Source organism: Squalius cephalus (genome assembly GCF_949319135.1).
Source record: "Squalius cephalus genome assembly, chromosome: 5".
Lineage (NCBI taxonomy): Eukaryota > Metazoa > Chordata > Actinopteri > Cypriniformes > Leuciscidae > Squalius > Squalius cephalus.
Window position 1 is genome coordinate 38,142,506 of NC_137126.1, and position 72,089 is coordinate 38,214,594.

At 37.9% G+C, this 72,089-nt stretch overlaps 2 protein-coding genes across 3 annotated transcripts in view; both read right to left on the bottom strand.

The window, feature by feature from the left end:
• Positions 1 to 16,995: 16,995 nt before the first annotated feature.
• arhgap20b (Rho GTPase activating protein 20b) lies at positions 16,996 to 59,822 on the bottom strand. Its single transcript, XM_079870711.1, has 15 exons — positions 59,481 to 59,822; positions 58,297 to 58,364; positions 49,418 to 49,555; positions 49,162 to 49,308; positions 47,017 to 47,058; positions 46,730 to 46,820; positions 46,483 to 46,560; positions 46,066 to 46,132; positions 44,042 to 44,206; positions 39,677 to 39,846; positions 37,723 to 37,884; positions 37,416 to 37,516; positions 31,013 to 31,202; positions 26,090 to 26,204; positions 16,996 to 21,358 (listed from the first exon to the last, which is right to left on the bottom strand). Exons 1-15 carry the CDS (start codon positions 59,568 to 59,570, stop codon positions 19,503 to 19,505), a joined length of 3,480 nt encoding a protein of 1,159 aa, XP_079726837.1. The 5' UTR covers positions 59,571 to 59,822; the 3' UTR covers positions 16,996 to 19,502.
• Positions 59,823 to 69,604: 9,782 nt separating this feature from the next.
• Positions 69,605 to 72,089, bottom strand: part of fdx1b (ferredoxin 1b) — a 16,933-nt gene continuing 14,448 nt past the window's right edge. For both annotated transcript variants that reach the window (XM_079872631.1, XM_079872632.1), the window contains 2 exons: positions 71,287 to 71,416; positions 69,605 to 70,503 (listed from right to left, as the gene is read on the bottom strand). In XM_079872631.1, the coding sequence (XP_079728757.1) occupies positions 70,389 to 70,503; positions 71,287 to 71,416 (245 nt within the window). In that variant the 3' untranslated portion in view covers positions 69,605 to 70,388. The remainder of the gene's footprint in view (positions 70,504 to 71,286; positions 71,417 to 72,089) is intronic.

A 72,089-nucleotide genomic window follows, 5' to 3' on the forward strand; every position in this document is an offset into this window, starting at 1 on the left:
ATTTGGTAATACTTTTTTGGTGGTTGCAATTGTGGGATAATCTATAAAGGCTTTTTTTACTCTGTTCTCAAAGTGGTGAGATCTTCTGAAAATATATTTTAGTAAGTGTTTGACTATGCACTATTTGCACATGCAGTTGTTACAGTATTAATCAAATATTTGTGAAGGAGATGATGTAACACTAGGAGTGCTAATCATACTAAATCCTCAAAATGTTGTTGTTCAAATGTTATTAAAATTAGCTAATTCAACAATTATTATAAGATATTTAATTCATGCAAAATTTTGTTTGCAACCCATGTACATTTATAAAATAGATGTTATAACGTTATAATAGACGTTATAACGTTATAAAGTTCATGTTGGGATTACGTGATTCATGTGCTTTTGCTTTTTTTTTTTTTCAGGGTACTTAAAATTGGAAAATGGTATTGTAACAATTCAGGATAGTTGCTAGTGAATGACCAGGGACATTGCGCATTCTACACAGGCCATCTTTGATCAAAACAGATCTTATTCAAGTATTCTAAATAACCAGAGGAACATAACAGTATAATGGTTTGGGTAAAAAGTTAGTGAACGTTTTTATATAGACAAGATTTTTATGTTCACCAAATTCATGTGAACCATATTCAATTTAGGACATATTAGGCCATGTCATTTAGAAATTCCTCTAGCATTTGAACCACATTAGTTCAACATTGTCGTTAGTTTAACGTCAGTTTAGCTTAGTGTAGTTAGTTTAAGATTGTCGTTAATGACGTCATGTGCTGGTGGTGGAGAAATAACTTCTGCTACTTAATCATTTTGAGATTACAGTTAAAGGGGGGGTGAAATGCTATTTCATGCATACTGAGTTTTTTACACTGGTAAAGAGTTGGATTCCCATGCTAAACATGGACAAAGTTTCAAAAACTAAGTTGTACGTTTGAAGGAGTATTTTTGTTCCAAAAATACTCCTTCCGGTTTGTCACAAGTTTCGGAAAGTTTTTTTCGAGTATGGCTCTGTCTTACGTAAGATAGGGCGGAATTTCCTTATATGGGTCCTAAGGGCACTTCTCCGGTAAGATCGCGGCCGCGCGCGCACTCGTAGACCAGAGCAAGAGAGTGAAAGCAGTTCGCCATCAAAGCGCCCTGCCCGGCTTTTGGGAAGTCAATGTCACCAAAGAAGTGTGTTTTTGGTTGCCAGGGCAAGACAACCCTGCACAGATTCCCAAAGAACCCGGCGTTAAGGAACCCGTGGATGGAGTTTGTTTTCCTGAGCATAAACGGAGTTGTGTGATTGTTTTATAAACAAAGCCCAGATCTACGGATTTGCAGATCGTCTAATGCTTAAGGATCGAGCAGTCACAATGATAAAGGTTCGCGGTCGTGCGTTGGAACCGGACGGTGAGTAAAACTGTTTGTTGAACAAATGTCTCTGTGTGTTGTCACTAGCTTGGCGCGTTAGCACAGCTAAGCTTCGCCCACAGGGCCCGCCCCCAGCCGCTCGGTTTTTTCCGGAAAGACTCGGTACAGCCTATCTTTATGTTAAAAATTTAGGCTAATAAAACAAAATACTTTTTGGAGATATGAAGGATGCAATATTACTCTATAGGTACTCAAGATTAACAGGAGATTGAGTGAAAATGAGCATTTCACCCCCCCTTTAATGTATTTAACATTATAATAGTTCTGTCATGACAACCCTCTGAGAGTTTGGCATGGTAATGAATATGCTACGTTGCTGCTGCTGCTTCTGCTTTTATTGCTGCCACTATTGATTATAACTGCTGCTGCTGCAGAGCAAGTATGGAACTTGCCACTGCCAATACACAAATGACAAGCTGCTGCTGTACAAGCATGCGCGAATCACCCCTTTAGCAGATCTATACAGGTGGAGCTGGGGAAGATATAGGGTTTCTGAAAGCATGCTGCAAACTTCTACAGCAAACTATTAGGAAGTATCTGAATGTTGAGCAGTAAATTTATTGGCTAATGAAACAGAAGGAATCAATCAGCTGTGCCCTATAGAGAATGATGTGATTGCAAGCAGATTGGGTTAAGGACTTATCAGCCCGCACCATCTGGAGTTTAATGACAGAACTTTTTATTTAATTGACGTCTACACTTTACTCCCATATACATCATGCAGAATTTAGCGGACACTTTACTCCCTCAGCTGCTTTCTCCAAGTAATGTACTTTTTCTGACATGCTGCTGCGTGAACTGAAGACTACTTCAATGTTTTGTTCGGTGTCATTTTGCTTTATTTGATGTTTGATTCATCACGGATTCCCTCCTACATCATACTCCGGGGTTCCTTTAAACATGTTATGTATGTTCCTTTAAACACGTAGCATGCTACGTGCAGTCCTCAAAAACGATGATTAATGACATGCTAAAATATATAGATTAAAATGTGTATATTTAAATGGGATGAAAGATATACAATGTACTGAATGTTAGCTTGCTTATTGTGCTCAAGAGCATGATCTATTTAAGATCACATGTCATTTTAACAAGTATGTTTGTTTGCAACAGTGTTTGCGAATGGTTATTGAAACTATGGTTTCAGGAAATGCAAAATCATTCAACTATGTTGGTTACGACAGAACCACAGTTAGTAATGACAGTGACCATAGTTGGCTAACAATGCTTTTGGGAAACACCCCAGGAGGCAAATCAGACCAAAAAAAAAACAAAAAAACACACAAGCTCTCATCTCCAACTGCTGGTTTGATCTAAGCCTTAAATTCAGTCACTTATGCCCTGTCGTGCCCCATTTTCGTGATTTATTTATTTATACAATCACAGAATATATGTGTTACAGGTACCGGCTGGTATCATGTAAACGGCATATGCTCTCGCTCTGAAACAGGAGAAATAAATGAGACAGGGCAAAGTCTCGTTTCTCATCTCGCTCAGCAGAAAGAGAGCCAAGAGGATTTATTACACAATCACAATTAAAATCCTACTTGGTTACAAACACACAATGTCTTCTCATGAAATAGACAGTTTCAAAAATAAAATACAATTTGTCTTTTTTCAACTTTCAGCAATTACTGAGATATAAAATGTATATGATTAAATAAATCAAAATGAGAATAACCACTGTTACCTTGTAAGTTGTCTCTTTTCAATTTAAATTAAAACTTAGCTTATTTTATCACTTGCATAAAATTCCTAAATGCATTTTCCATTTTCAATTAGCAATCATTTTTACTCTTCCACAATGCATGAGCTGACAGACTTCTAACTTGTTTTTAAACCACTTTTAGAATTTATAACTCTTTGTAAATAATTGGAATCTGTTTTGGGAGCGTCCTAGGCTTTTCCGTGCCGATGGCTTACACCCAAACAGATTCGGAGTGGATCTTCTGTCGGATAACATCTCCAAAATGTTAAATACCGTTAGATGACCAAAAGTCCAAATCATAGTCTCTGCTGCACCAATTTAACTGATATAAATACTAGTGTAGAACATTGCATAGAAACTGTGTCTATTCCTCGTTTAGTGAGATCGAATAATAAATCTACTGCAGGATCTAGGAAAAATCTAATTGTTATTAAAACAGAAAATGTTGCTATTAGTAAACAAAAACAATTTCTAAAGCTAGGTCTTCTAAACATTAGATCACTCACACCTAAGGCAGTTATTGTAAATGAAATAGTCACAGATAATAGCTTCGATGTACTTTGCCTTACTGAAACCTGGGTTAAACCAAATGATTATTTCGGTCTAAATGAGTCTACTCCATCTGGATACTCCTATAAGCATGAGCCCCGTCTGATTGGTCGTGGCGGCGGTGTTGCAACAATCTATAGAGATATTCTCAATGTTACTCAGAAAACGGGTTATAAGTTTATTTTGTTTGAAGTACTTGTACTAAATGTTACGCTCTTAGATGTTAGAAAAAAATCCCTATTATCTCTAGCCTTGGCTACCGTATATAGACCGCCTGGGCCTTACGCTGATTTCCTAAAAGAGTTTGCAGATTTTCTCTCAGATCTATTGGTCAATGTCGATAAAGCATTAATTGTTGGAGATTTTAACATACACGTAGATAATCCAAATGATGCGTTAGGGGCTGCGTTTACAGATTTATTCAATTCCTTTGGGGTCAAGCAAAACGTCACCGGACCAACTCATCGTCTTAATCATACACTCGATTTAATTATATCATATGGAACCGATCCAACCGATATAGATATCATTCCACAAAGTGATGATGTCACTGACCATTATATGGTAACTTGCATATTACGTACTGCTGTAATATGTCATGCGCCGCCGCGTTATCGACCAGGCAGAACAATCCTTCCATCCACCATAGATAATTTCTCAAATTGCTTATCTAATCTGTCTCAGCTGCTCAGTGAACCCAAACAAGCAGATGAATTAGAAGAACTAACTAGCACTATGAGCTCCATTCTCTCTGGAACACTGGATATTGTTGCACCAATTAGATTAAAAAAGGTCAGAGAGAAAATTAAAGCACCATGGTACAACAATACTACGCATCTTCTAAAGAGAGAAACCCGTAATTTAGAGCGTAAATGGAAACAAACTAATTTAGAGGTCTTTAGAATCGCGTGGAAAGAGAGTATGTCACGTTATAAAAAGGCCCTAAAAGCGGCCAGGGCTGAGCACCTCCGCAAACTAATAGAAAATAACCAAAATAATCCAAGGTTTTTATTTAACACCGTGGCTAGACTAACAAATAAACAGACATCACCCGAACAAAATATCCAGTTACAGTTTAGTAGTAATGATTTCATGAACTTCTTCACTGAGAAAATAGAAAACATCAGAACCACAATTGTAAACGATCAATCTTCAATCGCGCCTTATTATTCAGCCTCAATTATCACCCCGCAAGAACAATTACAGTGCTTTACAGTTATAGAACAAAAAGAGTTAAATAAACTTATCATTTCATCTAAAACAACAACATGTTTATTAGATCCTATACCAACTAAACTATTGAAAGAAGTGTTACCTGTAGTGGAAGAGCCTCTCCTCAATATTATTAACTCGTCTTTATCTTTAGGTTATGTTCCAAGAACATTTAAACTGGCAGTTATAAAACCTCTCATTAAGAAACCACAATTAGATCATAATAATCTAGCAAATTGTAGACCCATTTCAAATCTTCCATTTATGTCTAAAATACTAGAAAAAGTTGTGTCCGCTCAACTTGTCTCTTTCTTGCAAGAAAATGACATCTATGAAAAGTTTCAGTCTGGATTCAGGCCGCACCATAGCACTGAAACTGCGCTCGTTAAAATCACAAATGATTTACTTTTAGCTTCTGACCAAGGCTGTATCTCAATTCTAGTTTTACTTGATCTTAGTGCTGTGTTCGATACTATAGATCATACAATACTCTTAGATCGACTACAAAATTATACTGGTGTTCAAGGACAAGCATTAAGCTGGTTCAGATCATACTTATCAGACCGCTACCATTTTATCTATTTAAATGGAGAAAAATCGATCATAACTTCAGTAAACTATGGAGTGCCGCAGGGATCTGTGTTGGGCCCTCTATTATTCTCAATATATATGATGCCACTTGGAAATATTATAAGGAAACATGGAATTAGTTTCCATTGTTATGCTGATGACACTCAAATCTATATTTCATCACGGCCGGATGAAAACGCTAAATTATCCAAATTGACAGAGTGTGTTAAAGATATAAAAGATTGGATGACGCGTAATTTTCTTTTATTAAATCCAGACAAGACAGAGGTGATACTTATCGGTTCAAAAAACCGCCCACAAAACCTCTTACAATACAACTTTAACATTGTAGGATGTCCTGTTACTTTATCCTCTACAGTAAAAGACCTGGGTGTTATACTCGACTGTAACCTGTCTTTTGAAAATCATATTTCATTTGTTACAAAAACAGCCTTTTTCCACCTTAGAAACATTGCTAAGCTACGTAATATCCTATCAGTTTCTGATGCAGAAAAGCTAGTTCATGCATTTATGACCTCGAGACTAGATTACTGTAATGCTTTATTAGCTGGTTGTCCTGCATCCTCAATAAACAAGCTACAGTTAGTCCAAAATGCAGCCGCTAGAGTTCTTACTAGATCAAGAAAATATGATCATATAACACCGATTTTATCATCACTGCATTGGTTACCTATAAAGTTCCGTATTATTTACAAGGTATTGCTACTGACTTATAAAGCCCTAAACGGCTTAGCTCCAGTCTATTTAACGGATCTTCTATCGCCCTATAATCCATCGCGCTCTTTAAGATCAATAAATTCAAGGCTTTTGGTCATACCTAGGATATCCAGATCAACCAAAGGAGGGAGATCATTTTCACATTTAGCTCCAAAACTCTGGAATAGCCTTCCTGATACTGTTCGTTGCTCAGATTAGATTAAAGACGCATCTTTTCGGCCAGGCATTCATATAATATTTTTAATCTTACAGTTCAAACTACAATCCGGCCTCTAGTTCATAAATGCCAGAGGAGAACTGGCCCCCGACTGAGCCTGGGTTCTCCCAAGGTTTTTTTTTTTTTCTCCATTAGGTCACCTGATGGAGTTTTAGGACACCATTAGGTTACTTGATGGAGTTTTTCGGTTCCTTGCCACTGTTGCCTTTGGCTTGCTCAGTTGGGGATATTTTGGGGATATTTAATTTTATTTTATCAATCAATAAATTCCACTAGAAACAAACCTTGTTGTATTATTTTAATTTAATACTGTGAAGCTGCTTTGATACAATCTGTATTGTGAAAAGCGCTATACAAATATACTTGACTTGACTTGACTTACTTCGCTCTGAGAACCTGTCAATCACAGCTGTCAATCATGACGTTACACCACCGCATCACGTAACTAACTAAAAACCAACTTATTTTTGAAACAGACAGTTGAACTTAAATCAGCGTGATAAAAACGACAGCAAATGAAAGAAACCACCTTTGGAAAAAAGATATTTGAAGTGTAATTTAATTGTTTAGTTCACAGGTGTCAAACTCAGTTCCTGGAGGGCCACAGCCCTACACAGTTTTGTTCCAACCCTGCTTCAACACACACACACCTGCAGTTTTCAAATAAGCCTGAAGGACTTGATTAGCTGATCAGGTGTGTTTAATTAGGGTTGAAGCTAAACTCTGCAGGGCTGTGGCCCTCCAGGAACTGAGTTTGACACCCCTGGTTTAGTTGGTCTCACGTCCCGTTGAATAACACGGGGAGGCGGGGCTTATGACCTATACTAGGACCAGTCACCGGGGGGCGATCGAGACGTTTTGGCTTCACTTTTCAGGGCTTGTGCGGCACACTTGGTCTGAAGCAGTGTCTGAGTCTAAACATGACAATGAACTTGACATTGGCAGGCGGCAGCCTATGATGTCACCACTGGTGCGACCGAGAGTATAAAAGGGCACCTGTGAAATACTTGATCCTCTTTCTTGTTTTTAGGAGACTGTTTGTTTGTATATGAATGAGGAGCACGTGCGTTTAGCTCCTGTGGGAGCTGAATGCGAGCATTGTGAAGTTCCGTTCACGCCTTCCCTTTTCTCAAGGGGAATTCTGTCGACTCTCCGAAGGTGGATGTGCTAGGTATGATGCATTCAAAAACTGACAACAAGAGACAGGTAAGGAGCTTTTTCCTTTCTGCTCTCTCCAGAGAGATAGTAGGCTATTAAGCGTTTGCACGAGCGCATTCGGCTCTCATCTGAAGGGAGTTTAAGGCACTCATAGCGATGCATTCGTGTCTGTTCTCGTATGATTCCTTTCAGAGTGATAGAATCTGATGTTTGAACTAGTGCGATTGACTATGACAATGCAGTTGCAGTAATTGTTCCACCTGGGCTTGATTATCTCCTGAGGGATGAGAGTTGAGCACCTGCACTCTGCGGTTCGGGCCCCGCGGTCGCCATTACGGTGAAGTGGGATTGAGTGTGGGCGTTATAGGTTGAGCAGGGATGAGTCGAACTGGAAGTTTCCTTTTTTGACTCCTCTTCTTGGCTCATATGATACTATTGTCAACTGAGGAATTAGAGACAGAAGAGTGTAGTAATTGTTATTATTATTACAATTAGGAGTTATGGAAAGTTATGCCTGTACCAATGACAGATTAGATCTGGTTTGTAAAATGTGAGACAGACTTTACGAAAAACATATTTGTCTGGACATAACTGCCCCCCTCCTGTAAATAACAGAGCTCCGCCTGGATAGCAGTATTGAGTCGTTAGGCTTTCTGTGAGCCTCCTTGTTAAGCTGTCCTAAGCGTTGGACTTTGTAAGGCCGCTTCTCGCTTTAGAGAGTTATGCTGAGGTCTCTGTCCTCAGAGCTCAGCTAGGCAGTATGCTAGGTTGTTAAGCTCTCTGTGAGCCTCCTTGGCTACTGCCTTTATAGTAGTGGAGCGTTGTTAGGCCTCCTGTCATTATAGAGAGTCACTTTTTTCAGGCCTCCGCTCCCTCGAACTCTGCCTGAATAGCGTGTCCGAGTTAGGGCTTTTTTTTTTTAAGAGTTGATTAAGCTCCATCAAGCCTCCTCTGGAAGCTGTTTTGGGCTCTCTGAGCCTCCTTAGCTATTGCTTAGGTCTGGAGTGTTGCTAGGCTTCTTCTTGTTATGAGAATCTTCCTGTGGGGCCCCTGCTTTGTAGTAGGTAGTGTTGTCAAGTTGTTAGGCTCCCTTTGAGCTTCCTTGGTAACAGCTTTTTTTTACACTGCTTCTCATTGCTCCCCCTGGGGCAGTAGTTAGGTGTTGTTAGGTGCACTACGTGCCTCCTTGATGTGGTACCTTGAAGTTGTTAGGCTCCCTTTAAGCACCCTTGGCTGCTCTTTTGATAACATGTTGCAAGGCCTTCTCTTTTCTAAGAGAATTGTACATTTAGGCCTCTGCTCCCCCAGAGCTCCACCCTTTATTCAATTCGAAGTTGTAGGCTCTCTTTGAGCCTCCTTTGAGCTGCCCTGAGTATAGAACGTAGTTAGGCCTCCTCTCGTTTTAGAGAGTCAGCATATTGAGGCCTCTGTTAGGACTAGGAGCCAGAATTGGGCAGTAGCACTGAGTTGTAGTAGCACTCTTTTCCTGCATCTAGGTTGGGAGTACTTTTTTAACCATTGTTTGTTCCCACCCCTCAGCTCCATCTGTTATATCTGTGTCAAGTTGCTAGGCCTTCTTTAGGCCTCCCTGACAGAAGTTGAATGTAGCTAGGCCTCCTCTTTCTCGGAAGAGTTGTTATCATAAGGCCTCCATCCTCAGAGCTCTAAAGAGAGTCGTTCTATTAGGCCTCGTTTACACTGCAGGTCTTGATGCCCAATTCTGATTTGTTACCTTTATCCGGTTTTTTTTTACCGTTCGTTTACATGTTCTTTCAACTGTGACCCATATCCGATTCATGTGTTTACACTTGCCATACTATCTGAAACATCGCGCATGCTTAAAGGGTTAAATTCTCTTGCACAGATGGGCAGACGCGAAATATGCTTGATGCTAGCTCTGCGATATATGCGAAGTTCGCCAAACATCACCATGATTTTGAGGCGAAGGAGGACGAAAAGTGCCATCATTGCACATAGGCTATGCTTCAGTTATTGTGTGTGAGAGAGATCTCAGGACTGGTGGGAGCATATTGTGTTTAAATATTGGCTTTAACAAGGAACAGTTGGTCCGAAATTTTGTTGTGTACAACAATATGTTGTGTCAATGTTTGTTCACATTCCTCTCCTACGACAACACAATGTTTCGTCGGGCCATCCGTCCCTTTGCAGATGCACGTCGGGGTTTCTCTCGTCATTAAACCGCGGAGACGTAATGCTAGCCCTGAAACCTGAGGTCGGCTGTCGCGCCGGCGCGATAGGCTCGTTTTTTTCCGTATGAGTGCAAAAAAAAAAAAAAAAAAAAAATATTAATTTTTATCTTATATGCTTGTGTTATACATCAATCGATCCTGTTTAGTGTGTATTTTTTTTTGTGTATGCTCATAATAAAAACAAAGTGTTGTGCTTTTCGCCAAATAAAGAAAAATAAACATGATGCGAGTTCTGCCTACTCTCCGTCAGTGAAGTCAATTCTGAAACGCGTCCGAAAATGAACTGTAACTCAGCGAATACTCAGTCAAACAGGCATGCAGTCACACAGGCATGAAGCTTGAATTCTCTTCTTTAAAATGAAGTAATTTTTATAAAAAACAAATATTCACAGTTTATGTAATATGCATGCAAAGAGAGAGATGTCAGTCGTTCTCATCTCAGCTCATTAAGTTTTAATGTGCTCCGCCCACGGAGAGCGCGCGCTATTAAACGCAAATGTGAGGCGATCCAAACAAACCTGTGAAACGCCCACATCAGCTGGATAACACACCGCGAGTTCACTTTCAGACTTATGTACTTTACGATGCTGTGAGGAATAATACTATCTTGATAATAATCCTGCAAAAATTTACCTCAGAAGTTCTGGAAGTATCATTTCGAGGAGCAAACGGATCCCGCTGAGGAATTAGGTCAGTTCTGTTTGCTTTGTTCTAATCGGAATGAATGAACGCACAGATGCCTGCTGTTGTGGAGCTACTACAGCTGGCAAAAATACTGTTTAAATATTGATCGCGTTTCTGTGTATGTATGAATGAATGAACGAACGAACGCACAGATGCGCGCTGTTGTGGAGCTACTACAGCTGGCAAAAATACTGTTTAAATATTGATCGCGTTTCTGTGTATGAATGAATGAACGAACGAACGCACAGATGCGCGCTGTTGTGGAGCTACTACAGCTGGCAAAAATACTGTTTTAATATGAATCGCGAATACAAAGAAAGATTACACTGGAAATATTGTTACAATTTTAAATGTTGTTGTAATTGTATAACCTTAAAAAAAAAAAAAAAAAAAAAAAAAAAAAAAAAAAACATATATATATTTATATAAGGATAGATGTAAACAAAATCTTAAAAGGTCATTATAAGCCTTCTCTTTAAATAATTGTATTATGCTTTATTAGTGACACATTTGGGAAGAGAATATATTCCAAATCTGAAAATACAGTATGAGAACAATTAACTGCACAATTACTAGAAATGTTTACCTTGGATATTGTACAATTTGCAAGCAAAATTTGTGGAAAAAAACAACAAACCAGTTATATATTGTCCTTGCATTCTTGTGGCTGAGTCACACACCTGAATGAAAGGCTCATTACGTATGCAGCCTCATTATGCGGGCCCCATTGTCTCCGCAGGTGTGAATCACGCCCACCCGCATATGGCCTTTCCAAACAAAAAGTGTTTTACAAGATTTAAATCAATGTATTGTGTTATGTGAATGATTAGGCAGGATGATTTTCACATAATTTTGAAGAAAAAATTCTAGGCAACGTCATCCATTTGTCAGAAGTCTTATTTACATATATTTAGAATATGTTTTATGGCCTTATTTCAGAAACTTTAGTTTTTTGTTTTTGAAAAAAACATGCATAAACATTATTCTATCAAAAATACAAACATGTACATGCAAGTTGTTCACATATTATGGTAGCCCTGTTTGTGCTAAATAGAGTGAATTTACACCTTTGCCATTAATATGTTTATAAGCAACTGAAAAAAGCACAAATGTCAGGGCATGTCAGAACATCTCAAGGACCCCAAAAACCCATCAGACCCCAGAGGGTTAAAAAATTAAAAAACGGCAAATTCTTTGCAAAAAGATTGGAATAAAAAGCTGTACGAGAACACTAGTCGGCCTTCACTGAAGAGCTATCTTCACAGGTAAGAAAACAATTTGATAGGTGAATGCTAAAGACCTATATTTTTGTGAATTGGTGAATATTCAGGTGAATATTGTTTTGTGGCCACGAATTAATAATAGGCTACCTCAGCACGTCTAATTTGTTCCCTCGTTTTACTATATTGTGGCCACGTTGTAATTCGTTAAATCAAAATGAGGGATGGAATTAAACGTGTCCACGATTTATTAAAACGAGGGAACAAATAAGTCGTCGTAACTCGTAACAACAAATTATTTAGATCAGTGGACAGGGCGCATATAAGAACGAGCAGAGAGAGATACCCGGCCGCGCGCGCGCGCACTCTCAGTCTCACCGTCTTCAAACAACACGAGCACTGTATATTGCTCTCTCTCCCTCGCGCATATCAAAATCAATTGACACAATAGTAAAAGGTCGGAAGACCGATTGTGTTTTATAGATCAGTAGTTTGTTCAAATAAAGTGTTTGATTAGTTAGCAAGTAGGGCCTACATGTTCAGGAAATGCAAAATACAAATTGTATGGGTTAACGTAAGTAGCCTAGGCTAGGCCTAATGGTAAACGGACTCTGCACGAAGCTCTTTTGAAGCTGTCAAATGGTGTCGCTATTGGACACTTAATTGTGATTATTGCTGCTCTGAGGTTTCTTAGGCTACTGTTGACTGTTTTATCGTTTTTTTGTTTTTTTTTTGAAGAAGCATTACTCTTGCCTCGGAGAAATCAACACGGGAATAGCAAGGCACTCTAGGCTACTCCTCCTATATCCCAGGTTTTCCCCCTAACTCCCCAAAGGGGTGGAGCCTTGTTCCATATTGAACTTGATCATCGAATCACATTGACTCACATAAAATGAATAAAGTACAACATTAACATTAAATGCATCCTTATTTGTAACAGAACAGCATTTTGAACACGTTACAATATGTACACTAGGTACCTATATGTCCCAAAATGCAGTACGATTGTAACATCACCACAAATCTCATCTAATCACCACCACAGCAAACAACTCTATGATATATTAATTATATATATTTTTAATTTAAAACAACCCACACACACCTATATAGCCTACATTTGGATGCTGCATTAAACAAATTGTTAAAGGGAAAAAATAATAAATCAACTCTATAGCTGATTCCAAGTAATCAAGGGCTTAGGACGTTCCAATTCAGCCCATTGCAGTTTCTGCCAGTAGTGGGCACTCGTGCATCATAAGCAATGACGTACATCCAAGTGAACGAGACGGAGGTAAGTTAGCGAGTGAAGGGCATGACAATTTTGGACTGGAACGCAGCCAGAGAATGTCTAATAAGGGGAGAAGTTCCACTCTCAGTAAACTTCCAGCTTCTGAACTGGTTGCAGTTCCACTCTGGTTCCATATGAGGGCGCTCACAGGACGAGTGCAGAATGAACGGAGGTCTATGGCGCTATACCTCTCAAAATCCACTTTTCTCAGGATATAATTTTTTGTCTAGTAATTTGAATGTTGTATTCGAAAGGAGACGCAAAGAAATTACACATTGCTGGGTGTTAGATTTTTTAGAGTCACTTATTTGCTTTATAAAGTCTTTTAAAATGTCAATGACGTCATACACATCGTACGACCAAATACTGCTTTACGGCAATCCTTCAGTCACTTTGGTGCTTTCGCGCTCTGCACTTTCTTTTCTCTCGAGGCATCGAAAACACAGCTGACACAGGTAAATACACGTGCTAGAAGAGTTTTTGTTTTGTTTGTTTCTGGTCCCGCTTTGGATGCCACGATGCCATCAAGCGGTATCTCTGGTCGTAATCAGTCCTTCACTGACCAATCAGTGTTCATTTGCAGAATGCTAGCGTGTTATGGGCAACAACAACTCAACCTGTAAGAAATCGAAAGGACATAAGTACTCGTTCATTCAACTTTCAACCTATAACCCATGTTGAACTTGCAAAACCTACAATCAAATCTGAGATTTCTCAACAGCAATCGGGTGAAAGAGACAAATTTAGCCGTCTAGCTCCATAGACTCCCATTCATTTTGCACTCATGGGCGATCGCCCCCAGTGAAACTCTGGTGGAACTACAACCAAAATTCGGTACAATAGGACTTAATAGGGAGTAATAGCCCTCGTTTCTCTGGCGCATAAGGTCTATAGATCAGTGGTTATCCAGTCCCTCCAGTTTTTCGCGATTCCGCGATCGCTGAGTACAATGCAAAATCAACAAAATGTCGCATTTTTTGCGATCCTGCATAATTCCTAATTTAACCGCAAAATAATCACAAAAATTAAAAAGACCTCACAAAACATTAAATTATAATCACCCAATTGAAATATCTCGTTTAATTAAAGTTTCGATGCATTTTTACGTGGAGATGTTGCGGGAAAAGGGGAAACTCCTTTTCCTCAATTTACTGAAGCCTATAATGTAAAACGCATTTTGCAGCTGCACAGCTAGAACAGTGAGTGTCTGGCTCACTCATTGGCTGTGCTGCGGCAACTGCACATCTGACGTGTGCGCCAATGAGCTAGCATCACGCCATTACACGCCAAGGGGGCAAGGCCTAACCTATATTAGTCCCTGAAAAACGCCGTTTTAGCAGGTTTAATGACTGAAGCGACAACTTGCCAGGTTAGTGCGGCGGGGGCCGGCTACGCAATACTCGTTCCCTACTCTCAGGGAACCGAGGTTACGATAGTAACCGAGTAGTTCCCTTTCGAATGGTCACTTTGTATTGCGAAGCTATACACAGTGGGGACGCCATGCAAAATGCCGCACTATAAGTAACTGGTTGCCTACTGCAGCTCAGGACCCCTCAACTCAGGATTTACACACAGTTCTACAGTATAAATTACTACACCTGCTGTTAATATTTACATAGGTCAGGTAGAAAAATTGCCCATAGGTTGTTTCAAAAGTTTTTCATTTGATGAGAATTTGATTAGACCAAAATAAACATGCATTTTGTTTGTGATTTGTGTCATGTATGACTATTGTGCATCTGACATAATACTATTAGGGTAAATGTGATGTCCTAATTATAAAATATAAAAATCGCAAATTTTTTCACAAATTTCTGGAAATTATCACCACAAAATCAGTCATTTTGATCGCAAAAATCACACAAAAAAATTGCGAAATCCTGGAGGGACTGGTTATCTCTGACTTAGATCTCAAATTAGATATTAAATGGAGTGAATGACCCATGGAAACACGAGTAATCCCATACTCTTCACATTTGTTCACAAATAAATTGCGCACTCATAGGAATTGATATTGGCATTTTACTGAGTCATACATTGTTTAAAAATGGTTTAAATAATAAATACTGTAATTAATGGGAAAATCACATGAAACCATATATTCTGTCATATGTGCAATGTAGAGAATAAATATTCTGCCATCATGTGCTTTTAGAACCCTGCTTCCCACTTCTGCAGTCGAAATCACCCTTTGAGTGCTGTTTTTTTATTATTTTTTATTTTTTTATTTTGTTAATAGGAAAAAAAAAAGGAAAAAAAAAAAATCAATATGCATCAAATAGTTGTTAAGATATAAAAATGTATATGACCGAAACAGCAAATGCAAACAAGATATCTGTGCATGAAAACATTTAAAAAACGTTGCATTACTACAGAAACCACAACCACTATGTTTTAAAGATAAGGATTCTATCAACTTGGTTATCAAAATGATCTCAGAGCTTCCCAGCCATAATTACGAATTAAGGGGGAGCATGCAATGTCTGAGTCGTAAACTCATGCTTATGATAAAGCCAGTATGTACTATCTTCTTTAATGTTACATTTATTTTAACTTTACATGCACTTGGTTGATGCTTTTATCTAAAGTGACTTACGTTCAAGGTATACAGTTTTTTTTTTTCATTCTGCCATTCTGCCATATATGGACATAAATGCTAATCAAAGATGTTTTTAAGCACATCCTGCAATCTATTTACAGAGGTCTCTTAAACACATCACATTTTTCAGAACATTTTGTCTTTCAGATGATGTTTTTACATTTTCTTAAAAAAATTTTTTTTTTTTTTTTTAAAAAGCCCATTTGGTTCTTGTTTGAATAAAGAAAATAAAACTAAATAAAATGAGCTCTAGATCTTAAAACCAGCTATAACATGGATTTTAGAATTTATTTTAACACGTGTACATGTTTGATCAAGTAGTTATTGTATATGTATATATATATATATATATATATACACACACACACACATACATATATATGTTATATATATATATATATATACACACACACACATACATATATATGTTATATATATATATATATATACACACACACACACATACATATATATGTATGTGTATATCCTACCTGTAAAAGCAGTTACATCTGCAGCAGAGCACAATACACACATTGTGTTTTTAAATATACAATCTGTGATAATGGTGTTTACATTTACAAAACAAATGAAAGCACAATAACTTGTTTAAATACACGAAAACCACCCAGATAAAGAACACGTGATATACATTTTAACTTGAATTCGGTGAAAAAAAAACAAAAAAAACATGTATAAAGACTGTTGAAAAAATTAGTGTGTAGATTGATTTGCTCTTCACCTGCTGTTACCTTTGCAACTCCCCACTTTCTGTTGCTTTGGATTATACAGTAGACTAATGAGGAATATCAGGAGAAAACTACATATGAATAACTTAAACATAATAAAAACATTAACATACACACAGCTTTTGAGCAATAGTAGGGCGCAGTGTTAAATGTGAGAAGTGTTCAAAATCTCAGCTACTTATCATTTGTCTCAGCTAATGATTCATTAACAGAACTTTGACATATATGCATGTGTCTGTTAATGCACACACATCTCAGACTGCACGCACACTGTCTAAGCAGATCAACAAAAGCCCATCTTTTAGGAGGAATGTTGGGTGCTTCTCAAACAAAAGGCTGCACCCATAGTGAGGCTGTGTCCTTAGTCCAGTCCTTCAGAGGCTTGTACATTAGAGTTCACAGCATTAAATGCAAGAATGAGACAGTCTAAGTGGACATGGCTTCGTCATAAATGATTCCACACCATGGTCACTACGCAAAAATACTATTAAAATTATAATTTGAAAAATAATAATTTATGTTTACTGCCTTTCTATTAATGAAGTACAGGTAAATGACAACCATCTGTGGTTTCCCAATATTTTACATCATGCACAGTTTTGCCTTATTTGATTAATTTAAAACAAAACAAAAGAAAACAATGCCTTTATGTTTTTGTAATCTTTTTTTTCTTTCTTGCATTACATAGTGAAATTGGACAAGCTCAGTGCCGATTCATTATGCTAATTCTTTTTTTGTGAATTGAAATGTGTGCAACGAATTGTGTTTGTGGGATTGGAGGATACAAAGGATACACTTGATGCATTCCTCAAAACAGGCAGAATGAAGAACACAAATGAAGGCTGCCTTCAAAGGATCCTTTAAATTGGGATATCCTTTGAGTTTGACCTGGCAGCCGAGATATGCAGCCATATTGGGCTTAGTCTTCCGATTGAGAACTCATCGTGTGGTTGTGTGACAAGAAAAACAGCTGCGGACATTTAGAGCTCATCAGAAACGCCTAGAGAAGCTATTCACATGTCTCAGAGAGGGGGTGGATAAGAGAATAGCAGCCAAATGCAGTTGGCTCCTTTGCTTCATAATAGTTTTGAACATCTGAAATGACTTGAACTGAATGGGCAATAGGATATGACATCATGCTCTATTTCCTTTATCTTTAATAAATAATAAATCACACATAAAAAATTCAATTCAAAATGTTAAAATACAGTATCTTATTATTATTATTAAACGTACTGAGTTAAGAAGTCAATCTGTGACCTTTAGATCCTTTTTTTGTTGGTAAAATACCTTTCACTAGGCAAATTCATAGGTCAGTGCTCACCAAAGTTAGGCAAGGAGCATGCAATTCTATTCTCCTGTGTTCACATGTGTTTGAAGGGAAGTAAATGGAGCACAAAGTCTAGTTTGATGGCACCTTAAAAACATCCCTATACCTCTTCCTCATCTTTACAGCAGGCCATAATCACCGTCAGCCATAACACTCCTCATCACTGCCTGCATCCATCATGTTACCTTTGGATGGACAGATCACAATCATTTATCATTACACTGACTGAAAAACTGAACTGAATACAGAACCAGGAGAATCAGACGTAATGTGTCAAATTCTGTAAATCTAAATAAGACTTGCTGACATTTGCTGACACTTGCTGACAACTATCCCTTTAAATATTCTAGCATGAAAAGATGCCAATTTATCAAGAAACATTTGTTTCTTTTCTGCAATCAAAATGTTTAAAACAAACAATTCTTCAAATATTCAAATATTCTTGTGAATATTAATTTTAACTTTTAGTATTACTCCAGCAAAGTGATGTTTTTGGTGGGAAACAACAACACAAATATCCTAAATATTAGACATGGATTTGAAACTTTAAAACATTTCATCCACTTGGATAAAAATACAAAATCTGTAAATTTTCAAAAGAAAGTTGAAAGTATCAAAAAGTTGATACCCTCATGTTGTCAATATCCTAGTTAGATCTTTATTTCCATCATATTAGGCATGAAGAAAACATTTTCTTGCCATTGTGTAAATAATTCACACTCACAGCTACTGATGATAGCAGTCTCTCCAATTCACCTATGCTGCTGTCTTCACTGCTGGAAGAGCAGTGCTACCCACTGAGCACAAAAACAAACATGACTCTTAACCATATGATTATTTAAAACATCACCTCTAATGACTTTCACTGGATCTACATGATGCACACTAACATCTAAACACATCTCACTCCCTTGTTCCTCCTTATTGTTCATCTAATACTCTTCTCACAGCATCTTACGCTGTTCAGCTTCCATGGGTTATACCTTTTTTTGCTGTCTTCACATACAGTAGGTCCCTTCTCCTGCCACCTACTTTGTTCCTATAGTGACGCACTTTGTGACGTCTACTGTTTAACCTTTGTCAAGAGCGTGATCATCATCACATGATTTTCTGTTTCTACATGAATGTTGTGGTTCATGCATTCAAAACCAAATTCTTTCTCTGTTTTTATAATCTTTTCTTATGTCTTAATTATCTGTCTCAATCTTATGCTTTCTTTGTATGTGCCACATGGACACTGCGCTTCCTATACCAGACCACTCCAGCCAAAATGTTGTTTTAACTAAACTTGTCCATTAGTGTTACTCTGTTATACAGCAATTAAAAAATAATAATACAAAATTGTGAAGTAATAAAAAACGCTTTGAGAATTGCCAGATCCTGGCTCAGACAAACAGTGTAGGCAGCATTCTCTGGTGGCACGTCTATGGAAACAGATTTAACATTTAACAAAATTTAACAAAATCATATTAATTTACTTTGGTTTAAGCTTTGGTCTATTTTGGTTTCAGTTTTGTGATGTTAATGTTTTTATTGTTCATTTGAAATAAAAAAATAATTATAACCGGAGCAATGTGAGTTTTCCATTCACACAACTGCATCACTCCCGTCTCTGTGTGCCGTCTCTGCAGAAGCCTTTGAAATGGCACACCATGCAGTGCAATCCCTGTGGAAGTGCATTTTCATTTTATGCCTTTAGCCTCTACTCCAAACACACAAATACACACAAAACACGTATTCCTGCTGCACTGCATAAAACCTGCAGACTCTATACCTGACCTCGTTCTTACGAAAAAACACTGAGAACAAATGCTGCATACACTCCACCTCCACGTAATATTACATAACCAGAAGGATTAATTATGGTAATGGCTTGTTCTGTGCCATCCCTCTGCTGCCAGGGAGCTTGATACAGATTGTGTGGCGAAAGGTTCCTGAGGATTTGCTAGCGGTTTTCGGATAGGCTACACTCTGATTAGCATTGCTCTGAATAAGCTTTATACTAGGGTTAACATTATAACCACGCCTAAAGCTAACAGCGGGGCTAGCGGGTTCAGTAATAGAGCCAGGGCTGTGCAAATCATCAACTGTGCTCATGCTATGACTAATACATTTGACGTTCTGAATGGTATTCTCTGCTGGGTAACTGCTTACTCCGTTGCTAATATCAGTTGCGACAATGCTAACATTAGCTTCATCACACAAACCTGCATCTGTCACACCAACATCATCAGGGGGAGTACAATGTGTCCTCACCTGGACTGACATTTGCTGTGGTGGTGTAGAAAGTAACACAAGCGGAACATTATGACCGTAAAACAGTGTCTGTGGGATATGTACCTGAACAGATTCTCGCACTTTTCCCTCCTTTTCTACACTGAATCCTGGCTCAACTTTCTGCTCTGTTTCCATTGGCATGTTTGCAGTTTGATCTGTGACTTTAGAATGTTTTAGCATCACTCTTCCAGCAAAAGGAAAGACTGTAATTTTCATTCTGCTCACTTTCTGCCTACCCGAGGCATGCATGTTTGAACAAGCATTTTTTTTACGCTCCAGCTGGTGCTGACTTACAGAGTTTTCTCCATTGGTACTGGATTGCTTTTGTGTCATTGTGGGTGTGTGTGTTAGTGTTTGAGTCACCTGGGATTCCTGTATATCATTGCCAACCTGATTCATCAGTGGGACTGTCCATACACTGCAGGGATTCAGTGAAATCGCTTGCGAGTTTATATCAAGATTGGGCTCTATCTGGTATGCAGCAGAGGGTTGTAATGGATTCACACTAAACTTCACGCTGCACATAGACACAGATTGTCTTGTTGCACCTTTAACCTCATGAACATCACCGAAGGACTCACAGCTCATGGCATCCTCACCCTCGGGTCTTTCTCCATCCTTCACTACTTTCTCTCCACAACAGTCATGAAAAGATGCTTCAAATTCACTCTCTTTCTCATTTTCAGTCTTGTGATCTCTCTCTCTCCAAATGTCCTCTTCCTCTTCGTAAGTAAAAGTACTTGTCCACCGCTTTCTGCACATTTCAGGTGTGAGAGGCTGCAGTCTCGCAGCAGCTCCGAAAAGAAAAGGCCGGGACTGTGTATCTTGAGGGCTGGGGATTGGATCGGCAGAGCTAAGGGACAACGTACTATCCAATGAGCTGAGCGAAGAAGTGGTTGTAGATGACAGACTCGACATGCTGGCTAATCTCTGCGCAGGATGACGGAAGCGCGTGGGGATTTGTGGTGACTTCCAAAAAGTGTAACGTCGTCGCCTGGTACCCATTCCAGAATTGTGTGATTGTTGTTCTGGGCTCAGCCCCATGGAGCCTTGTGACTGCTCATTTCTGCTGTCTATTACAGCGGCATCATAGCTGGATTGGCGGATAACAGGGGTATGAGTCGTTGCCGATGTTTGGGGTGTGGAAAAATACATGGAAGGCTCAGAGAGGCATCGATCGCGTGATTGGCTGAGATCCCCAACTCCCAGCATACTCACAGAAGCACTGGAGCGAGATGAAATGGAATCCAGTGTTCCACAGCTGTAGGCGCCTTCTGTCGACGGCATATCAGTTTGAAAGGGCCGGGGTCTCCTCTTCTCTTTCAGGGAAAGAGCAGCCAAAGGGAGGTAAAGTGGATGAACTTCAGGCAATTGGGAAGAAACGGTGAGGTCTTGATCTGTGTCCTCTGAAGAGGAGTGCACAAGATGATATGAAGCATCTAGAGAAGAGAAAGAATTGTAAAATATTTCAAAATGTATTGCAGCTTTGTCATTTTAACATACATATAAAAAGTAATAGATAAGAGTAATTTATATATTACCTATAAGATAGGTAATATAAAAATGTAATATAAAAAAAATTATTAATAGCTGTAAATTAATATGAACTAAATAATAATTGAATATTATTAAAATACACATACACACACGCACGCACACACACACACACACACACACACACACATATATATATATATATATATATATATATATATATATATGGTGTTTGTAAATGAATGCATTCAATTGAAAATGTTTCTTGTAAGGTTTGTACATCTGAGAAAAGAATCCAACCTAATACAAATGAAACATATTTATAAAGCTCATAAAGTCATTTACAGTACATGCACAAAAAAACTGGGATAGTTATGACATTGGTAAAGAACACCATTTAAAGCAGTGATTCCCAACCCTGTTCCTGGAGGCACACCTGCTCTACACATTTTCGAACTCTTCCTAATCAAACACACCTGATTCAACTCATCAGTTCGTTGGTAGAGAGGAACAGGGTTGTGAAACACTGGTTTAAAGCAGGGCTATTCAAACAAACTAATGAATGAATGAATGAACGAATGAATGAACGAACGAACGAACGAATGAATGAATAGTGCTTTCGTGTATACTGTACACCCAAAGCGATTTACAATCATGTCAGGGATCTTTCCTCAACCACCACCACCACCAGTGTGCAGCATCCACATGGATGAATCGACGGCAGCCACAGAACAACGGCGTCAGTGCGCTCACCACACACCAGCTATAAGTGGAGAGGAGAGGGAGTGATAGAGCCAATTCAATGGATGGAGATTATTATGAGGCCATGATTGGTAAGGGCCAATGGAGGGAATTGGGCCAGGACATTATACAAGCTCATAGCTATTTGTAAGAATTATTTTATTTATAATCATTAGCCTATATTATAGGCTTAAATAAAAACAAAAATAAAAAAAATGTGACAGTGAGACTGACTTGGTAACCACACGTAAAGCCATGCTGGCTGCTCACTGTCAAATGATATGATTTTATGAATTTACAGTCAAACCAAAAATTATCCAGACACCAGATATAATTTTTGATATTTTGTAACTAGTGGGTGCAGGACACTATAGTTAATTTATGTAAGTGAGGATAGCTAAATAAAGTAAATTGTGACATATTACACCCAAAAATTCTTCATACAGTGGACTACCAGTAAAATGTATAAAAATTTGGGACCAAAAATTATCCAGACACTTTGACCTGATCATGTTTTGCTTAAGTGTTTTTTTGCTAATGCAAACTTTTTATTCCACAGACTGAACAAAATTAAGCATTGCTTGGCGACTGGTGGACCTAAATTGGTATTATCTAATTTAACAGCTGACAGCTGACAGCTATTCAAACTAATTCATTTGTGAGACAGTCTAACAGAAGGATGGCCAAAACCAGTGAAATATCAACTGATTTGATAACTCTGAGTTCTTGTCATATTTTATTACCATTGTCTAAACTATAGCGAATAAACTGTGATAATGTGAGAAATGTTGAAGGTGTCTGAATAAATTTTAGCTTGACTGTATATGTTTAAAAAAGCAGAAGCATAAACACTGGTAAAAACTATACATACAGTACACCTTCAAAAATAAACTGCCATATGTATAACATGTATAACATAAATTATATTCCCTTACCCATCTAATGAATCTAATACAATATATATTATAATATATACAGGTGCTGGTCATAAAATTAGAATATCATCAAAAAGTTGATTTATTTCAAGAATTCAACTTAACAGGTGAAACAAATATATTATATAGACTCATTACATGCAAAGTGAGATATTTCAAGCCTTTATTTGTTATAATTTTGATGATTATGGCTTACATCTTATGAAACCCACAAAATCAAAATCCCAGAAAATTAGAATATTACATGAAATCACACAGTAATTACACAGTAATCCCATGGTCATTGAACCAGGTTTTGGTTCTTTTGGCAGTGTGGGCCGGTGCAAATCCTGCTGGAAAATGAAGTCAGCATGAAGTGCTCTGGAAATGTCCTGGTAGACGGCTGCGTTGACTCTGGATTTAATAAAGCACAGTGGACCAAAGTCCTCTTTTCTGATGAGAGCAAATTTTGCATCTTATTTGGAAACCAAGGTTCTAGAATCTGGAGGAAGAATGGAGAGGCACACAATCCAAGATGCTTGAAGTCCAGTGTGAAGTTTCCACAGTCTGTGTTGGTTTGGGGAGCCATGTCATCGGCTGGTGTTGGTCCACTGTGCTGTCCACTCAACGCAGCCGTCTACCAGGACATTTCCAGAGCACTTCATGCTTCCTTCAGCAGACAAGCTTTATGGAGATGCTGACTTCATTTTCCAGCAGGATTTGCACCTGCCCACACTGCCAAAAGAACCAACACCTGGTTCAATGACCATGGGATTACTGTGTAATTACTGTGTGATTTCATGTAATATTCTAATTTTCTGGGATTTTGATTTCGTGGGTTTCATAAGCTGTAAGCCATAATCATCAAAATTATAACAAATAAAGGCTTGAAATATCTCACTTTGCATGTAATGAGTCTATATAATATATTAGTTTCACCTGTTAAGTTGAATTCTTGAAATAAATCAACTTTTTGATGATATTCTAATTTTATGACCAGCACCTGTATTTCACATTTCTGCTCATGGTAAATACAGTGTTACTACAGTACATTCATGCTAAATGTTTGTAAAGGTGGTGATTTGGGGATTTTAAAGTCTTCTAAACTTGTTCATGGCACAATGTTTCTCCTGTGTTCCTCAGTCTTGTTGGGAATGTAAAGGCCGTTTCACAAAACTATCGTTTAATCATTAATTCAGACTGTTATGCAAGTGTGTTTGGCCAATTCACCGAAAAGAAAGAATTGACTCAAAAGGAGGATTGATTCATGAATGATTGGAATCGCTGGTTCAGTCGACATAGATACGGGACCCACAGTGCGTAGCCGTACAGCTGCAGCCGCCACTGTATCAATTTAGCCACACCGTATCAATTTAGCCACAACGTCATGAAAATACAAGGAGGGAGGTGGGGGTGCCCTCGGGCCGGATGGAAATGATTGGTGAACCGGATTTGGCTTGTGGCCGCCAATTTAACAGCCATGATTTAAAGGGTTTCTGTGACTTTAACCTGTATATTGCTAATTCTTAGATGAAACCTACTCCACAGGGCAAACATTCACCTTTCATCTGGAGTGTGACCAAACTGCCAAAACCATACCAGAATGGCTCTGAAAGAATATTGAATGTTCCTAAGAGCTCCAAACCACAAACATGAAACTCACTAAAAATATCTGCTGAGATCAGAAAACCACAGGGTATGTTGTAGGTATATGTATACAGTGAAAAGCATGTATGCAAATGTCTTTCTGTATGTATACCCCGATGAACAACTACATTTCTGCTGAAATTTACATCCTTACAGTATTCAGCAGAGCTCATCATAGGGCTATGATATCCCATAACACAAAGACTCTTGATCTTCCATTTAATTCAAAATTAACAAGAAGCAATATACTGTGAAGCGCAATCTCAAATATACTTAATGACATTTGATTGGTTCGCCAAAACTAGGACTCTTTCATGCAAAAGAGTGACATATCACAACAATGTCGGATCTGGATGATGCAGAATTACTGTGATCAATCATACTTCACACCGAGACTGTACAGCATCACAATCCAGGAACATGAAGTGGCTCCTCAACGTAATAATTGACCCAACACAAAAGAAGATGAAAGTCAGTGGAGTCAAATGTTGTTTTCGACCCATTTGATTGCATTGTATGGGCAAAAACATTCATCCATTCTCCAAACAGCTTTATCCTCTGCATAGGGTTGTGGGAGGGCAAAAATGCTTCAAAATAGGTTCTCATTAAATATTTGGAATGACATGAGGGTAAATTATGACAGATTATAAAAATAAATTGTGAACTAGCTACTTTAAATTGGTCAAAAACATGCTCAACTATGCCATACATCTGAATATATGCACAGAAAAATGCTCTTCTGCTGCCATGATTAAAAGAAAATGTATCAAATAAATGTTTTAAATTAAATTCCATTTAATGCAACATTAATTTCTTCAAGCAAACAGTATACTCTTTTTGTGATTAGAAAGTAAATAAAAAATATTGACAATAACAATACTCATGATGCAGAGCAAGTTATGAATGAATGAATGTAGTAATTAATGAATTAATTACGCATTTATATAGCGCTTTCATGTGGACTACCGTACACCCAAAGTGCTTTATAAGCTAAAGTAAACCTAACAAGTAAAAGTATTGTATTTGAACCCATGCATTGTATGGGTAAAAACAGCCATCCATTCTCAAAACAGCTTTATCCTCTGCACAGGGTTGTGGGTGGGCAAAAATACTTCTAAATAGGTTATAGATAATCCTAGATAGAAAATATTGACAATAATAGACTTCAGAGTTACATAAAGAGATTTAGATTTATTTTTTTAGCTCCAATTAATTTACTACTAAGTCAAACTCTAAAACACCTGCAGGCAGTTTAAATGTGTGTGGGAGACGGAGTACTGTAAAACTGCACTGTCAAAAAGGCAAATTGTTGTCTTTTAAGTACCTTAGGCTTCTCATATTAATGAGGTCCAAAGGGCATAACTACACAATTACCTGTGTAATCATGCGTTTCCTGCTCTGAATTCATCTGCCTGGTGAACAGGTTGTCCAGATCATCTCCAAATATGGCAGGCGTGTTTTCTATCAGGTACTGTATTAGCATGGCGACCTGAATGACAGATAAAAAAAACACAAAACATCATCAATATGGAAAACAGATACAGCTGGCCTGCAAACATAAACGTCGACTATGGCAGCACATATATCAGAGACCGAAGCACTGTACAAACCAGCTCCAGAAGTTTGTATTGTACATTCATCTGAGCATGTAAGTGCGTCTGTGGTGGACACATTTGGTATGCTATGACTACCACCTTGTTTCTGTCCAAGTTCTAAAGTGTTTAGACATTAGTTTAGATTTTTCATAGCACAGACTGTACGTGACGCCAGTGTGTGTGTGCGTGTCTGGCATCTGCATAGAGATCCTCACTTCTCTCATAGAAAAAAGCCAATGAATCTTTTACTCCTACTCATTTCAACTACAAACCAGGCCAAAGAAATGGAAAATTAAAATGCATGCAGAGGGAATGGAATACTGTAGCACTGCAGCATTTACATTGCAAAAAAATACAGTATTTGAACAGTATTTAATAGACACCATAGGGTTCAGTAGCTGGCAGAAAATGAATAACTATCAACTGATTGACTCATGCTGTTCTCTTCTTAAAGCAATTGCTTTAGTTAAGAAATGCAAAAGCATGATTGAACATAGTCCTGGACATTGTTCTCAGAAGGTATGGATTCAGAGCATGTGTATTTATAAACCCTGCCTCATACGTGAAACTTTTTGGAGTCAGATCATTGGTCTCGTATTTTGTGCTTGTCATATCCCAGTAAATATGTTGCTATGGAGACCAGTTTCTAATAATTGGCATCTTTAGGTAGCCAGGCAACACGCTGCATTATGTTTTTCTCAACAAAATGGAATTTCTTGTCCTTCAAATGCCCAGCATGGTTCTCAAATTAATGGAAGAAAAGAATTCATGACTTATAATATATTACTTCTGTTAATCTTTCTCTTCCTCTCCTTATCATGTGGCTATAATGTCAATCATCTCAGGCTCAGCCATGAGAAAATTGAGTTCTGTTTCCTCCCAAAATCTCCCACTCTATTTTTAATCTCTGAGTAAATCCCACAGACACCACCACCTCAAGTCTTTTTGTTGGCTTCTTATATATTAGGCTCTGATTGCGAGCCGCTGCGCTAGCAGTACTCCATTCTCCATTCCTGTCAACCAGTCAGCAGACTTTTCTCTTTCAATAAATATCTCAGATCTCAGACAATTACTTCAGTCAAGCTTTTAATAAAACAATAAAATAACCCACAACCTAACCAACACCTACCTTAATATACAGCTCAAACTATGGTGGTGCTATAATTCTCAACGTATGTCTTTATAACTGCTAAATTAATAGACAGCCACCTGGATATATTTATTGTAAAAAATAAGTTCTTTAATAAATTCCATTTTTAAAATAGAAAAATATATTTTAAGAAACATTCTTTTCTTTTTTAAATTTCAAAAATATTTTAAAAGCTTTCATTATAAAAACTAAATAATAAAAATCAAATAATATACTTATGTAGCTCTAATGTATAGCTCCATGGTGGCTATACATTCATATGCACATTTTTCCAGGAAAAATCAAGGCATGCAGACATTTACACATTCTGAGTCAGCAGAACAGGTAGCAACACACTAAATATAACGAAGATCGAATCAAGACTGACTGAACAGACGGAACTTAAATACAAGCACAGATGACACTGATTAACGGAACACAGGTGATACAGATAACGATGATTGACTAAACAGGTGATACAACTGAACTGATAATGACAGTAACCATAGAAATGAAGGAGTGGTGAGAAAAGAACAAAGGAAAACAGGAACCAATCAAAACACAAACTGAAAGTCCAAAGCACTGACATGTGACACTGAGTGATGCTTTCATTCAAACTGATGTATGATTATCAGATTCTCACAATTTCAATAAGCACAACACACACTGCACAGCAGTGAGTGAGTATGTCAACTGGCCCGTTAGTCTGAAGTGAATGACTCAACACAACAACAGCTGTCATATGAAGCAATAGAATATTAGTCAGGAGAATCTGGATATGTTTTTCAATTATACATGCTCCTGAATTTTATTGGCCCTGTCTGAATATGAAAATCTGTATAACAAGGAATCTTCTTTGACATGCAAAATCTCTGTTTCAGCACTCTTGGATTTGAAACCCAGTTCATAGTAAGACAAACAGTGTGGATTCATTCCGTGTTTTACAGTGTTTTACCTTGTAAAACAGTGTTTTACAAGGAAGCTGATACTTAGTTTTCCAAGCAGTGCCATGTCTTTTGCACAGTATTTGAAACAAACCTAAGATTTATAAATCCCTTGTTGTGTTCCAACACATATTGTGCCACCAGTATTCGTGCCAACAATATAGTGACAACGGTCCCTGGTGATTCGAGCTCTCAATGATTTTCCTGCTTGCATTTGTGTCAACATCCTGTAGATAAGAGAGATCCCTGTGGTGACATCGGGAAATCTGATTTTGCTGCTGCAAACTGCAGAGGTTAATAAGAACAATTCAACGACTAAGTCAGCAGCCATCAGATGCATCATTTGCGCATTTGCATGACTCATTTGCAGCTTTAGGCTAATAATAGTCACATAATTATTAGTTTCTCTTGAGGAATAAACTGTGGACATACTAGTTGGCCTGGGTTATTGCACCCTTTAGCACCCTTACCAGAAGATGCTTGTGCTTATTTAAAATTCAAGCGATTGTGCTAATGTAATAGCTCATGGAATTTTCTCCAGCATGACAACCAGTGGTGATAGTGGTTTTAAACTGTATTCCCAAGAGCAATGAGGGTGAACTGTTTAAGCGGCATGAAAGCAGTGTTTAGCATGCTGGCATACAAATTAGGATCTACTGCGCTGGGGCACAAAATCCACTTCTTTGTTCAAATCCTAGATTTAGGACCTAGATTTGAACAAATAACTTTCCGATACTGGACTGGAACTGCTTCTATTTCTGAACAAGATAAAATGTGAGTGCACTTCATGAATGAATACATGCACAATTTTGCTTGTAACTCAGTGACTGAGTGATTATATTGTATGTGGGTAGTTGTGACAGTGGTGTCCTCCGGTGTAACATGATATACTTCTAAAGCTGTTTCAGACAACAGTTTTATAATAATCTATTAGCCAAGTGGGCACTAGCTATATTAAGAATGCCTCTCTTGTATGTTCATTACCTGATAAATGTCACAGTGATTTAGGTATTTTGTTTTGTTTCAGGTTTGATTCTCCTGTATAGCTTCTTAGTTCTTGTTTCTAATTCTTGTCATGTCTTTGTTCACTGTGTGATGAGATGAAACCAAATGCTATTTCCTTTAAAATATATACATATAAATTACGACATATGCTTTCAATGAAAAATGCGGAACAGTTAGTTCATGCGTTTATGACCTCAAGGCTAGATTATTGTAATGCTCTACACTGTCAGAAATAGGGGTACAGTAGGAGTCCATTTCTGTCCCCCAAGGTACAATCTACACTAAGCCCCATAGGGCTTATTATTGGACCTCAAGGTACATATCGTTAGCCTCATAGCATAATTGCCTTAGTCATTTTTTGTTTTTTTCTTGTTTTCCAAAGACATTGAAATATGACTTATATATGCTAACGATAGGCTAACGATATATGGAACTTATTGAGGGTCAAAAAGCATTAAAAGGTACATATATGTACCGTTTCTTTTAAAGGTTAAGTACAATATTGTACCCTTGAGGGTACAGCCCCAGTGACAAGCCATTGTACCCCGAAAGGTACAATTATGTACTTTATTTTCTGAGAGTGTACTGGGTGGTTGCCCTGCACGCTTAATAAACAAAGTCCAGTTGGTCCAAAACGCAGCAGCTAGATTTCTCACTAGAACCAGAAAGTATGACCGTATTAGACCCATTCTGTCAGCACTGCATTTGCTCCCTATTAAACAATGTATACATTTTAACACATTTCACATTTTTAATACATTTCTGTTCAGTTAAATGATTATTAGGCTGCATAAATTAGGTCAGCCGGAACCGGGGACACTTCCTGTAACACCTGATGTACTCGTACTTCTCCATTTTGTCACCTGATAGAGTTTTGGTTCCTTGCCACTGTTGCCTTGGCTTTTGGCTTGCTTAGCTGGGGACATTTAATATTCAACAATATTATTGATCTGCCTTACTACTGGACGATGATGCAATTTTCTTCTAGAAACAAACTTTTTTGTATTATTTTCATCCTATCACTGTGAAGCTGCTTTGATACAATCTATATAGTAAAAAGTGCTATATAAATAAAGGTGACTTGACTTTACTTTACATAAACTGTGGGTTTAAAAATTCTGAGGGCACACTGAAAAAGATTTAAAATGCCATTTAAACCAGAAAGGTATAAGACTAAATGATCTGTTTTAAATGATATATTTCTAAATGATCGATCTCTAAATAAACTATTTTAAATCTGTTTTTTTTAAAAAAACTCTTATTTTGACCTAAAATTAATACGAAATATTTCTGATTCTGCACTATTCTGATTCGGTCACTAATGAAACAAGTACATTTGTTTAACCAAATCTGCTCTTTGGATCATTCTCAAATAATGCCAGAGAATATGATCATCAAAAAAATCTGATTTATAATAATATAATTTGTGATGACAAAGAATTTTCACTACATATATCAGTCTACATTTGATTTATAATAATATAATTAATTTGTAATTTGTTTGAATTTTCACTACAGAAATCAGTTTTTTGAACCCCACTGTTTATAAATAAACAGTTCATGGATATGTTATTTACTATCACTGTGAAGAAGTGAGAAAGTACACAGATTTTTACTGGCTTACCTGCAACACACTCTGTCCCTCTTTCTCAGGGCTGATTTGGGAAGACCTCCAGAGCATGTTGGGTGCAATGCAAAGGGCCAAGTTTGTTGCTGTCATCTGATTCACCTCTGACTGAGTGTGTATCCTGTGTAGCACTCCAAATAAGTGGCACAGCAAGGTTACATTCTCCTCCGGCAACTGTGCAAGTAAACTAGACACAAAGACAATACAGCTTGAACAATGACAGACAAATGCAACCAGATAACAGAAACATAAAAATAAATACTTAAATAATCTTTCCTAAAAATGACTATGTGCAGACATTTGTCAGCCCTCTCATACATATGGAAATGCATTCATGCACAAACACACACACACACACAAAGATAAAACAGCAGGTGAGCATAAACTAGTGAATATGAATATCAATACGTAAGAAATGTCCAAGCAATAAGCAATTGGATTGGAATTTGAACTTTTCAAATGGTAGATCAAAATGTAAAACTCTGCAGAGTAGAAAGAAAATACTGTCATTACTTTGCCTGCAGCAAACTGTTTGAGTGGCACTTTAACAACAACATGAGTTTCTATGATGAATATCTATTGAGAAGAATATTGTTTGTACAAACTGGTTGAGAGGATTTGTTTGTTCAATCCCCTGAGGCAAATCAGAGGCAACTTATAGCGATCAGGGCATAGGCACAATTTGCGGGTGAGACATGTCCCCACCACTTTTTGCCAGGGTCGATATTGTCCCCACCACTTTTTAAAACATCTCGCGGCACGAATGTACCAATTCTGCAAATAAATAAAACATCTCCAGTTAACTGGCAGAGCATTCATTTAGTTTGTTTTTTAAATAAGAGACGATCTAGCGCTGAAATGTGTTTTTTAACCCATTTGTGCCCAAATTTTTCTGAATGGTTTCATGCATATAATCGTGTTAATAGTGTCCTATGTGAACATGTTCTGCATTTATTTTCCCCAGGTTTTTTTTTTTTCTTTCTTGAAAATCATAATTGAATGTGCGGCAACTATAGTTGCCGGTGGGCAAATATGTTGTATGCACCCGCTCAATGTAAAATATGAATAGGAGGAGAACATTTGGCATTTATCTCAAAATAACTGCTTTCAACAGATCAATCTTTATTCATAAACAAATTTATTATGTATAAAAGTCGAAGAACATTTGATGCAAACCCAAAAAAAAACTGCATCTAGCTTATAATCTCTTGAATATGAAAACACAACAAACAACAAATCCATTTGCCTTAAGCATTGTGCGCTGTTCAGGGTCTTTTTGACCCACATTTCTAACTTTCATTCATGGGGATAACATGGATAATTTGACATGGTTTAGTGTAAGATTTTTGCCCATCTTTTGGAAAATGCTGTTTTAAAAGTAACAAATTATCACTTTAACCAGTAGATGGCTGCAGAGCACCACTATTTGCTATTTGCTTTTTGACTAACTGAAAGACATCTTTTCACAAGTTTTTCCAGTTGCATTCATATCTACAAATGAAATCACAATTATAATAATAAAAGTTACTTTTTGTCAAAGTTTAGGCACTTTTTGTACTGAAAAAAAATTATGTTACATTTTTTTTTTTTTTTACCAGAGTTTCTGGTACCATTGACTTCCATAGTATATATTTTTTCCTACTATGTAAGTCAATGGTACCAGAAACTGTCTGGTTACTGACATTCTTCCTTTCTGTTCAGCAGAAGAAAGAAATTCATACAGGTTTGAAACAACATGAGGGTGAGTATATGATGACAGAATTTTCATTTTAAAGTGGAGTATCCCTTTAAGAGAATAGGGACAACCCTTTTAGACCATGCGCGCCGACCATTTTTCCCGTCGTTTAACAAGCAAAAGTGGATTTGGACACGCCCTAAGTGAACTTGCGCCCTGCGCTTTAGACCATGCGCTTAGATCGTTTTAAATTACCCCACTAATAATGGCCAGAATGGTACCAAACTTCTACAGTAGTACAAATAGGTTCTGTACTCATAAAACGAGGCATTGGAAAGTTTGTAAGTACATCAGGAGTTTATTTACATAACACTTGCCTGATGGCTATTGGCTAATGCTACCGCTAACCCGCATGTCAAGGTCACTTCAGTGATTAGGGAAAAGCACGTAAAAGTCCTGGCCAGTATTTTACTTTCATACTGAAGCTTTAAGCAGACGTTTTTAGTCTTGCCATCTAGTCAAGTTATGAGTCTTGCCATGACGAATGGATGTCAAAATGTCCTATTGGTGGATCTTACCATTTGAAGGATAATTACTATTTGTTTTCTTGTGATCACTTGTTATTGTATTTAAAGGGCAGGGTCTTTGATTTTGTAACTATGTAAAGCTCTATGTAAATTATTTATTTTATTTATTTATTTGTTTATTTATTTTATTTAATCAGGGACAGTACACATTAATAATACATAGCCATATGTAAAATGCGACAGATTTAGCCAACACTGGCTAATTTTCATCTGTTGTCCCTTCTGCAGGTTGATGTTAAGGACATATACAGCACAATATAGAAAAATAACAAATAGAAAACTACCATACCAAAATACCTATAAATGTTCACAATTTTGATTTAACATTAACCAACTTTTCAGCTTTTTTGAGTAACCACAATGACCTGTTATTTGTTTTAATTATTTCAACTCCGTTGGAAGTCTATTCCATTCATGTGTTCCTCTAAAAGCCAAAGATACCTGGCCAAAGGTAGTTTTTCTTAATGGCACCTTACAATCACCCCTAATACCAGCTCGTGTATACCGTCCTGTTAGCTGATCAATATAATCCTTAAAAACCGGAGGAGCAATGCCATTCAGAATTTTAAAAATAAGTATCAAATCAGCATATTGAATCAAATGTTCCCAACTTAAAAGGGAATACTTTGCTAAAATACTACAATGATGAAAACTATTTTGCTTTTTATCTAGAACCTTGAGAGTTTGTTTACGATCCATTTTGAAACCAGAACCATGGTACCAGTCAATTTCTGTGCCGCCTGTTCTTGACTTTTCGCATGTACATACAGGACAACATCATCAGCATACATCTGACAAATAACATCTGGAGGACAAACATTTGGCAAATCATTTACATACATACTAAACAACAATGGACCCAAAATAGAACCTTGTGGAACTCCAATATTATAATCTCGATATTCTGATGTTGCATTTATAACTCTTACACACTGTTTTCTATTTTTTAAATAAGATTTGAACCACATAATGGCTTCAGTCGAAAAATTAAAATTAAGTAACCTAAAAAGTAGAATGTCATGATTTACAGTTTCAAAGGCTTTCTTAAAATCCAAGAACACAGCACCAACTACCCCTCCTTTATCCATCTTAGATTTGATATTTTCCAACATAAAACAGTTTGCAGTTTCTGTTGAATCTTTTTTTCTAAAACCAAATTGCATAGGATGAAGAGAAAACGTACTATTATTGAGATATGTAATTATGCTCTGCTACCCATTTTTCAGCAACTTTAGACATTATGGGGAGAATACTTATTGGTCTATAATTACTTATTTCTACACAATTTCCAGATTTATAAATTGGTGTAATTACTCCATATTTCCATACGGAGGGAAAGATTCCTTGCTTTACTGATAAATTAATAACCTGAGTTAGTGGTTCTCTGAGTAATTCTTTATGAGTTTTTAAAAAAAATGGAATCTAATCCATATTTATCTCTGGCTCTGGAATTTTTAAGAGAGCTTATTATTCTGTCAACATTTGTGTTGGACACCTGCTTAAGAGTAAATGTAGGTAGAGCAGTATCCGTCACTGTAATACAAGGAATTTCTGGACAAAATGACTTAGAGAGAACACTTATTGTGTCCACAAAGTAATTGTTAAAAGTATTTGCTATCATACCATGATCACTAATACATTTCCCTTCTAACTCAAGTTCTATATTTCGCACTCTTTTATATTTTCCTGTTAAATTTCTCAAATTTTCCCATATGCATTTTGTATTACCCTTTCCTTCTTCTATTATAGAAATATACAATTTTGCTTTTGTTTTTTTAATTTCACTTATTATACTTTATTCCTTAATTTATTAAAATGTCGCTTCTCGTATTCCATCCTAGATTTAAGAAACTGCTTCAGTGCATAATCTCTCTGTTTCATAAGTGACCAAATATTTTCATTTAACCACGGCAGACAATTTTGCTTCCTCAGTCTACTTTTAACTTGTCTCATAAAACTATCTACAGTATTTTGAATGATATCTGATAAAACCTTTGAATCTTTTTCAGTACAATTATGAGAGAAATGCTCTTCCCAGTTTATGTCTTCTAAAGCCTTTTTTAAATGACTAAATTCACTTTTTGGTATTCTAAAATTATCTGTTTTTTTAATTTAAAACCCGATGACTAAACCTTTTTTTTTGTTAATTTTCTCACTATAAGTGTTAAGTTATGGTCAGACAATCCTGTAATCATATTAAAAGACTTAACTATATGATCAGATTTATTGGTAAAGATTAAATCAATTTGTGTTTCAGACGATCTAGTTATTCTCTAGTTATTATCTAGTTATTACTCACTCCCTTGCCTGTTCCTTGAGGTTTTCAGATACTGGTCTACTTACTTTCCCTTAAATTTAGATTAGCCACTATGGGTGCCATTGTTATTGCCCTCAGAACCTCTGCAACACCTCTTCTTTTCTTCTTTTCAATAGACTTCTAAAAGCACATTTTTTCCTGTGTATTTTCCAGTATGTATTTAATTAACTCCTCAAAAAGTCTCCTTTCAAAATGTTGTTTTCTGTGTGTATTATTTCTTCACCTGGTTTCTCAACATGATCTCAATAGTATTCATAGGCCTATGTATTTTATGCAAGATGTGGTTCTACCATGCAAATAATGGTAGAACATTATTATCATTATTAACATTATTATTATTATCTTATGTTTGCATAGACACTAAAACGTATAATATTGACGTACTGACATAGCATCTAAAATGTAAATCATTTAAATACTTTACAGATGTAAATTTTTTACAAAATGAATCTATGAATATTAAATCAATTGTATTCAGTTGATTCTATTGTATTTTTTATGTTTTTAATCGAATTTATTAAAAGCACTTGGCTCATTTACTAAATTTCATTCTGTACTGCGTTCCTTCTGGTGGCAGCTCATTTAAAAGGATTAGATCATTTAAACAAGAATTTAAAATATTAAAATGAAATAAAAATCTGGAATTGTTTAACCATTACTTATTTAATATTTATTTTGTTTGCCGTGGGACATGGCAGTTTTCTGAATATGCTATGATGAATAAAAAAATTACTATAAAATATACCACAAACGTAGCATAAAATGATCATAAATGCAATCCACTTTACTTTTGTGCTGAAATCCAAATTTTCAGAATACATATGCTTGGGTTGTGTGAGGAACAGAACAAAATTCAAGTCTTTATTCAGCAATCTATGTCTACAATCTCAGTAGCAATTGAGAAAACTATGAAATCCCACACTCGTTAAAAATTCTAAATTAGCCACCTCAAGAAAAGTTATGAAAAAGGGTTTATGTCAATGATATCAAAAGCTCATTGCCTCTTGTATGCCTCGTCACCAAGTGATGTGTGCTTTTGATTGAGATCTGTGGATCAGGATAAGATTTTCAGTGATTAACAACTAAAATTTTACTCTGCATCTTAGATAAAACTATTGTATACTTTGTATGCAACACATCGTCATTTGGACTACTTTGGGACTGCTTTTTGCCATTTTCGGAAAAAATTATTGAGTTATCAATCTGTTTTTATGTGTGCACCTTTTGTAATATTAGTGTGTGAGTCCATCAATTGTCCTCTGTGTAAAAAGATGGATCTCAAAATCATACAGTCACTGCTTGAAAGGGTTCAAATATGCAGAAACCAAAGAACCTGCAGATTTTTTTTAAAGATCTTTGGGCAGTTTAACTGCTGATGACAAACAGGGGACTCATGAACAACTATCATAAAACAAAATAAAAAACGGTCATGATTAAGAATAAGGGTAAACGTATGAACGGGGTTATTTTTCTAAATTCAGCTTTTATTTTGTCTTGTGGACTATGGGTAAACATCTGTTATGGGAAACAGCTTTTTTCAGGACAGTACTAAATAAAAGAAAATAGCATAAAATTTTTCATAATCCCTCTTATATTGTAAAAAAAAAAAACAGTAACATTTTTCAGATTCTGCAAGGGGTATGTAAACTTTTGAGAACAACTAAAAAATGAAATATTAATTACCAATACCTAATACCATTGTTTGTGATAGATCAACTGAAACTCTTAATACCAGGTGGGAACTCAGTCTTAGTACTCTTTGTACATATAGTGTGTGTGTATGTGCGAGCATATGTACATGTATGTTTGTGTTGTTCTCACCTTCTGACTTTGTTAAGTCTATCTTCACTCTCTAGCACTTCCATCCAGTCATCATATAAGTCACAGCACAAAACACATCCAGGCAGTTTCCGTAAGAACTCCTACACACTCACACAATTTAATCAAGAATAAAAAAGGATAATCAAAGACATGTATAGGGCAGAGTACAATTCTTATGCTCAAGCCATTGATTATGATAACTTAGATTGAGAATGTAGAATTAAACTCTGAATGTAGATGAGAAATTATTTGTGTGAATTTGTATGTATACTGTATCACTGTTGAATTGAAATGACTGTGTTCTCACCATAATTAGAGATGCAGAGACGAAAACTGATTGTTCATGCAGTGAAATACTTTGCCCAGAATTCATTCGCTCCTTTAGGATCCTACAGCTTTTGGCATTTGCTGAACGACGGAAGATTCCACGGGTCTCTGGACCCTCACAGAATAGCAGATAAAGTAGGTCCTAAGTGTACACACACACACACACACACACACACACACACACACACACACACACACAATAGTAAATCAAAGCCAGGGATTCTCAAACTCTTTAGTCAGCCAAACCCATTGCATATAAATATTTACTGTACTTGTAGTACCTCCTGAGACTTTAAGATGATATTTCTATATTTTAACAACACATTTACATGTTCACAGTTCTCTGATATAGGTTAATGGTTACATAACATCCAGGTAAACAATTATTTATATATCTTTTTAGCAAATTATTTATTTTGACTTTGTATTTTACAATTATTTACTTTAAATTATGATTTAATTAATTATTGGCTTTAAATAATAATATTAATAATTTGTTACATTTATATAGCACTTTTCTTTGTACTCAAGCGCTTTACATATAAAAGGGGGGAGTCTCCTCAACCACCACCAAAGGTGCTTTTTGACAGTATGGTGTCCCCATCACTATACTGGGGCGTTAAGACCCACATAGACCACAGGGAGAACACCCCCTCACTAACACCTCTTCCAGCAGCAACCTAGTTTTCCAAGGAGGTCTCCCATCCAGGTCTGACCAGGCTCAACCCTGCTTATCTTCAGTTGGTCGTCTTGGGCTATACAGGGCTGCTTTTGTGCTAACTCTTAAATCCCTTGCAGTTCCCTCACAAACCACAGTTTGGGAAACCCTGATCTAAGCCTATGATAAACAGATGCTCAACCTGACCTAACCTGACCATGAAATGAATGACAATTTTAAAACAGAATACTAATGACAAATCTATGATGCAACAGCGTTTAACCCCCATAATTGTGTCTCTTGAATAAGCAATTACGGATTTGAACTTACCTTGAAAGGGTAAAAAAAAAAAGGTTAAATGCTTCTACAAGTATGAAGCCAATAAGCACCTAAAAATCGAACTGCTAAGAGTACTGCTCTTACATTGACAGCTAATAATATATTCTTTTTATAGCTAAAATAATTATGGTGACATAAGAACAATGGTTCTCAAATGATTTACATACATTTTTGAGCATTGAGCAAATTGGCATCTCTTGGAGTTCAAGTTTAACACACATTACACACATAATGCCATGTTTTAATTAAAACAAGTATCCCTGTAGATTATAACTAATGGTGATGAAAGACCCTCATCGGACCATTACATTAGATCTAGATGAAATGTATCAGACCAAAATCTAAAAACATACATCAATTCATCCAAGTCAAATGCATAAATATTTTTCTTTCTTAAAACATCTTCTATCTGTTTAGATTCTGTCTGGTTTCATTACTGATATTATCTGACCCATGGTTGAAAACCACTGATCCAGATGCCACTCACAAACTTGTAAGATAAATACAATAATAATAACCCTTTCTTGTCAAGACATATTCTTGTCATTTTACTTGTGTGTGTGTGTGTGTGTGTGTGTGTGTGTGTGTGTGTGTGTGTGTGTGTGTGTGTGTGTGTGTGTGTGTGTGTGTGTGTGTGTGTGTGTGTGTGTGTGTGTGTGTTGATTAAAATTGTAATGCTAATCATCCACACCACTACACAGTTTGAGAACATTGGTCAACATTACCTATTATTATCATTTTACCTATATATTTTTTTGCATTTTGACTTAAGGTTATATGCTATATTAAATAGATCACATATTAGAAATAAACATATGGCCAGGAGCAAGAAATATATGTTATATATAGTCTCTCATATCTGTGGCTTAATGAAAGTTCCATTAACAATGAGTGAAACAATAAAAACAAAAAGGTCCAGAGCCAGTGATATCCTTACCATTATTGGTTTGGGCAGGTTTCCATCAGGACAAATGGAAGAAAGAGACTGACCAAATAGCTTGTGAGAGGCAGTTTGTGGATCAGACTGGCCATCAGATTGATGAAAGTGTCCCCTCCTCAGAGCCCAATCAATCAGAGACCTCTTTCTTTTGTGTTTCAGCAAAGCACCTGTCAGTCAATGATACAAAACGGACCAGTCAGACTTTGGCAAATACATTATTGGGAGGAGCTACTGTTCCGCTGATTCTAGTTTGAGAAAAAAAGGAAAACACAAGAAAAATTATACCATCTTTCAATTACATGTTTCCTCACAGCATTTCAGTGTCTCTTGATCTATAAATGAATAAACATGTTTGATCACATGCTTTGATGTTCCTATTTTTCTGTAGTGTAATGGTGAGGGATGGTGAGGGATGAGGAAGGCAGATAGATATCAGAATTGGCTGCATCCCATGTGATTACACTGAATGCTCCTAGTACTATACTAGTACTGATCCAGATAGATTATTGGTAGTATTAGAGGTAAAATAATAGGAAATGTCCATAAATCTTTAACAAAATGTTAAAACTGTAAGAAGTATTTGTTTGATTATTAAGGGCTGGAAAATCTTTAACTAAATTAAATGTTAACTGTTCTCTTTTATATCTCTTCCCCCCTCTCGTAACAATATGTGTACTGAAAAATGTTAAGCTCTAAAAAAATTGGTGAAAAATGCAAAAAATGTAGCTGCTCTGTCTGTGTCAGAGAAAACAATATATTTAAGTATGCAAGTAGCAATGTTAAAAGTTAAAGATCAATATGAATATCCATGATCATTTACAGAAAGCTTGATTACAAAAATTAGACGCTCATGTAATCATGACAGACTTGCATAAGAAGTTTGCACAGAAGTTATTGCTACAATGTGCCATAGTAAGGTAGTGAAATATTTCATATATACATTTTCATAAGACTAATAATACATATAAAACTCATAGAAACAAATATTTGCTCTAAAACACAAGTTTGTGACATTTACAGAAGGGAAATTGCCATTGCTTAAAAACTAATGATAAAATAAGAAACAAGTTTGTGACATTTACAAAAGGGAAAATGTCATTGCTTTTATGTGCATAAGCATGTTTAAAGATACTTCAGAAACTTTTTACAAAGAGCAGCTTTTATGGGATGGCTTCAAGTCAACAGAAAAATGTCAAATTCCTCACACAATGATATTTTTATGTTTCAAAGTGCAACATCAAAACAGACAACAGAGATGCTCGTTGCCTTGCTCATGGCCTTCCCTGACCTCAGCCCCCCAATCTGATAACTCTAATGCCCCACAATTATTGGCTTTCCAAGATGAATGTGAGAAATCCTGAAGAATGTTCTTCTCAGAGCAAATGGACAAGAACTTAAATTGGTGGATGTTAAAACTGTAAGTGGATGTTGAATTGATTAGAATTAATTAAAGGTTTTAAGTTTTTTTTATAAATACTTAAAAGCAGTCAACTATAAGACATCCACAATCACCTGGCTCAACAAACTCTTCACATCTGTGAGCATGCAAACCTTTGAGTGTGTCCTGGGAAACAAGGATTCTACCGCCTCTCCGAAGTGTGCAAACAGGTCTGAACAACAGTGTGGTCATTTGGAAGAAACCTTGGTTCCGGTCCCAAGGCCCAGTGTTGGGAGCATCCTGTTATCGCAAGACTGTGCACAGATGCATCCCACACAGGGTGTGGAGCAGTCATGGAAGGCCGCTTTCGACAGTAGTCGATTGTCGAGTTCGACAATCGACTACTTTGGACTTTGACCGAAAACAGGAAGTAAATACAGGTATGTGCGCTGGCTGAATTAACATCACTTTTATTCATATCTTTCACATCTACTGCAGTCAGATTCACCGTGTTCACTCTGAAGGAATCACTCACATTGGCTGTGCACTTGTAATGACACATCAAGGATGTTAAGAGGCTAAAAGCAGGTTTAAAACTTGCCCCATTGAAGTCAACAGGGTGCAAATTTTAAAAAGAGGATAACGGTGTAGGCAACACCAATTTTTGTCGTTGTTCTCTGTACTGACAGCACTCCAAATTTACAAAAAAATGAGCACAATGTTAAAATTGACCGGAGTTCTCCTTTAACTTATTTAACAACTTTCAAATTTTAAACTGTAGATATCCAACAAGTAATCATTTATGCAATTGCAGTTTTTACTCATAAATGAATGTAAGATATGTGACAATTTCCCCAGCCTTCCACTACTCATTCCACTACTACTTCCACTACTTCACACACACTCACCTGCAGACCTCAGTAGACAGCTCTGAACTCCATTTAACTCATTTTAAATGCATGTTTAATTCCATTCTGCAGAATTCCACAAATTCTCCTTTAAGGGAGAAAATATGGCAAAAGTCTACTAATGGCCTCTAGATAGCCACAATGTAAAGAATGTATCTGGTTATTCAGGTTCCCTGAGAAGGGGAATGAGACACTGTGTCAAGGTGAGACACTATGGGAACAAAAAACTCACTATGCCATACTGAACAAATGCCTGCTTATTGTGCTGTGAGAATTCCAGCTAAGCTGTAGCCAAAGTTTGCCATACAGTGCACCAAGAGCTTTAGTGCCTGTGGTAAGAGGCCCACAGCTCAATACCCTTAAAACTTACCTGCAAGGCAGAAGTACTGGGAGAGGACTCAGGACAGAACACCATTCTCTTAACTGCCTTCTCTACCTAAGAAACATGGCAATGTTCTTCAGAGAGACCTGGCGAGAAAGCATCGGGATGGAGCACCACAGCATCTCCACCCTCCTTGCTCTCTATTGCTGATCATCACAGGTGCGTGACAGCCCAGTGAAAGAGTTCCAGTGAAAGAATAGCAAGTTGCTAGCTGTGTCAGAGTCCATTTTATTACTCTGTCCCAAGACTCCTAGCAAACTGTTAGGAAAACATGGTAACATAGTCCCACACTATGTCCACACTTATCACCTCCAGGTATAGACTAGATGGTCAACAAATGAAGGAGTGAGACGCAGAAGTGGAAAAGCTAACTCTCCCTACTGTACAGCCCATCCATACATGGGAACAGACTGATGCAGCCTATAATCTAGGAGGGGGCTTAGATAGTTGCCCCTTACCAAAGGTAAGTGCTAGCCTGTCACTCCAATATGAATGTGATTCAACAAGAAGCAGATTAATGCTTCTGAGCCCCACGCCACTGAAGGCGACAGCAGAGGAAGGGGGATGCTAAAGTGGTATTGCCCAATCTTCCTGTCCTAACACGTGATCACAGAGAGAGCACATAGCTAACACCTTTGTACTCCTGCCACCTGAGGAGGGAAGGGTGATCAATGAGGATGTGGGACCCAAGTCGCGGTATTGCAAATCATCTACATTCATCACAACCTAACTGTTATAGAAGGAGCATAATGCTACCATGAATTATTTATCTTTTGATTTTCCATTACCTTGAGCCCCGCAAGGTTCAACCAAAGATGCCTCCATGAAAACCATGGCAGCAAGAAAGCAGCCGATAGTACAAGCCACCTGCTTGGTGGCAAGGAGGGCAAAGTCTGTGGCAGAGTTCCAGGACTGACTCTGGAGACACCCCCTCGCGTAGATCTGAGTCCTTCAATAAATCGTCCTGATACACTTGCAACACTGCCATTATGTGCAGAGCGCCACCATCCTGGCCTGCCGCTCCATATACTTTGCCCACCAGCCGCGATGTAAACCAACATGGCTTAGAGAGCAGGACTGGAGACTTCAGTGAGGATGCCATGTCGTGGGTCATAACTTCAACCAACTCCTCAGAGTTGGAGTAGGCAGGCTCACTTACAACATCTGCTTCAACTCCCATCATGTCCAGCTCCTCAGAGCTAGACCGGGCCAATAACATGCTCTCCACCAGATCTGAAGAAGCTGATGAACAAGCTTTTTGATTCGACATGAGAGTGAAGTGCTGGAGTGAAGTGATGTTTGAGAAAGGATAAACCTATGCTGGCTCTCATGCCCTATACATATCATCTTCTTTGAGATATACAGACAGATTACCAGTTCAGAATTCCACATGCACATCAAACAAACGGCTTCCTGAAGACAAAGAATCTGATGCGTTCTTTCTGGGCACCCTTATATGCCCAGCCGGCACACATGAGATGTCACCTGACTGCGGTAGCAAATCGAGAATGGCGTGTATCACAGGTGCTTCAGACACCGGCTCACAAGGAGCGTTCATGACACAGTGTTAGGTTCCACTTCGAAAGGGAACCGCATAGAGAACAAATCCTCAGAGAAGGCACAAGTCTTATTATGCATTTGATGAGTTTTACTGAGATGGCCATGTGTGTTCTGTTGGTGACAAGTGAACTCACCCCTAGGAGTTTGTGTTCTGGTTTTTAGGGTGAAGTGAGGGGTCTTGGAAGAGACTGTCTGCTGGGCAGAACTAAATGTTTCCTGCACGGGCTCACTGGACATGAGCAGATGGTCTTGCTGACTTCTCAGGGAATGATGCAGGATAAAGAATGGTAGCTCATGGCCTACAAGAGACAAAAATTGAGACAGGAAATTGGTGTTTCAGGTTGCAGGCAATTTCATTCTCGAACAGTACAGGAATCAAAAAGCATATTATTCTGTTTACTTCATTGCTAACATATTTCATTCTGTGTATGATTGTGTCTGTGTTTTTAAAAAATGAGAGTAAAACACTGTCCGCTTTTGATCTTAAGAATAGTTGCTAGGCTGCTTTTTTGTTTTCTCTCTAGTACAAAATTTGTATATAAATCCGACACACATTGATGCACTTATGGATTAGTGTGCAACATTTCTACAGAAAATCCAGCAAGCACCTCAGATTATTTCAGACAGTGAAGATCAGCTTGTGTGTTTGTGAATGTTTATGGCTGGCATTTAGAGCGAATTATCCTGAGGTTGCCCCATTACAATGTACAGTAGAGGAAAAAACAAGAAGACATAGAGAGATTTTAAGTTTAATTGAGTTTTGGATTCTGTTATCTAGAACTAAACCTTTCATATCCTGTTGTCTCATTCAATAAACCTTACATAAAAATGTGCATATATTTGACCTGGGGGGTGGTGCCAACAGCTCATTTATAGTAGTAATAGTAATAAAGCTTGTTTTTCTTATCATGACGGGTCTTTCACCACAGAGCTGTCAATGAGTGGGAAGAAAAGAGTTTCATATAGCTCAGAGCTTTTAAAGACAGCCTGCGGGCTGAATCACGTCCTTTGGAGTAGTCCAACCTTGGGATGTGGGATGATTTTAAGAAAAATCATGCTTAAAACATTATATCAGTATGATATATTCATGATAAATAACAAAACAAAACATCCATCCATTTTTTAAATCACTTGTCCTATGTAGGAACGCAGGAATGCTGGGATGCTGAAGCATATATTGAGTAATTAAAAAATCTTAATATATAATTTTAGCTACATCTTAGATGTGATTGAATGTTTCATTTAATTATGCATGACACTTGCGAGCAGCTGAAACTAGATTTGTGGCAACCTACAGTATAGTTAATTCTCCCAAGTTTGTGAATGTACTTTTTGGCAATAATGACAACAGAGAGGTACACAGAAATATTTTAGAGGTAAAAAGTGAATTTCACTTTTCAAAAACTGTAATTTTTAACAAGAAAAGCAAAGCTTGTCAAGACAAACTTGACATGAATGCTGCAGACCAATTCAACTAAAATTTCAAAAGGGATTAAATTCAGTTCTGTATTTTACCCAACCATGATGATATATTAATTTCATGGTGAGTTTGCCTGAAAACCATGCCTTGTAATTTAAATGAACCATTCAGTTTTGTTTTAGGCTGAACATGGTGGTAATATTTAGATGGCTTATTCAAGCTATTAAATTATCCACCCGAGAGCAGGTTTCTAATTTTCTTCTCAATATTGTTGTTTGAATAATATTCCCTAAGTTATTATGTAATTATGTAATTTATGTAATCTTAAGATCTCTGGTGAATGAAATTTGTAAATTCCATGTACTCCCAGCTGTTTTATCTGATTTATCTGAAGAGGCATAACATTGTTTTTGACTCCAGAAAAGTGTGTTATGCATGATCCCTGCATGGGAGCAAATTAAAATTGGTCAAGCATAAGGACATGCTTGAAAATTAGTTTGACACTCCTGATCTACCATGTGTTCACATTTGTTTTAAAAAGTATGTTAATGTTTGTGTGTGTGTGTGTGTGTGTGTGTGTGTGTGTGTGTGTGTGTGTGTGTGTGTGCGTGCGTGCGTGCGTGCGTGCGTGCGTGCGTGTGTGTGTGTGTGTGTGTGTGTGTGTGTGTGCGCGTGCGTGTTTGTGTGTGTGTGTGTGTGTGTGTGTGTGTGTGTGTGTGTGTGTGTGTGTGTCATCACCAATAAGGGGGTATGTTTCCTGTTCTTTTTCATAGTTCACACACAGCTGGTAGTCCAAGACTTCACCCTGCACACAGGAAGTGGTCATTATGTTTTGTAAAGAAACAGGAAAAAGGAAGTGGCTGATATTAAACACAGGAAATGCCAGTGGACAAATTTGGCACAATATAGTTACTGGTCATTACAGAGCAACAGAACGATGTACACAACATTATAAAAGCACATTGCCTCAGACGAGCAGGTAGTTAAATCCACCAAACTGCAAGGTGATATTGGGTGTAAAGAAAAAGCAAGTGGCTCTCTAATTTGGACCACTCCCTAGTATTCAACTGTGCTTTAAATAGGTTAAATAGCTAATGTTCAAGCAAAGGTGTATTACACCATACTCACAACAAGAGGCTATAACGGACTACTTACCAGTAGTTTGCACTGCTGCATGATGTACTGAACCACATTTTCTGCAGTCGTGCTCACATCCACTGCCACAGCAACAGTCTTAAAAGCCAACAGCATGTAAACAAACAACAGCATTGACCATCAACTCACAAGGAAAAGCTTCAGGCTAGAGTACAAATAAACTTCACTTATAAACAGAGACATGGATTTAGTTCCCTGAGGGCCGGGAGTGGCTTGGTCCAAATTAAACCAAAAGGCATTTATGTACCGCTGAGCTGTTGTCATCGGGATGGCAGATCAGCAGGACGTAGAGAAGAATGGCATTTGGCAAGACTCTTTGCCTGGCCCTGCAGGTGTGCCTGAAGAATGAAACAATTATTACAAACATAGAACAACAAATGGGAAAGCAAGAAAAATCAAATACAGAGGCATAGAACATTCAAGAAAATGGACACAACATCAGAGCAGGAATACCTCATGTTTGAAAAGAAACTTGTACTTTGATACATTATATGCTGTTATGGACATGAGTCCTTGATTTGTTTTTTTCCTTACCACTGAAGAGCTTGTAACCATCTCTCCTTTGTTTCTGATGAGCTTTGGTTTTGAAGGACAGACAGAAAGAGAGAGGAAATGTTAGATTTAGTTCAAATTTTCTAGATTTTCAGACAAATGCACCTGAATGATAAGACAATGACACTGAGTTCTGATATTAGTGAATGTAGTTTCTATTTGATATAGGTTGCTTAGTCTTGAGTCAACCTGTCACTCACACGAGATGGCAGCAAATGCAAACCACAACGATCCAATTATCTAATCCATTCCTGATGGACAAAATCAAATCCCAGCCTACATTTTTTTCTTGTTTGAGAAGCCATTTTCTTCCTGTTAGGGTTAGGGTGACCATCTTATGCATCTTATGTATCACCTAACCATCTAAGTGACCATATTATGTACCCTTCATTAACATTCTCATTAGCTGCATATATACCAACCATTCCCAAAAGTGAACATTGCGCAACCACAGACGTGGACGATCCCAAACATTTACAATATTTAGCCGCATTTCCAACGCAGGAACTTTCCCCAGGAACTAGGGACATTGGGGTTGTACTCCGTACCAGGAACCAGGGTCTTAATGAAGTTCCAGGAAAATATTTCCCCCTCCGAATGTCCCTGCTTGCGAGGTAGTACTTTTTTAAAGTTCAGGAACTTTCAGGGGTGGGACATGGGCGCTGAACATTCTGATTGGTTGAGTTCATGCCGCATTTTGATTAGTTGACTCCACGCAGCATTTTATTTCAACCACCTTTTTTAAAAAAATCTGTTGCGGTGCGTGCAGTAACAGTTGTTTGCTATTCAAATCAACAGTGGAAATTAAAAAATACAGAGGTTCCTGCTTTATTAAGCTTAAATTAAGCTGGAACTGTAAAGTAGCATGCAGTGCTATGCCACTGGACTAATTTACCTCATTTTCATGGTACTTTAGATTGCGGTGGAAACGCAGAAAGCGTCTGGGGGAAGAAAAGTTCTTGGGACAAATTGTTCTGGGTAATTTCAGTGGAAACACGGAACTCGCTTAGCTTTCATAGGCTAGAAAGAAAGAAATCCTTTTAATTTCCTTAAAAATGTAAACTTGAACTCTGTCCCTCTTTGAAAATCCCTCCTCAGAGAATTTCAAAATTTGTGTTGCAAATGTGTTCAAGGGACAGCATTCAATTTATATTAAAAGATCAGTTTGAGAAATGGTTTCTTGTCTAAATCCTACAGTCTGTTGTTTTCTCCACTTACTGGACACACTGCTACACCACATTTTTTGTTATGGCTTCCTTTTGAGGAGGTTAAAATCTTGTGTTATTGGCTTCTGATGTCATAGTGAGGTGCTGTCAAACAAATGCAGCTGAGACTCTCTAAAAACTTTTTCACATTTCGCACCTGATATTTTTCACATTTTTACAATAGTTCCATCATCAACACATGCTTACAGGTGTATTTAAAAAGAAAGAAAATGTGTCACCAACTTCCTTTTATTTCTACATCATTTGTTCACTTTGCCATAGATAGTATTTAACGCAGTATAGATTAGAGGAAGAATGAAAAGGTCATTACCTCACTCTCTTTGTGATTTTAACTAAAAGGCTTCTCAGTGTTGTTTTTTATCCTGTGATTAGCAGCATATTATGTATTCTCCGTTTCATGGGGTTTGACCTACTTTTATCTCCAAAAATATATGTCTAATGAAGAATAAAAAATCAGGTTAATGAGGAGGCAAATCAGCATTGTAAATGACAAAGAGCTGAGCTGACCTTGGAAGAGAGTGTGTGAGTGCATATAATGCAAACTTCACATGAGAATTTAAATGCTGCAGGAAAAAAAATGTTTTCTGTCATCTTATCACACAGTGTTTTATTATCAAGTCAGTAGCAGTAGTGTGGGTGGATCTCACTTGAATTATTTTCCTCAGCACCTTTGTAGCGCCTAAAGCTTTCCACCATTCCTTTCCTTCCACTACAGAATAGTTCTCTTTTAAAGACTGCTGCTTCATCTCAAGTTGTAAAAATCCCATAAACATAACAGTTTAGAATTGTTCAGTACTATGTGTTTGAATGACATACAGTGACCACATCAGTCTTGTTTGGATTGCCAAAACTGCAGATGTTTGACATTTAAGCAATTTTGAAATAGTTTTTCAAAGACCACCTGAAACTGATGACATAATTGATGGTCGGCCAGCCAATCACAAACGAGTTCTTGGAGGTGAGCTTCCTGTCTGTGATGCAATGAACACAGGATGCCAGCCATATGTCTGAGAGGCTAACACGATCCTTCAGCTTTAGATACAGAGACCTGTAACATGTAACACACACAATGCACACATGCACTTTTAGAGAGACAGATGTCCTACATTTTTAACATATTAATGCATATACTCACACTCACTAAAAAGTTGGCATACTTAGTCTTGGCGATGATAAGCGAATCAGTGAAAAGCAGCAGAAGTCTTTCTCTTGACTGCAAGCCGATGGTAAGGTGAGCATGTGCTTCCATCAACAGCACTGCATTTTGGGATGGATTACATGCCCCATACTCATCACTGTAGAAGAGTGAACAGGTTAAAATCACAATAGCAATGAAGAACATTTAGGAATGCCAGTTAAATTTCTGTAATGTACTGCAATCTAAGATTAGGTGTCCCTCATTACTTGTCCTATATTAACCCAATTTACTATAACATTATAATATTAAAACATCAACGAGTTTGATGGGTAAGCAATAAAGAACGAGAGGCCACTGCCTGAGTGCCTGCCATCCTTCCACTAGAAAAATAGTCCCCGACAGTGAGAGTAAACAAGTAAAACAACATGCCTCGTCTAATGGAGCTCAGATAAATACAGAGAACAGGAACTGTTCTCATGCGCTTTATTTTTTAACACAATATAGGTTATTTCCTCACACACACAAACACACACACGCCTGCTTAACTCTCAGCATGGAAAAACTTCTATCTCCTGGACCCGCATGAGAATGACAGGGGGAAGGGCGTGGCCTCAAAATTAAAGGTTTATTTCAACAGTCCACTTTAGGCATTCTACTAACCATAAGTGACTTTGTCAACTAGTGCAAAGACTTGTTATGCTTTTTGGCCATTCATTTACACGACAACAGCGTTTTGGTGGCCTGAAAACGCAAACGGTGACGTAATGCACATGCGTATTTCATGTTTAGTCTCTTTTATTTGGAAATGAAAAGATATAGATATTAACAGTAAGAAACAATGGGGGGCATACGGACATCATCACAAGTGGTTATAAGAATTACAGAAATCAACACAACATTTTGTCATCATGAAAAATTAAAGGTTCCTTACAACGATGATACATGTTTTCGAAGCCTTTGTTTTGACATTTTCTTAAAGGAAGTTAAATGGGACTTCAGGAGAACATTCTAAAATTGGGATTACAGTGAATGTTTCTGGCTTAGTGAAAAAGAAATTTACCCAGAAGACAAATAATAACACAGTATTATTAAGATTAACTTCTTTAGAATGAAAATTGGACAAAACACTTTGTAATTTGTGTCTATACGCATGTCCATTCGGATCGAGTGCACTGTAGTAAAAGAATGCATGTGCGTGGGCGCGTAGTCTTTCTTTATAAAGTAACATCACCAACTACTCGTCTGGTATGCATAATACTGCGTAATAATTTCGCGGATTCGTGTGAACGGGAATCATTTTGATAAAGTTGTCATCTGTACAAAGAAAAAACGTTTCCGTTTTTAGCACATCGTTGTCGTGTAAAAGTACCCTTACTCTCAGAGTATTACTAGACTGTTAGGTTACTAGTAGAATAAGTTGACATATACTTGCAAAGTTATTTATAGTCAGTAGATTGTCTAAAGTGGACTATAGAATTTAAGTGTTACCAAGGTGAATGATGCAGACATAATGTCAAAAAGGGGTCACTCATACTTAATTAAATAAATGATAAACATTTTTACAATTTTCACAGTATTGACTGTTTGCTGCCAAGGGTGGATGCTAAGGGTGTTGCACAGTGGTATACAAATCTGTTTGGCAGTTAAAGCATATTGACTAATCAGCATCAAGAACCGGAACAATCTGTTTTATGATATAAGACATAGGGCCCTATCTTGCACCCAGCGCAATTGACTTTGTTCACCGACGCATGTATCATTCCTATTTTGCACCCGCGCAAAGCGCGCTTTTCCCTCCACAGAAGCACGTCGCTAAACTAGGGAATGAACTTGTGCTCCCCGGGGCGGTTCAGCGCAAAGAGGAGGCGTGTTCCGGCGCAAACGTTCCCTCATGCTATTTTGCAGGTTTAGAAAACAGTTGCGCCACTAACCAGGAAAAAATGGTTTAAAGTCAGTGGCGCGTTGCGCATGTTATTCATATGCTATTTTAAGGGCGCATGCTTGGCCATAATCAATGTAGCGTGTGCACAACGCGCACTTTGATTCTCTCATCTACACAGAAGCAGCAATATTCATTTTTGCAAATCATACATTATTACGATATATAGATAGATAGATAGATAGATAGATAGATAGATAGATAGATAGATAGATAGATAGATAGATAGATAGATAGATAGATAGATAGATAGATAGATAGATAGATAGACCATTTATTATAAAAGCATACATCTAGCTCACACATTTACCCAAATTATCATACGCCTTTTTAACCGAAGTTAATTTGGGTGGGTTTCTCCATCCCCAACGTCCCTGACGAGAACGCCGCTCTCCTCGGATGTGAACCGATCCTGGCGCGCGCCTGGCAAATCCGCCGTTATAATAGGAATCCGCTTTAGAACAAGCGCGTCTGCTCTTAAAGGGAATGTGAGATGACGCTCTGATTGGTTTATTTCACGTTACGCCCAAACCACACCTATGAATAATGAAGCTACTTCAGACCAACCCATTTTAGATTTGCGTCGGGCGCAAGAGTCATTTATCCCGCCGGGAAAATAGCAACAGCGCCGAGACCCGCCCACAAAGTTACTTGCGCTTTGCGCTTTGACACTTGCGTTTCAGATCGTTAAAATAGGGCCCAGTATGTTTGTTTAAAGGAATAGTTCACCCAAAAATGAACATTCTGTCATCATTTATTCACCCTTAAGTTGTGCCAAACCTCTATGAAGTTCTTTCTTCTGCTGAACACAAAAAGAAGGTATTTTGAAGAATGTCAGTAACCAAACAGTTGATGGACTTGACTTCCATAATATGGGGAAAAAAATACTATGGAAGTCAATGTGGCCTACAGCTGTTTGGTTACAGACATTCAACAAAACATTGTCTTTTGTGATCATCAGAAGAAAGAACTTCATACAGGTTTGGCACAACTTGAGGGTGAATAAATGATGACAGAATTTTTATTTTTAGGTGAACTATCCCTTTAAATAATAATGTCTCATTCAGTGTGTCCTTATATAAATTATATTCTGGCATGTTGGCAAAGGCTGCACTGTTTCCTTGATTTCTACATTTACATACAAATACTGCATTTCCCATGAACTGGGCTTTAAACAGACTTCAGAATCTATAATAATATTAATGTATAAAACATGCACAAATTAACAAATACTGATAATCACAAATATTGATAAAGGTTTACATGAGCCAAACAAAGTTAACTTGGTGCAGAAAAACGGAAACATTCTGATGTTATGCATAAAGAAATATAATTTTCGCTGAAGTTGTAAGTCACCTTCAGAAACCTGTCAACTTTATTGCCATGACAACGAACAATGTGTTCCTGTTTAAATTTCAAGGAGCAAGTGTATCTGCCATTGCAATTTTTACATTATATTTAAAAAAAAATAGTTATTTAAATCAAAATAAAAAAAAATCATCCTACTGTCACTCAAAAGACTGGCTTATAAAGTATTATATATATATATATATATATATATATGTATATATATATATATATATATATATATATATATATATATATATATATATATATATATATATGGGGAAAGGTGGTTTATAAATGTATTTATTCATTCTATGCTGTGTGTGCGAATTTCAGTTAATTTTACATAAAACTATAACACAAACACAAATAATTGCAAGATTTTTAGCTTTCTGTTATTTATTAATTGTTCTATTGGCACCTTGCCACTGTCTCTCTCTCTCTCTCTCTTCTAGCTCCTAATCTGAATGACGCACTTTGCCAGCTTTCTTATGTGTCTCTGTTGTTGCATTCCTGCCTATATAAGGCAGAGTGTGTCTTCTAGCCATTACCAAGGGATTGGTCAGATATAAACAGTCAGTCAGTGTGTGTGTGTGTGTGTGTGTGTGTGTGCCGTGCTGGCAAAATGAATCGGAGTGTGCATGGGCTAATTTCGAGCTACAGGCAAAACAAGTGAAAAAAATTTAAATTAAATTTTTTAAAAATTCTTTTAATTTAGTTGAATTTGAGGTTTTCACAAAAATTTTACGCAATGGGAACGCCCTTATACTTCTGCGTCGCCGGAGCCTCTACGCTGTAGACTACGCGTTGGTTTTCATTACTTCTGCGTCGTAGTCCGCGTTGACACGCAATTACACATGCAGAGGGAGCATGTGAAACCTGAGGGAGCGGTTCTAATAGACCAATCACAGCGCTTGCGTCCATGTAGAATTGACGCGTTGTTACGTTTTTGGAGAGGTGAACATCAGGGTACGCTGAAGGGTACGCGTGCTACACACAGCCTATGACGTAGCTACGGTGGGGAGGCCGACGCAGAAGCATAAATTGAGCTTTAGGGCGGTGCTGATTGTCTGAACTAGTGTTGTCACGGTACCAAAATTTCAGTAGGCTATTCGGTACCAATACCAATGAAAATCCATGGTTCTCGGTACCAATTTAGGTACCAAAGCTTAATTTAGATTAAATTTACATATATTAAAGTGTATATCGTGTTGTATTTGACTTTTATTTGACTTTTATTTAATCCAAAACTGCGTTCATATTTAATTTTAAAAGGGCTTTTTAAACCTGCTAAGAGTTATCCAGCCAAGAATAAGCATAGAACTGTTTTTCTGACGGACTGATATTAATGACATAAATAGGGATGCACCGATACTGATACCAGTATTTGGGTGTCGGTCTGATACTATACAACCGCACCCAATACCACTTTAGGGGCCGTTTACATATCACATTTTTTGCACATTCAAAACCTTTATTTCAAATGTAGGCTATGCCGCGGCGAGATGAAAACGTCTCAACTTCTCATCTCAACAGGTCATGTGACATAAATCAACTGATCAGCTTCGGCCTTTCCTAACAACATCGAAAGCTTGGTCGAACAGCTGATCAGAGCTGTACAGGGCGGCTTTTTATTTCTCATCTCCATAAATATATCTAGTAGTAAAGCTAATGCAAGGGCTAGAAATAAATTAATTCTTTGCTGATACTTCCTCGTCATCATGGAGAGCGCAGTTCGCACCACTTTCTCCTTCTTTCCAAATGTGCTTGCTCTCCCGTGGCGTCTGTCGTTGCTGTGCAACCATGAACAAAGGCGCACCTGGAAAAACGAGCGCACTGCGCCACTTCTATTATGAGCGTGCATGCCGCGTGCCTACATTTGAAATAATGAATTTGCACACGCAAAAAATGAGCTATGTGAATGGCCTCTTATAGCAACGTGACATTAGCCTGACATTGGCTCTTTCCTCCTTTCTTGTCAACGAGTGGATTCAGAGCCACCACATTAGAAGTGCCGCCGGTCACCATGTCTCGGTGTTTTTATGAAGAGGATGCAACTGTGCACCTTTTGGACAGCGCATCAAGAACCGGATTAATCCGGTACTTCGGTACCACCGGTACTTAAGAAAAGCTGGTAACGTAACGGTTTAATTTTTTTAGTACCGACTTGGTACCGAAGTACTGGGTCTTTTGACAACACTAGTCTGAACTCATATAGAACCACACCAATTAATTGGCTGATGACGCGGGCGCCTCCACAGGGACGCTATGTCACTCACTCTTATACAGTGAATGTATACTGTGGTTTTCCCTGTCTCATCCGACGCCTCTGGGGATAGATGCCTTCGCTCATCTGTGGCCGGATTTGAGACTGTATGCATTCCCTCCAGTCAAGCTAATCAGTCCTTTGCAGAGTAAGGCCCCGATCACACCTAACGTGTTTTTCAGGTTCGAAAACGCGAGGCACACAGCACTGCCCCATCACACAGAACGAGCAGTGCGCTGCATTTTTTATGTTGCTTGGCAACCACTGAAACAGCTGTCCTGTCAGTCAAGTAAACGTCAAATCAGCCTTTTATTAACTTTATTTACTTTCTGTTAACAGTGTGGTAGTTACAGTTCATGAAGTCGTTAAGCTCCTGGTAATCCGCAAGAGCAGCACAAGTTTATCCTCCATCATCGCACTTTCCAGGCGTTCAAGCAACTGTGGCTTTCATCACTAAAACGGAAGGCCCGCCTCTCCATTCATTTGATTGGACAGTGGAAAAAAACGAGATGACGTCGGGTGCTTTTTCCGCTCGGAGTTGCTTTATTTCAACTGCAAAAACGCGAGGCGCAGCAGGCGGTAAAACGTGAGGCGCAGCAGGCGCATAAACAGCGCGCAGAACGCTCACTGCCATAGGAAAACAATTGAAAAAAGGCGCCTCTCACTGCAAAAAATGCGTCAGGTGTGATCGGGGCCTAAGGGAGTGTGGAATCCGCCTCCTTCTGGTAGCCCCATTCTGGCCATCCCAGACGTGGTTCTCGGAAATGAGCTCCCTGGTGGAGGGGTCCCCTTGGCAGATCCCTATAAGGAGAGATCTGTTGTCTCAGCTCCAGGGCAGGATTTGGCGTCCTCGACCCGAGATATGGAGGCTGTGGGTGTGGCCGATAAAAGGGAATCGCTAGTGACAGTGGCGTCTGGTCTTCCCGCTAATGTTCAGGAGACCATTGATAACGCTTGTGTGCCTTCTACTAGGCAGCTATATTTTTCTAAGTGGAAGGTCTTTGAGTCTTGGTGTTCGGCTCATGCAGTGGACCCAGTCAGCTGCCCAGTCGGTTCAGTGCTTGAATTCCTGCAGGATAAGTTTGTGTCTGGAGCAGCTGCTACTACCTTGAGAGTTTAAGTCGCGGCTGTCGCCGCCTGTCAGGAGTCAGACGAGGTCCTCCTAGATAGACACCGTCTGGTCTCCTCGTTTATGTGTGGAGTTAGATGCTTGAGGCCTTCATGTCCTATTTGGTGTCCCCACCTGGGATTTATCAGTTGTTTTGGAGGGGCTATTAGAGCCTCCCTTTGAACCCTTGGAGTCAGCTCCGGACTGGATTCTGACTCTCAAGAGCCCCTTTCACACAGCACTTTGATCCCGGGAAATTGCCGTAAAATTGCCAGAGTGCCTTCTTTGTGAACACAAACACGTCCCGGGATTGATGCCGGGATTGATGCCGGGATAGATGCCGGGATGGGGACCTAGTAACATTGCCGGGATGGCAGTGTGAATGAACCAAAACCAAAAGATCCCGGGACAAATCCTGGGACACATTATCCGTGTATTTTCTGGAATCTCTGTGTGAAAGGGGCTAAGGTGGCGCTTTTGTTAGCATTGGTCTCTCTCAAGAGTGTGGGGGATCTGCAGGCTCTTTCTGTGAGTGAGCCTTGCATGGAGTTTGCCCCAGGTCTTGTGAAGGTGTTTCTACGACCTAGACTTGGTTATATCCCCAAAGTTTTGTCAACATCATTCTGTTCTCAAGTCGTTCTTCACTCTTACTATCCCCTTCCTTTTTCCTCTGCTGAGGAGGAGAAGCATCATTTGCTTTGCCCTGTTCGGGCTTTAAAGGCATATGTGGACCGCTCTGGCCAGTGGCGCAAGTCGTCTCAGTTGTTTGTATGCTTTGGGGCCGGCCGCCCAGGGCTCGCCGCCTCTAAGCACATGGTGAGAGACGCAATTTCTTTGGCTTATGAGGTGCGTAACTTCCTTCACCTCTGGGCGTTAAAGCTCACTCTACTAGGAGTATCGCGTCTTCCCAGGCTCTTTTTAAGGGAGTTCCTTTAGAAGATATACTTGTGTGGCGGCAGGTTGGTCCTCTCCGCACACTTTTATCAGGTTTTATTACTTGGATTTAGATGCGGCCCCTGGTTCCCGGGTTCTTTCCATATGAACTGGGCACTTAGGTCCTAGTTGAGTTTGGTCTGGCTCAAAAAAAAAAAGGTTAAAGGGGTCTTTGGTGTTTTATGCCCCCAACGTCGCCTTCCAGGCAGCGAGGGGATGGGTAGGTTTAAGGTTGAGGGTAGGGTTAGCTGCCTCTAAGGAGCCATTGGGGGCATAAAACACCATCGAGCGGTTAAAGGAGAGTTCCTTGTTGGGCCAGATCTGGCAGTGCTTAGCTTGGCATGTGTGGTATATCGTTCCCATTGCATCATCGCTACGCAGCGTCGGATGAACCTATGAAAGAGAACATCTCGGGTTACTTGCGTAACCCATGTTCTCTGAATAGGGAACAAGACGCTGCGTTCGCTGCCAAGCTCCTCTTGCTGCCGAAGGACTTTCTTCTTCATCGGTGGAAAATCTGAGGAGCAGATGGCGCGTTCACTGTATAAGACTGAGTGACGTAGCGCCACTGAGGAGGCACCCGCGCCATCAGCCAATGAATTGGCGTGATTCTTCACGGGTTCAGACAATCAGCACCGCCCTAAGGGGGTTCCCATTGTGTCATCGCTACGCAGCGTCTCGTTCCCTATTCAGAGAACATTGGTTACTCAAGTAACCCGAGACATTTTGGAATGTACAGAAAACGTTTCTAAAATTTGCTCAAAACTGACTTTGCTGACTCTATCGAACACAAACAGGTGTAGCTCAGTAATTTTTTTTGTCTGATTCCAACAAATGATTCATCCTTTTGAAGGTTTTTTAAAATAACAATATCTGGTTTTTGAAAATGTGCTCATTGCGACTCATTTTGCCAGCACAGGCCACATAAAGGCCTATACTATATACACACAGTATATATATGCCATTTAGATTTAAATCAGCCAGATCAAATTTTACATACAAATGTGTCCCCAAAATATGGTTAAGTAGGTAAGTAGGCACACATAAATCAGGAACAGTCAGGAACAGAGGGGAAAAAGAGGTATTTTGATTTTCTGTTTGGAGTCAATTAAAGGGTAAAGGAGGAGAAGCCAGTGGCACAGGAAATGAATAATGAGAGAATGTTTGTATGTGTGTGAGTGGGAAGTGAAAATGAGACATGAGAAATTAAAAGAATATTACATTTACATTCCACATCAATTTAAAATGCCCAAAGACTCTTCAAAAAAAGAGTATGTTTGTGTATAGTTGCTTGTCTATACATACCTTTGTCTGGTTTTGCTGAAAGCTTTAATGACAGCGGTTTTTCTTCTTGGAATTGTGGACTTCATCATCTACAAATAAAAGCAAACACAATTGCACACCAATTACATATACACATCGCAAAAACAAGAAAAAGGTCAAAATCATCATCGGCAGTAGCAATAAAAGTACAAAAAAATGAAGAGAAAACTAAAAGAAATATGCTATAAAATAATTTGGTAACTATAGCAATTATCTGTTCATTGAGAGAAGAAAATTCACACCTTTAAGATAATCTCTCTTCTTTATATGACATCTAATGCTTCACTGACCTTTCCATATTTTCATAAGGAGAGGTAGCACGGTTTGTCATTGGATGTTTTATTTTATTTATTTATTGCAAGAAAAAAAATCACAGGCAAAACTGCAAAATAAGAATGCACAATATTAGTCTATTTTTCTGGTTGACGCATTAAAACATCCCTATCCAAAATTGCTAATGGAAATTCATTATTTTGAACAAATCCATAAGGGTCCTAAGGATCAATAAAGATTTCCCTTAAGAATCAAATAAGATTAAATTACAAAGGTCAGGTTAGCTCACATAATGTTCCATAAAATAAAATAAAATAAAAAAGATTTCTCAAGCTTTCACGTGTGTTAATATAAAAAGTGTGTATCAGACACCATATGCCAGTAAGCACACATGCCAGCAAGACATCTGTTAAAGATCTGGAAAGCACTGCATTTTAATTTGACAGGGAATGTTTAGGAGACATACTGTAGATGAGCAGATGCTCTTATTTAGTTGCAAAACACAACAAATAGATAATATCTGAAAAACATGTACATGTCATGCCAGGACACATGGGTCTGAATAAAAAAACAACAAAGTAAAAACCTTGAAAACTTTTAACTTGCAAAAAAGATTGGATGGTTATGTTTACACTGAAATAGCAGCAATTACCCCCAGGAACCAGATTTAATTTAGGTACAGAATTTCAGATTACGATTGACCAGTGATGTGAATATCAGAAGACTAAATATGAGCTAAACGCATACACTACCACTAAATGCATAACAGGTTTAAGTAAATGTCTCATGTATAGTTCACCTACCCTCAGTTTGAGGTCCATTCAAGGACACCTCAAGTAAATCATCTGCTGAACTTACACAAACAAACCATTGCTACCTCTATGTAAATTCACCTTTTCCTCCACAGGCCTGGTCACCGGTCCACTTCTGGTAGATTGAAGGTTAGTGCAGTTTGAGACCTTCTGATGTGGACTCATTTTCATCCATCTCCCTCAATCGTCCTCGGCAAGGCTGCTCTAAATCTCCTCATTCACAAAAAAAAAAGGGAAAAAAAAGAAAGAAAACATAGGATTTCCCACAAAGGAAATGAGCTTGAATTGTCTTCGAGATTATATATTTCTTTATTTTTCCCTCATAAAATCATAAAATAAATTGTAAAGGGGTTTGACTTTATCATCCAGATGAGAAGTTGTCTGGAACTTGGTGTAAGGAACTTTACCCACCCAACCCATCTCATGTCCCCCCACAACTTTTTCTTTTCTCTTTAATTTTCATTACTGTCCCCTTCCTTTCTCCCTCCCTCCTTAGCAAGGATTTCTCATTTCTTCCCCTGTTTGTCTCTCTCTCTCTCTCTCTCTCTCTCTCTCTCTCTCTCTCTCTCTCTCTCTCTCTCTCTCTCTCTCTCTCTCTCTCTCTCTTTCTCTCTCTCTCTCTCTCTCTCACACACACACACACACACACACACACATTCTTTCAGTCTCACCCTCTAAATATGGACATAGTGGTTCAGTGTTCTGTTCCACATTCACTGAAGTTCCAAGGCCCCCTACTGGATGTTACAGTCACTACAGAAGATATTAAATTTAAGTGCAGCTTTGCAATCAACAACAATTCTGTATTTTAATATGTTGTTTTGAAATAGTTTATGATGACAATGTTAACAGTCCAGCTTCACGCTGAACATTCATTGTAGAACTAATGGCCACATCTCAAATGCAGTTTCACGGTTCATGGCCTAATTGGTGAACTAATCCCACCAAACAGCAGCTAAATTAGCCAGCTTTTTTTAACTGGATTCTGTCAAGCAGCAATTAATTTTAGATCATTAATTACTTCATTTTAAAGTTAGAGAAAACAATTTAAAAAATCATTTTCAAACTGTATTTATATAGTTTTCATGTGTCATAAGGCCTGCAGATGAAACTCAGCACACTGATGCAACAGAGCTGCCTGACCAAGTTCTGAGTCACACAAGAGGCTATTATCAGGTTGCCTCCATCTTCTCACTTCTTCCCTCACAAGATACAGCTCTGTATCTGCATATGTACATGGACGGTCGGAGCCAAAATATACTCTTTTCAATGTCTATATTTATTTAACTGTTTTTGTTTTTACCTAAGTACTTGGATCTAACTGATTTGCCTTGTGTGATTTTGAAGACATCATTTATAATTTGTCACTGCATTTGAGTGGCTCAAAGTAGTCCTTGAAAACATCACTCAAATGACACTTTAAAATGTGTACATTTCATTGCATTCGACACAAAATCTGCCAACAAATAAGGCTCGACCTTTTCTTTTTACAATTTTTGGTTTAAAAAGGTCATTAAGTGTGTTTTTACAAGTGCAATGCACTGATAACTATCACACATCAAAAATATATATAAATATACATAAAAATAAAAATAATTTGAAATAATCAGGATTTGTTTTCAGTGCATGAGTGTTGTGTGTGTTTGTGCTCGCACATGTGTGTGGGTGTGGGTGTGTGTGTGTGTGTGTAGGCATCTTTGTAAAGCGTAAAGTCTTTGTAAGTGTGCAAGGGCTTGCTACACAGCTGGAAGAATTACCAGAGCTAAAGTTAAAAACTCTTTCACCTGATCCCATACAGCACTCAACTTGTAAAAAGTTCAAATTTAGATTCAAATTCATTCCTCTTTTTACCTTCCTTGCAGTATTATAAAGCACAACTTTGTACTAATAAAGTCATGCAGAAGAGGCTGATGAAAACACTTGCTTAAGGCGCATGCTGAAGAAACAAAGTCAACTTCTCCTTTAAGACAAACTGAATATCAGAACTTCCCCTTTAAGAGATGGGCCACAACTTTAACCGGTTGAGTGTTGAAATGGTGATTGCACACACATCTGATTATTTACAGAGATATTGAAAACTCACCCACCCCGCACACGACCACATGTACACACTCATACACAAACATATGCACACACAACCTTACAATGAAGAAGAGAACCCTACGATTTCCTCCACAGGACTTTATAATCAAGGATTAACAAGCAATCAGAACTTTAGTGAACAGTGTAAAAACATGCCCACAAACACACATTAATGCACAAACATGACCATCCTAGACACACACAATACTTAAAACAGATATTTACATAAGCTAGTAAAAGAGACATCATGAATAAATTCAGAAAAGATGTTTATTTTTATATTTGATGCTTTGATAGAAGCAGATGAGAACATATATAAGTCTGTGTGCGTGTGAGAGTGTGATATGAGTGCATGTGAGTCATCATGACTGGTGTGGTTAGAACACTTTGCTGATCTATATCTGCATCTAGTCACACTGAAAAGCTGCAGTGAAGATTTGATCCAAACTAGGACCAAAACCAGCAGAGCACAGCACAAGTCAAATACCTTGTTTCCCGAGCATCTGAATAAAAAATGTACCTTAAAATAACTCCTTTCTCTCTTTTTCTAATGCCTTGTTCTGCTATTTTGGCTACTGCAGCAAACTGCATGACAAGCAGAAAAAAACAAAAAAGAGGTGTCTCTTCGAAGGAAGCATCTTTTTCTTAGTTGTGAAGGTGTAACTGAAGTTTTTCTCTCTCGTTCTTTCTCAAACACACTCTGTGAGAATCAGGCCTGAAATGTTGCTGCTGTCAGCCGCAGTGTGGAGGGTGGAGGCTGCTGAGCGGCCATGATTATGAGTCAGAGATCACTGAACACAGGCTTAATGAGGAACAGAAAAAAAAGACTTTCATCTAATGTTCCAATCCATACATATTTTGATCCATCTCCATAGACATCAAATATATGAGTCACGCTGCACACGTTTGCATGGTTGTTTCTCCTTCTGCTGCTTTTCTTAGCGGTTGGTTTTTGTGCTCTTAAGTTCACAATATGAATGTACTGCGCATTAACATTGTCTTCATCCTTCTGGCACACACTTCTGACTTACATGCATGCCCTCAATAACACGCTTCTTCCCAGTACTGCATTATCATAATTACCATCCTTTATAGCAGGGTTCACCAGTCTCGGTCCTGGAGGGCCGCTGTCCTGCAGAGTTTAGCTCCAACCCCAATTAAACACACCTGAACCAGCTAAACAAGGTCTCACTAGGCATACTAGAAACTTTCAAACAGGTGTGTTGGAGCTGGTTGGAGCCAAACTCTGCAGGACAGCGGCCCTCCAGGACCGAGATTGGTGAACCCTGCTTTATAGTCTCATCAATTGCAAATGACCCTGAGCAACTACATTGCAAGATATTCACGTCCACAGTAGCCAGAGCTGTCACATACATTCATGGAAACAGGAACAAAATAATTGGTGGATCTGCTTTTGTGCCAAATGAGTTGGCTGAACAACACAGGGCCTTATAGTACCACCTCATTAATACGAGACAGTGGCTTCAGCAACTAGATTGGTAGATCTACTACTGTTACAAAAAACTATTTGCTCAACATTCCTAAAGTAAACCATTTTAAACATAACCACACTTTGATCCATGTTGGGATTATACCAAATATACCAAACCAAAATATAAGATATAAACCAGATTTAGATATATTTATTGTAAAATCTGATTATGTGTCACATAACGTGGTAGCAAGCACACAAAGACGAGGAGGAACAGGAAACAGGATCTTTTAATAACAAAAACTCAGGAAACATAACACACACTATGACATAGATGAGAACGGACAAAGAACGAGGGAGAACACAGGGTATAAATGCAAGGGCAAACAAAGGAACTTAATCAGGTAATTAACTGGACACAGGTGAATGAAATGACTAATTACACTGACTGGGGAAAACTAGGTCACAGGGACTGAACCAGAAACACAATGAAGGGTGAAACACAGAACATACATGTTACATTATGAATAACTGAATTGCTTTCAATTATTGTTTACAGATATCATAGAAATAAATGAGCCTTATAGTGAACACTACTTGTTGCAAAATTCTGTGGCTTCTCTTTTAAAACAGAATTTATTCCATTGTAAACTCCAAATATAACTTAAAAACAAATGCTTAATGGTAAGCACTCTGAGGAAGAGTGTACCGGCTCTCAATTCATAAAATGATCAGCTGTTTCCTTTCTTTTCCTGTGTCTGTTCTCTGCCATGCATATGCATTGATCAATTATATTTTCATTAAAGCACATTACAGTAATGTTCATTAACCTTGAGCACAAGCGACTGTAAGGCACGGCTGGTATAAAGCATCTGGGTTAGCCAAACACTCAAGCTTGATTATATTGAACTAGCACACAGTCGGCAGGCTAACTGACCTTTTTGCATTATTCTGAATCTTCCTAATCCTCCTCAATCTCTCTAATGATTCAATCATTCTTAATAAGGCAAAAGATTCATCATCAGCCATAAAATGATCTACTTTCTCTCCTTACATATAAACAGCTGTCCAGAAATCAGATCATCAATATTAAAAACGTGAATGTCTTTGTACAATAAAAAAGCAGTATTTTTAGTACATTTCTATTATTTCTGGAGAAATAAAATAAAAAAATGTAATATGCTACTGATTCTTTTAATTGTGTGAATTGATCAGGGCTGCTTTTCCCATTAGCATCGTAAGCCTAAGTAGATCACAGAGACCACTGGTGCCAATTGATTAATGATGCTTTTGGGAAACACAGCCCAGATTCCAGTTGAATTGTTTCTGAATTAATTTAGCAAATCTTCTTCAATTTAAATTACTTAAATTACATAATTCAAATACTGATTCCTGGATTTTATGGCTTCTAAAATTTCAAGATCTTTCGGTATCACTGGATCTTCATGCCTGACTAGGTCGTCTGCCTGATGACAAGGTCTAGGGTTGGAGCTGAGCTCCGTCACACATTAGTGATCGTCAGCAGTGTGGAGACACGAGGAGAAAGAGTGTGAAAACTCAGTAGACCAGAGGATCCAACATCCCCCACCAGAAATTCACACATTACCACATGACAGCTGAGCACAAAAACACCAATCAACCACAAAAGCAGTCCGTGAAGAGCTCGACTGTTGCAACTGGACTCTAAAAACCATTCAGTTGCAGCACTACGGAAATGAACTTCAAACTTTAACTTTTCCCCTGTATGCTCAAATGGTTTAAAAGGCTGCTGAAGGGTGGCAGGCAGCCAAAGCTTTTTAATCAAACAAGCAATGAATGAGTTCCTCACTTCTCAAAACGGTTCACAATTTCACGAAATTCACAATTTAACCGTAATCCATCACTTCCAACCAGCAGGAGGGCTTGAAGACTTTGCTACACCACAACTCAAATGTAGCTTTTCTTTTTTTTGCCCACTGCAGTCCACATATTGATTAGAACAAATCTGTTGGATTGAATTTGAGTTTTTTGTTTTTTGTTTTATTATTAGTGAGGAGAACATTTCCATGAATCAGCACGGGGGAAAGCATGTTTAGGTTTTGTGCTTGTGCTATTAAGGGCTTTCAAAGTCTAATTGAATACAAAGACCTTCAACCATTTTCAAAGAGTGCAGTGTTAATGCCATTAGAAGCTGTCTACACTCCACAGGAGCATTAGACATTAATATCACATAATTGTGCTCTGCAGGTGCTTTAAGATTTTAATGGCATCTGTGTTTATTCACCTGGCTAATTCCTGGAGTGAGCAACATGCATTAGTTACCACTATTCATCTGACCAGAATTCCTGGAATGAGCTATAACATAGTTACCAGCAGCCAAAACCCTAGGTATTTATTTGAAACAGTGGCTAAATTAACTCTAAAAATAAATCTTCAACCCCAGACGTTTCCAAGCAACACAGTAATGACTTTATGAACTTCTTTACTAACAAGACTGATAATATCAGGGAGAAAATTATAACTATGCAACCGTCTACTACAGTTTCGCATCAGGGAGTGCATTGCAGTTTCCTTGAGGAAAATTTTTATTCATTCATTGCTATAGGAGAGGCAGAATTTTCTAAACTCGTTAAATCATCTAAATCGACAACATGTACTGTATGTCAGACCCTATACCGACTAAGCTATTGAAAGAGATGCTTCCAGAGGTCATAGATCCTCTTATCATTAATTCATCTTTGTCATTAGGGTACGTACCAAAATCTTTTAAGCTGGCTATGATTAAACCGCATGTTAAAAAAAAACGCAACTTGATCCTGCAGAATTAGTCAATTACAGGCCGATCTCGAATCTACCTTTTCTGCCAAAGATACTAAAAAAGGCAGTATCCTCACAACTATGTTCCTTTTTAGAAAGAAATGATATCTGCGAGGAATTCCAGTCAGAATTTAGACCGTACCATAGTACCGAGACAGCTCTCATTAGAGTCACAAATTATTTGCTCTTATCATCTGATCGTGGTTGTATCTCGATATTAGTGTTACTCGATCTTAGTGCTGCATTTGACACTATTGACCACAACATTCTTTTAAATAGACTCGAAAATTATGTTGGCATTAGTGGAATTGCACTAGCATGGTTTAAATCATACTTATCTGACTGTGATCAGTTTGTAGCAGTAAATGAAGAAATGTCATATCGATCAAAAGTCCTAGTTCTAGTACTAGGACCGTTGCTGTTCACTCTGTACATGCTACCCTTAGGAGATATCATTAGGAAGCATGGCAAGTTTTCACTGTTATGCCGATGATACTCAGCTCTATATTTCTTCACACCCTGACAAAACTTACCAATTCACAAAATTAACGGCTTAAATTAAATTAATAGAATATCAAAATCGACTACTGGCGGTAGATCCTTTTCCTATTTAGCACCAAAACTTTGGAGCAGTCTTCCTAACATTGTCCGGGAAGCAGACACACTTTAAATCTAGACTAAAAACACATCTCTTTTACCTAGCATGCACATAACACATAATAGACTTCTATAATTCAATGTTAGGCTGCATAAATTATGTCAGCCGGAACCGGCAACACTTCCCATAAATCCTGATCTACTTGTTACATCATAAGAAGAATGGCGTCTACGCTAATATTAGTCTCTCTGTTTATCCCAAGGTTTACCGCAGTCCACCGGATCCAGGCTGTATCCAAATCTGATGAAGGACCTGTGCCTGGACACGACGACAACGCAGTCCTGAAGTGTCAACTTGTCTCTCCCCTGTGAAGGCCTCCTTCCCTTTACCTACAGATAAAATGTTGTCGGGATAATTCCGGTTCATGTAGCTACGCGGAAGCGATAAAAATTCTGTATTATAAATTTTAAGGCCAGACAAGTAGTTTGTTGAGGGTTGGTTTGTAGGGAAGGACTACATGCCTGCGCACACATATTCAAACGCGCATACCTATAGACTGAACTCATAATACGCATGTGCACGCCATCAGCGTTCTCACAGGTTCACGTTTTTAAAGTTTGCACAGAGAGAACTTAAGGGTTTTCTGTTAGAATGGTGTCCTGTTAGCAGCCCCTAAGTTAATATCTAATGATCGTTGCGACGGAAGTGAATCAATCAAAACTAACTTTAGCTGGACAATAACTTTATTCTTCTGTTGTTAAAAGCGCTATATAAATGAAGGTGACTTGACTTGACTTGACTTTCCTCACCCAACGATTGAGCATCTTGGGTCATACAATGCTCGCGTTAATGTTAATGAAAGATGTCACACTGTACACACACACACACACACACACACACACACTCGAGAATAGATCTCAATCATAGACACTTTTTTGGCAGCTTGCCTTGGAGTCCAAATTGAGTCCTATTTCCATTCTATTAGGCACATCTGAAGATTGTGCACAATGTATGACAAGTCTTTAAAAATACAGCACAATATACAGTGTTTAATATGAATTTTCTGTACTGTTTTTTCACAGATGTTTCACCCATTTTTGAATTAGTGTTGTGTTTTAGGAAATTAAATGTAAAAGGTACTGATAATACAACACAATGCAACACACACAGGACTACAGTTTGTGGAGTAATTTGGCGGGAGAGTTTGTGGCTGGTATTGCAAACTCAGAACTTTTTTTTAACATTTCACAACTACTTTAACACACACAGTTTTGTCTCTTAACCTCCAGATATTTCCTGCTCTAAACCCTTCGTGTTATCTTCCCCCTTTTACTTCCTCCTCATGCTGGTGGCTTATTAGTGATCACACACATGCTGTCCGCTTCACACAAACACTCATCGGCGCATGACACATGTGTGCCACGGAGAGCACACGTCCCCGTGGAAGCGACACCGGGCCAACGAGAGGAGCCATGCAGATCCAACCACTGCAGAAGCGAGAAAGGTTTGAACATCTTCTCATCCAGGCTAGAAAGATAAAACAAGAAAGTAGAATTAAAAATGGAAGAGAAGTAGAGAGAAACAGAGAGATGCAAGGTGGGGGAAGAAACATCTCTATTAAATAATCCAAAATTTTAACTTTGCTTAACTTTCCTTTCATAGGATTTGGTTCTTTTTTCTATCCTTTTTTAATAATTTCACTGATAATTATACCTGATATTTTGAGCCGGATGCTGTTCTCCACTCAAGGACTCTCTTTTGTGTCGATTCTGAAAAAGCTTTCTAAGAAATCAAGAATCATTGATTATTTAGTTTGTTTGAGTACATCTGACGAACGGGTGGAGGAAAAGAGGGAGGAGTGAGAGGCGCAAAGGACCGATCTTCCTGTTTTAAACATGCTTTAAAATAGTTTTTTCTCATCTCTCCAGGTCTATCCACTCATCTACCGGTCTCTCTCTGATCTAGACTCTTCTCTTAGAGTATTTGACAGACTGTGGTTGACACTCGATTTAAGGGGGTGTCAGTTTGTCAAATACCCCAAGAGAGGGGGCACGAGTCTCCAGAGCTCTGCGACACCACGTTTGACCTAAGCGATCCTGTTACACTCTCATGTTCAACCGTGTTTGCAGTACATGTGTAAGTTTAGCTACTTATGGTCATGCAAAATGTCTAAGGAAAAGAACAAAAATCAAATAAGCAGGACCACAGGAAGTGTTTTCCACATAACAGTTTATTCATTTATAATGTGCATTTTTGTTCATTAGCTCTGTATCGCTGCAATCTTTCTGGGTGGGTGAGCGGGTAGATTAGATGCATAGATTGAAAAACAAAGACGAGAAAAGTTCCATTAATGTAGTGCTGTCTGCATCAGGGATCATTATGTAATAAGTCGTACACTCTCAACATAATTCAGATACCCAGCGTTCAGTGTTCTGAGGACACTGACAGCTGCTGATGACAGTTGGAGTGCACAATTCCTTCGCTGAAAAAAAAAAAAAAGGTTGTGAAATGTGTGTGTGTCATTGTTTAGTATGTGGTGTAATGCGTTTGGGAGTGTGCTATCTGTATTTCTGTTAATTAAATCTAATGTTTTTTTACCTTTAGAATCTCAATTCTGTGTACAGTGGTTGTTTGGGAAGAACATGAAATAATAATTTCTTCTTTTAGACATGAAATTTTATCAGGTTCATAAGAAAAAAACATTTGCTTTTCCTGAAAGGAATACTGGTGCCTGCGAGGATGCATAAGAATGGTTTGTCGAATTCTTGTTTTCTGTCAACTGTGCATTACGAATTGAACAGAGGATGCCAACTTTCAATTCAAATGCTGAATTTGAATTTATTTTGAATTAAGGTAGCAAAACTTTTAGGATGTTGGATTATTTTTAAATTAATTTTAAGTATGATTTACAAAGTGTAAAGGAAAGTTTGTATGTAATAAAAAAATATATATTTCCCATGGTGAATTAACTGTACTACTGTGTTGAATTTCTTTAAATAGCAATTCAGTAAATTCCGCTTCCTGTTGGGTGTGGCTAATTCAATTCAAATTCTAAGTCATGAATTGAAAGGGAGCCAATTCTTCTGTTCTGAACTTTGAACTCAGACAATGACACTCTGGCGATACATTTTTAAAAAAAGTATAAAGTTATACAAAACCAAAATATATAGTACACCTAAGATGGAAATTATTAACAAAACACAAGTACGAATGGAGTCTGTATGCCAAACAGTTTGAGCTAAATTAACTGCATAAGTTTGAAGTGGTGGGGGTATGCACAGAAACAGTATGCAAAAGTATGCAAGGATAAACAGAATGTTTTAAAATTCAAATTTACAATTAAAATGCATTGTTTTCTTACAATCCGAGGCATGTAGTGCCCCTAGAGCAGTCTATGGTTAAGCATGGGTCTTAAGGTCACCACCTGGAAGTAGAACCTTTGGCTTACTAACCCGAAGCTTTAAGCAGAATTTATCTAATGTTTTATGCAATACAGAGAAATGAGGAAACAGCATTGACTTCCAGTGTGCAGTTTGTTTCCAGTGTGACTCACACATTCACACTGATCCATATGTAGTTTTAAACTACTTCCATACATGCAGGTGAGATCAAGCCATTGAATGCCTGCTCTGCTCGACATGCACGTATAATTTCATACTAGCCATTAAAAAAAATCATGATTACATTAAGTATTATCCAAAGGCAGCAATGTTCGGGCACAGGGCTCTGTCTCTGACACAGCTCATATGCATGACAAACACTCTCTGTTCAGTGAGAAAGTTCTCTGTTACGCATATGAACATATGCAAATATTGTAATACATTTTAAAAGGTTATTTCCAGTAAGCTTCAAAATCACAACATCACTCAAGGCTAGAAATATTCGTTCTTGTGTTAAGATTAATTTGGGTGATTTCCAGGGGCATACTGGTTGGTCACACTCATTTTATTATTTTGTGGAAGTGTAAAGTATAATGTTCGTATGCCATTAAAACAGAATAACACAAAATCAGTTTTAAACAGATCTGACTGTATATTAAGTGTTAAGTTAACATGTGAATTTACGTGTGAGTGCTTGTGTATCATTTGCGGCTCACTGCCTCTTGTTTTCCTCGTTGATCATTGATCTCATGCGGAACGCGAACAGTCATTCCATCCATCCAGTGCTCCACAGTCACCTGACACCCCAAACGAGATCTGAGCCAATGACAGAACAGCGATACAAAATTATTAGCATAGTGAACGGACAAAGAAAGTTTTTTTTACAGTATAGTTTTTGTTAAAAGTTTACCTTATCACTCTGATTAATGAATAAATTATGAATAATTTTAGTTGATAAAAGTAACATTTTAGATATTGATAATACATTTTAGATAATGATAATGTGCAAAATGGTGTCAAACTGTATCCAAATTGTCTAAAAAAATATGATTTATTATATTATTGTTATTATTATACACACACACACTTTCATTTCAAATAAAGATTCATCAACATTAAAAAACCAACATGTGAAAACTGTCCTTGTGAAACCTGAGACCCCTGTAATAATATAATTTAGACAGTTACTGTTTAGGAGTATGTTATTCATTTGTATTTTAGAGAACATTTAGGATATTGCATAACATTGTTACATCAAAAGTGCATGCATTCAGAATAGCACATAGCTTTGTTCAAGCAAAAATAAGTTGTCATTTTATGTTTATGTTGTGAATATTGTTGATTAAACTATAGGATGCATTTGAATTAGACAGCGTTTCAGTGTTCTCGAGCAGGTCAATACCCAACATAATATAATTGGATTATTTGAATCAGCCATATTCTTTCTACATTTTCGAAAACATTGTAGTGCATTGTTAATATCTTGCAGTGCTCTTTTTCTTATCCTAAAATAGACAAATCCTCTTCCATCATTCTAACTCTCTTAAAGCGTTACTGACTCAATCAGACACTCTGACTCTTTAGATCGAAGTGTCTTACGTCTTGGTGAGTCCGTATGCCAAATCCAGCATGTCAGTCTCTTCATCCACTATTGGCTCCAGTTTGTCATACACGCTCTCCTCAAATATCAGGTGACAGGTGGAACAGGCCAGAGTGCCCTCGCACGCTCCTAACACACACACACACACACACAGTTTTATAATTTTATTTATTAGCTAAGAATGCTAAGAACTGTCAAAGTATAAATAAATAGGGCCTTAATTTGTAGTTCTGTAAACATCATTTATAAACAGTGCTTTTTATATATTTTCACATTTGCATCAGGTACATTTTTATTGTTTATGTAAAACTGCAGTATTTATTATAAATTACTTATCCATTTAGCCCTACATCATAATTTTTTTTTGTTCATGTGCCCTGGTAATCTTTGAATCAAAAAGATGAACATATCCTACACCCCTCACAACAAAATTGTGTAACATAAATTAATGATTTACAGGAGCAGGGTTTGATATTCTCCATGTTTTTCGGTTGTATGCATCAGCTAGGTATAGCACATTGCTCTTGCCTGCTGTGACAAATGCAACAAGGTGAGGTCTGAAGCATTGAGTGTGAAAATTGAAAAAAATAAGAAATGAGAAATCCACAGATTTCTACCTGCAGGATTTTGCAGGCGGGAATTGGATAAAACAGTTGTGGGCAAGAACATCTAGAAATATAAGTTCTATGTAGCAGGAGTGAGATAGAATCTTCCTGGAGGGGGACTAAAAAAAATATGCAAACCTCTAGATCCAATCAATTGTTGATGGAACTTTATGGAAATCAAGTCCCTCCCTACATTT

Bases quoted from the DNA above. Each gene is read 5' to 3' on its own strand.
- arhgap20b (XM_079870711.1), bottom strand. From the start codon at position 59,570: ATGAAAATGAGTCCACATCAGAAGGTCTCAAACTGCACTAACCTTCAA. The intron at 39,847-44,041 runs GTGAGTTCACTT...ATTGACTGACAG, and splicing joins CAGAACACAAACTCCTAGGG to GTGCTTTGCTGAAACACAAA. The intron at 37,885-39,676 runs GTAAGGATATCA...GTGTACACTTAG, and splicing joins ACCTGCCCAAACCAATAATG to GACCTACTTTATCTGCTATT.